Genomic DNA, 51171 nt, shown 5'->3' with positions numbered 1-51171 from the left:
GAGGCCTCACTCCATATGCACACATGAACATCACTGGCCAGTGCGGTGCCTTTGCGCTATTCAATGAGGCTTCAGTATTTCTCAGAGAAATTATTTCTCAATATCATCAGCTACTGACACAATGTTAAGTGAACTGGGAACTGTCCATCTTGACTACACTTATTTCACTCCTTCCCTCACTGCAACAGCCTACTCTCATTTAAATTTTAGACTAGACGAGGCACATCTCAATCAAGCCTAATGAGAATGAAAAAAATAATGTAAGGCAGGACTTGATTTTGTCCATCAACAGTTAATTGGTTCATTGGATTGTTGTACTGCAGTTGTCTGTTATTGCTGCAATCTGATGTGAGTGACAGGTTGCTGAAGGAGAGAGATGTTGTTGAAAGCGGCCGGGGAAGTTACTTTGATTAAACTTTAGAGCACATGAATTTAAAATATAATAAAATAAAATAAAAAATAATCATGATGTCCACAGATTAATCATTTACAATAAACACTGCAGTATACTATAAACTGTCCATTTTGATTTAATGGTGACTTTAAAGCCAAAGCCCACTGAGCTCATGAGTAGCAGTTTAAGTAGAAGAGCTATTTGTAATCGTATGTGTCTTGCCTTGAAAAATGGGCTTGTTTCAGAGGTTGCAGCTGTAAGACATAAATAACTATCTACAAAACATAAGTAACAAAATTTATACTGTACATCAAAAAAAAAAAAAAACAAAACATGTTTTTATTGTGTTTTTTTGTATTAGTTTAGTGTGTTAGTCCTTGACCAGCATAAACCAGCATCAAAAGATTCCTACCAGCATATGCTGTTTTTTTTTTTCACCAGGGATATTAGCCTTAAAGTTATCTATATCCTAGTGTGCTCCAAAACAACGATAAAAATTGCATTTTCTCTCCAGCACCAATACGGATCAGTAGTTTTTATGACATAATTCAGAAGGGTGTCTTTATACAATCAACCACTTTACCAGACGACATAAAACAAGCCCTAAACCTAGCCCCTAGTGGGTTACGACAAATCGCAATGCAGTTGAAAAACGCCCACAGACTGAGAAACACCCTTCATTTTTGGGAAACGCCCCCTAGCGTATTAAGAGAACCAACTTGACTTCAGCGTCTCTGCAGTAAGGGCGTTTTCCGATCTGTGTGATGCGCCACAACGCGTATCCGACTCAAATCTACAAAAGGAAACATACAAAATCTACACAGAATGCTGCATTTTACAGCAGTGTTGATGAGACTAAACATCGCAAAAGTTTAGATAGACAGTCTTTATCAGTCACCGTTATAAACAGCGCAGTAGATAACACCAGTGCCTTCTATACATAAATTACACGCTTTCCAAACGACACATCATCACACATGAATGTGCAAAATTCAGATTTGGTTAGTTTATTTCTATCATCTGCGTTTTAAAACGACAGTTTCTGCAAGTACCTCTCACTCAACTAAAATTCTGTTTCATTATCTAATTATCCATCGCACAACCATGTACAGTTCCAGTAAGTTATTTTAAAAACTTAAATTCATTCTAGTCTATCCATAGCATGGCAAATAAAGTAATTTTGTTTTCATTAATGTTTTGTTCCTTATAATATATTAAGACACTAAATAATTAAAAGATAAAAAATAATCTTTATAAGCAATAATAAAGTCAAACCTGAGTGTTGTTGTCTCTCTGTGTCATCGGTCCAGTGTTCCGAATAGCGGTCTCTGGTGGCTTTTATATAGACACTTATAATCGATATCTGTTGTTATTAGAAATCACATGACCCCTGAGAAAGTGAGTGCGTTTGCTTCGCTTGTGTGTTGTTCGTGTAACTGCATACAAAAAGTATTTTGTGTAGGCCTACAATAAGTGTTAGCATTATTTTTATTCTCATTCTAATGAATGTTGATGAACCTGGATTATTGAATCCAGACTACACCGTTAGTAATTAATAACAGTTAATAATTTGCACAGTTAATAAGTAGACACAAATCACCTCATTGCTTTTCACAGATATCTCAGTCATTTACTTCATGCAAAAAAACAATCCCCATACAAGATGTGCTTTCTACATGTTATTTTATGATGAGGGCAATTTATCATATTTCATTTTCAGGGGCCTGAGTTGTCCAGACAGCATATCAGATGGGGAGACTAAACAGGCACAGGTCAACACGTGCAGTTTGGACAGACAAGCAGAGAATTATGTACTTGGAAATGGCAAACACCTACATGTTAGTGTCTTTTATATCATATTTCAATCACAAATTTGAAGCAACCAAATCTGATCAAAAATGTCCTATAAATGTTTTTTTTTCTTTGATGTTTTTTTTTTTCTTAAGTTGCGTTTCACTTTGCGTTAGCAAGGAAAGGGCATAAAAACAAACTGGAACACAGCCCTAGAGTTAGAGTCCACTCCAGAACAGGAATTGACCCTCGTTGTTGACTCTGTTATTGTCCAAAATCGTTCACATGTTCTCTACTTCTCTGATTCCTAGTGCATGGCAGTGTACTACTGAGTGATCGAATTTAGACACTGGCGCATTACACCGTGCGTCGGAGAGCTATTGCAGACACTACTTTGGCACATAGGCTACATGTAAATTACATTAGAGAATAGTAATTCTACATTATATATTGATATTATATTAATAGGCCTACAATATATAATTATTTGATTATCTTCATTTTTGTTTATAATCATAAAACTTATGATAAATCATAAAAATGTTTTGGGAATCACATAGTGACTTGTTGAATCCTTCACCTCACAGGAAAAGCAAATGCAGCCACAACCTCAGACACACACTGGGGTATCATTTTTAATGTTCACTAAAATTCTTTTTGTCTTTTTTTCTTCCTAGTGCAGTACGGATGTGGTCCACCAGGTGCCACTATTATAGAGCGTAAAATCAAGTCAGAACTACATGTTTCATATGGCATTCGTCGTCATAATGAAGTAAAAACAAACCATTATGACATGTAAAAAAATTAATTGCATAATATAATTAATACATGTAAACCGAGCCATATAAAATGAATGGACAGATGTACTATTAGGACAATCTCTAACATTTAGAACCAGGTAAAACGATAATCTGTCACCTTTGTAAGCATTACATTTCAAGATTAACTGCTGATCGTGGCACCTGATGGCAGAGACTGATATCGCGAGCTAATTGTTAGAAAGCAAACAAATTATTATTTAACGTGATGCTTCTTAATGTGATTTTTTTCTGTAAAAATTAGTATGCGGTACCAACCTCTGCCACCAGGTGCCACTATCAGTAAGCATGACATGAACATTCATGGTGACAGATTGTCCATGTTCAATCTCTCAAAATAAATATATCTCATGTAACATGTGTTTCATATGATATTTGGTGTATGATAAAGAAATAGCAACTGCCAGATATGACAACGAATGCCATCTATATATTTCAATGGATATATACATTTATTTAAAAGATGTCCTGTATTAGTAGAATCTGTAACATACACGGTAAAAGATAAAGTAGCCTAATCTGTCATCATGATTACTGATCATGTCATCCGATAACCGTTGTTGGTATTTCATGCTGTTAGGTGATTGCCTCTTGAGATTTTATGGGTCATTCCGCAAAATCAGTGCATTTTTCGTTTGGAAAAATTAAAAAATAAAATAATTAAATTCAGCATTTTATAAATATTCATGAAATGAAGACACCTAAAAATGACAATAAATTGTATTGTGCCATCTCAGGCTGATTTATTGTTTTACAACTTTTTTTCTAGCTCATGTTGTGGTATTTTTGTCAACACTGTTACAGACACAAGCGTTACTATATACTATAGTTTAACTAGAACTGTGATAGTTTTCACATGTATGGGCAGCATTTTAGACCCTCTTTTCACTAGGATTGTTTTACATTTTTCGATTTTTTAAGTATTTTTATTTTTATCATTCAGATGACAAAGAACATTCTAATTTTGGATGGTAACAACATGTCAAGAAATGTGCACTTACTTGGCATAGTTGTATTGGTCAAGTCAAGTCACCTTTATTTTAACGCTTCATACAATACAGATTGTGTCAAAGCAGCTTTACAATGTTAAACAGCAAAATAGTAAGTTTTTCAGTTAAAGGAAATTAATTGTTGATTTAGTACATTACATTTCTAAAATATCCAATGTTTTAAGGGTATTGTAATTAGATCATGCATCCATCTGTTTGTCTGTGTCCTGTCACAGAACTTAAAATATACTGATGTGGTTCAATAAGTAGGCAAGGAAGAGGATCAGATCTTGACCAAGACCAAGATCTTGATGCTGAAATTTGGTTTCACTTTATTGAATATTGCAAGACTGGGGCGAGGGTCTGCAGTCACCTTGCTGCTCTTGTTTTTAATTGCATTTACATGGATGTAATATTGACAGTGATTTGGGACAAATGAGTTTTATTGAGACTGATTATCTTGTGTAACAAGAACAACAATAAGTATAGCAACAATACCAACAATACTAACTAAAAATGCAACTGATGCTCATATGCCTCTGAATGATATAGGCATTAGCTCAATAATACACCCAGAGTGACATGTCAGGGTGTCATCCCTGTTACCCACATGTCAAAACCTGTTATTCTGGAAAGTGACGATTTTAAACTGTTTAAAATTGTAACAGCGTTGACATAGCATGATGTTAGTGAGCACCCATCTAAATCAGTGGTCTGTGACTGGACGTGTGCTGGAGAATGAGCTCCACCAGCTGCAACTCGAGTTTTTCCCTCTCCTCATTTTTTCAGATAGCGCCCTTTGTTTTTAGAAAAGCTGACATTTTTCGAAGATAAATTCTATTGCGTACCATTTCCAGATTATGAGGTGAATGAGGCGCAGCAATCACCTGAGATACATGCACAGGTCGTTCAAAAGTAAAATATAGAATAAATGCATTTGATTTGTAAACCAAATTAAAACGCTAAGTTTTAATCTCTAATGGTAATGCATGGAAATTACGGAAAAGCTCCTAATAGCACTAATAAGTGGGGGTGTGGTGGGGTTTTGGCGATCGCCCTCCTTGCTCGGGCCCCAGGGCTTCAGCCCCGCCTAGCCCAATGGTTAATGCGGCCTTAACCATAAGTCGCAGACTCAAATGTCTTATACATTTTCAGGTATTTTGGATTTTTTTTTGAAACACCTACTTTTGGAAACTAGTCCTAGGTTTTTCGCCTAATCTAAACCAGTGCAGAAAGGTTCTCTAGATAGCAAACGTTAATAATTATATAAAAATAACAACGAGCTTTCGTCAAAATATGGAAAATATGGCAATGGACGTCAAAATATTAATATGGGGCAGGGCCTTTTTTTACTGAAACACCGCTACAGCCTGCGGTGGACATCCAGCCCCGCCCACATCCAAGTGCGACAGCACAACCCACGCTCCTGTCCAAATACATCACATTAGGCTCGTTTGAGATGAGCAAAATCTGCGCAGAACCGATCACCGGTGATCACCGCAAGATGTATGCCGGTTAGAAATGTGTCCGAGTTACTTCCGCCTTGCTCTGATGTCATGCTGACGTGTGCCAAAAAAACTCTCGCGACGGTGAGGCGGCTGTGTCGGATTGAGCAGTCGGGTGCAGTAGCTCTCCACCGACTGCGCTGACCAAAAGCACGACGGGAAACGACTGGCTGACGACACAGCTTAAAGCTCATTGGTTCAGACAACTGTGATGTTGCCGTTCTTTTCTAAAATGTTTTATTTTTTACTCTAATATCATGTGGTTATGTCTTTAAATTAAGCATGAATATTCAACACTATGCAAGTGCGATCTCTGCGTGAGATATGTGATTGTTGTCATATTTCTATAAAAAATCTAAAATACACGTTTGTATTCAAGTAAAAACGGATGATAAATACGCCTTTCGTATGGAATTAAATAGAAAGCACTTTGAGTGTCTTGTTCATCATATTTATTTTCCTATAAAAACAACAGAGCTGAAATTATATCATATTTATCAGCAACACAGCACGTGAGTGTGATAACGCGACATCCACCTTTGATCTCGTAGGTATCTGTTCTACTTCAACAGGTCAGAACTGTCTGTCTTGACTGCACTTATTTCACTCCTCCCCTCACTCTCAGAATGGGGCCTCCTCTCAGTCAGCCGCCTGCTCTCGCCTACATTTCAGGCGAGGCGAGGCGCATCTCAAACGAGCCTTATCATTCATTCATTTTGAAACAGGAAGAAGCATCGATAAGATCATTTGTTTACTAACCGCTAAAAAGAAGAAGTTGTTTGCCGTGTGTGTAAGTAAAAATATATCTTTGGTCTTTATCATAACTAAAAACATTGACAGCGTTTAAGAATGTGTGCGTCGTGTTCATGCACATAAACAACAGTTCGGCTTAATATGTGTTTTAAACTTTGACTACGCCACTCCAATTTACTCTGGGTAGGAGATCCCAAGGCCGCCAAAAGAGGGGTCCCACATGGCTATTCAATTTAATGAATATGCTCAAGGCAGAATTACTATAAATAATTCACTTTTATTAAATGCAATAAATATAATCAACTCTGATTGTGCTCACAAGCTGGCCAAACACTGCTCATATGAGCTGGAAATACAGGAAATCAGAGGGTAGCACAACTCTTCCAAAATCATATACCAACCAATACAATGAAAATGAAAAATACAATAAACCCAAAAGAAATTACAATCTACTTACACAGCACACTGACTCGTAAAAGAGAAAAATTAGACACTCTTAACACCCCACACTTGTGCATATGGAAGTGAGAATACCCCTCTTCTGTAATCAGTCATAAGTGTCAATTTTTCAAAATTGAGCTTTATACATCACCTGAAAGCTGAATAAATAAGCTTTCCATCGATGTATGGTTTGTTAGGATAGAACGATATTTGGCTGAGATACAACTATTTCAGTATATGGAATCTGAGGGTGCAAAAAATTCAAAATATTGAGAAAATCGCCTTTAAAGTTGTCCAAATTAAGTTCTTTGCAATGCATATTACTAATCAAAAATTAAGTTTTGATATATTTACAGTAGGAACTCAACAAAATATCTTCATGGAACATGATCTTTACTTAATTTCCTAATGATTTTTGGCATAAAAGAAAAATCTATAATTTTGACCCATACAATGTATTTTTGGCCATTGCTACAAATTTACCCCAGCGACTTAAGACTGGTTTAAATAAAAAACAAAATACAAAAAGAAATGAAGGTGGGATCACATAAGTGTGACACACACACACACACACACAAATACATACATATATGTGTGAATAGATAGTGCACTATCTATTCTATCTATCTATCTACGTCTTATGACATAAAGTGAATGCTGAATCAATGTGCAGTTTTTTTTTATACACTTACCCCCACTCAATACAGTCATCTCACCCACTCAGACACACACACTTCATCCCTCTCACACATATATACTTACCTGGCCCCCCACACAAAACACTCACATACATATGACTAATGATTAACACTGATCAGAGTAAATCAGATGAGTAACCGCATCATTTCACTATGTCTTGCTGGATAACCCTGTGTATGTCACAAATTATCTTTGTATTCTTTTATATTAATGGAAAGATCACATAACGTTTGTCGATGTTTTTGTGCATTCTACACATTTTCAGTCCAAGCCTGATGCAGGGCAGTTCTGCTGGGTTGAGGGGTCCCTGCTGCAGTTTTACCAGTAAAGAAAATGACTCATTACAGTTCACTTGGAGGACCACATAAGCCATGCAGTGGTGCATAGAGGTATGGTGAGAGCATTTCTCTAGATATTGATATAGATAAATAAATATATATTAATCATACATATGTTTGTATGTAGAATAATGAGGTAGCCTAAATGATGAGGTAAATACTTTTTAGTGGACACATATACCTTCCAACACATATGTATTCTCTATTTTTATCAGGAGCTCAAAGAGGACATAAAGTGGAAGTTTGCGAAGGTCCATCGTGGTGCTGGAAACAGAGTCACTGTGAATTATTCTGTGGGGAGGTGAAAGGTCCTGCCTTTCTACAGATGGACAGTAAAAATCAACAGAATGCCATCAAAGACTACCGGGGGGAGAATTGGATGAAGCAAGAGATTTTTTTTTATTCATCTTTGAGCATCTGGAGAAGCTGGACACATTCATATAAAATTTTCTTGATGAACAAGGCCTCATGCCATGTTCTGTGAATAGTCTTTCAGAGCAAGGAATCTCTCTGTGTAGCCTATGTATGTAGGTATGTGTACTGCATAACAAACTGTTCGTCTGATCATTCAACTGTTTATTCAACTGCTCAGACTGATATTTGGAACATGTATTTTATTAAACACAATCAATCAAAAGATTTATTTGATCCGAAGTGTAGCTAAAACAGTAACATTTTAAAATATTTTTACTATTTAAAATAACTCTTTTTCTATTTGAAACAGTTTTCCATATTTCTATTTAAATGTAATTAATTTTTTTTTATTTCAAACATGACGTTTAGCATTACTCCAGTCACATGATTCTTCAGGAATCATTCTATATTCTAATTTCCTGCTCAATATTATTATTATTGTAATTATTACTATTATTATAAGTTGAAAACAGCTGAGTAGATTTTTTTTTTGATGAATCGAAAGTTCAGAAGAACAGCATTTATCTGAAATAGAAATCTTTTGTAACATTATAAATGTCTTTATCGTCACTTTTTGTTCAATCTAAAGCATCCTTGCTAAATAAAAGTATTAATTTCTATAATCTATTAATTCTATAATAATGTATATATGCACACACACTGACTCCAAGCTTTTGAATGGTATAGTATATAATGTTACAAAAGCCTTTTTATTTCAGATAAATGCTGATCTTGAATCCAGAAAAAAATACACTCAACTGCTTTAAATGTTAATGATAATCAGAAATGTTTCTTGAGCAGCAAATCAGCATATTACAATAATTTCTGAAGGATCAAGTGACACAGAAGACTATAATGATGCTGAAAATGTAGCTTTGATCACAGAAATATATTACTCTTTAAAGTATATTCAAATAGAAATCTTAAATTTTGTGTTATTTTGGATCAAATAAATACAGGTTTGGTGAGCAGAAGACTCTTCTTTAAAAAAAACAAAACAAAACAAAACAAAAAAACAAGAAAAATCTTACTGTTCAAAAACTTTTGGCTGGTAGTGTACATTTTAAATTGAATTATTTTTGTAAAATAATAAATATAAAATGCCCAAAGAAGTAAACTATGTCTTTTTATTCATCTTTAAGTATGTGGAGGACCTGGACACATTTCTTGTGATAACAAGGCCTGAAGGTCAATGTCATGTTACTTAAACTATCAAAGCAATCAACCTCTATTTAGCTGATGTATGTGTAGCCTACTGCATATGGAGAACTGTTGATTCTGTCATTTAAATGTTAACACTTTATGATAAGTAGAGCACATCTTTAAAAAAAATAACTAACAATTATACAATACCAACTTTTACAATAATTTTACATACTTTTACAATACCAAAATCGAACTGTCCCCTTTAAATTTTTGACATTTAAAGTTAGTCTAAAAGTTCGCCATATTAAATATTTTAGATTTAAGTTGTGGCATTTTAGCCTAGACATCCTTTACACAAATAAGAAAACGTGTATTAGTAAAATGAAGGACAATGGCCTATTATCTTATATAGATCCCCGGAACTACCGTAAGTTGCTTCGACATACTTCCGGGTTTCCCCCCGGTATAGGGATTGGGGAATCACAAGGTGACATATTTTATATGGGCGTGACTTTGTACGTCACGCTCGTAAGCGTGCGGGGTTGTATCGGCGATGGTGGATGTGGGAGGGGGTTGGATGTCCACCGCAGGCTGCAGCGAGCCCTACTTGGAAACACCTGTAACTCTTGAACAGAACATCATAATTTCGCAGAAATTGGAGCACGTATGTAAGAGCTCAATCTGAGGTCACAGTAAAAAAAAAACATGGAGTTTGGCCACTTGGTGCCGGTATAACAGGGAAAAAATTTTAAAACATCTATAACTATGCACCGTTAGTCCGGTTGACTTGGAACGGACCTCCCATAAGCATTAACACCCCAAAAAATATACTTAGGGGGGGTTCCCTGGTTTTTCAATAAAAATATAATACCTCAAACATAAAACTAGTGAAAATGAAATGAAAGGAATTAATTGCTGTATTAAATTTAGACCTGCTCACGTTAAATCATATTTTATTTTTACAGCGTTGCGCATTATAACCAATCACACACGACTTTAAGTTTGAGTTTAAATTGCAGTGGCCAATCAGAGGCGTTCAGAACAGTCATTGCTGAAACCTGGAGTTTTGTTCAGATTGAACTCGCGAATTCCCTCATCATAAGCAACAAAGTGCAGATGTATGAACTATGTAAGTAAGAGACTGATTTATCATACAGTGTATGGACAGCTTCACTGATTATAAGACGTTCTCTTTCAAACAATCGCTCGGTATCTCACTGTGGGAAATGCCCCCAGGCGTGATAGACTATGGAAGCACCAATTACACCACGTCTGTCCGAAGGACGGACCAATCACAGCTCGTACAAGGAGCCCACCCCTCTCCCTATATATACAGCTGTGATCCCCAAAAACGGCATTCTAAGCACACTCTTCCCCTGTGTTATGCGAGAAGGGAAGCCTGGTGAGATACCTCACTCTGTTCTCAGAGAACCGGGGTTACGCAAGTAACCTAACGTTCTCTTTCGAACAATCGCTCGGTATCTCACTATGGGAATGATATAGCCAACTCCCGTAATGCATGCTTTCCGAAGACGCCTGAACAGACTCGAAAAAGGGAGACAAGACTTTAGTCCTCCAAAGAGCCAACCCTAAGAACTGCATGAGTCAATGAAGGCACAGTGACATCAAGACGGTAAAATCTGATAAATGTATGGTGGGAAGTCCAACTTGCCGCTCCCACCGAAATCCCCTTGAAAAGTACCTCGTGTGTAATGGGCCCTAAGGCCCTCTGGGGACTGAAGACCCATAGATGTATAGGCTGGTTCGATCGCCTCCACCATCCAATGGGAGAGGCGTTGCGAGGAGATCGGCTTACCCTTACAATGAGTGGCCCATGAAACAAATGATTGATCGTTTTTCCTGAACGATCCTGTCTTGTTTACATAAAAGTGTAATGCTCATACAGGACACAAAGTGTGCAATTTCCTCTCCTCTGAAGAAGAAAATGGAGGAAGGTAGAAAGCACGTAACTCCAAAGCAGAGCAGTTATAAGCTGAATCACTGACTTTGGGAACGAAAGCTGGGTTTGGCAGCAGCATAATTTTGCTGTCATCCAGACTAAAATTTAGACATGCTTGATGAACCAACAAGGCATGTAACTCCCCCACTCGTTTAGCTGAGGCTAAAGCAAGTAGTAAGACTGTTTTCAACAATAGGAGCTTAATATGAACACTCTCCAGAGGTTCAAACGGGGCCTGAGTTAAAGCATTCAAGACCATAGACAAATCCCATGACGGGACCAGTCGCTTCGACACTGGTCTCAAACGCCTCACCCCTTTCATAAAATGGCCTATAAGAGGATGCCGGCGATTCGTTCCGTTCGACTGTACTGTGTTTGGCAATGTCAACCTTGATGGTACGTTTATAAACTGAAAGCAGCGCAGCCTAGGTGCTGAAGGAAAGTCTTCACGGGGAAGAGAACAAGAATGCCGTTTTTGGGGATCACAGCTGTATATATAGGGAGAGGGATGGGCTCCTTGTATGAGCTGTGATTGGTCCGTCCTTTGGACAGATGTGGTGTAATTGGTGCTTCCATAATCTATCACGCCTGGGGGCGTTTCCCATAGTGAGATACCTCACTCTTTTCTCAGAGAACCGGGGTTACGCAACTTTAAACACTAGCTTGACTGACTGTGCTCATTTAGAGTGTGTTGTTTCACCGCGTGATTCAGTCTAATAAAATGCATTTTCCCAAAATTCAGGATATGGGGACAGAAAATGTATATTTATTTTTGCCATTTTTTTTTTTTTTTTGATATGATATGATATTGATTTTATACAACAGTTCAATGAACTAGAAGTTAATATTAAGAGACTTACGTTTTAGACACCGTATTGCCTATTGTTGCTCTATTTCACCACCAAAAATCATTCCAAACACAGCCACAGCACGTGACGGTGTTCTGTTCCTGAATAAATCAAATGATTCGGTTCAGTCGCAATGACTCACTTATTAACTGTGACTTAATAACACTAACTAGTGGTTGTAATTCCACATTTTCCACAAAGTACCTTTTCATTTTTTTCATGCATTTGTAACTGCAGATTAAATGCATTCATGTCCTGCATGTATTTACAGTGGGTAAATACATCTCAATCCAAATTCAGATGCAGCATTTGTGTTTCCTCTGTATTAAAAAGATGAATTTTGTTGCTAATGATTTTATTTGTGTGATAACAGCCTAAAATGTCTTATTATTCTAAGTGACTTTACTGATTAAATATAAGAATTTGACGCAAAAGATAGTGCACACTTTCAGAGAAAAGAATGGCTTTATAGTGGTTAAAAAATTTCCACAAAAGGTAAAAATCACTTTAAACTTGTTTGAAAATATTAATTTCCTCGGCTAGATATTTAATTCTTCTTTGCTTAGTTTTTGTTTGGTACACCTAATCCACTGATCATCGTAAAAAATAAGCTTTTATCTTAGAATTGGGGTCTGTTTAGGGGGACCCCCCAAGAGCTTTGACACAACTCGAACACTGGTCAAGTGCATGCAAAAGCCTACATCTTCAAAACAAAAACTCAGTGAGCACATATGACAGATGACTGTAAACAAGCATGCAAGACTTTATGTAAATCTGACCATAGGTGGTGCCATAATAATCATAAATGTTAAGAATCATCACATATGGTAAATTACCTGGATATGCCAAAAAGGCAATTTTTTCTTTTTAATGATTGATTTAGGTGGTTACAGATTTGGTAATAATAATACGTAATGTCTTTTTTCATATGTGCTTAAATGCCTTAAAGCGCCTAGACCCTGATAATAACTGCTTCCACCTATATTTGTTTATATTGTTTTTTCTTGCCTCTTAACTTTGGATTTATCTGAAATAACTAATACCATAGATAGACTATGCAAAATACTGATTTGATTAAACGATTCTTCATGATTTCAGACCAGGTGTTCATCCAATGGTGCAGTTGGGCGTCTGGTGGTGTGTGGCCCCTGCAGAATTGCTGGAGACGGAGTGTTTTGCATCCTGAGTGACGATAATGGAAACACATGGAGATACGGAGCTGAACTGAAGAGCATCCCCTACAACCTGCACAAAAACAACCTTGACTTTTAACCATATGAGTGTCAGGTAGGAAGATCATGAACTTTTCACTATTATATTTTAGCAATGATTGTATTGGTGGTTGTGTGACAGAAATATGGATCAGAACAGTTTGTAAAATCGTCAGACTTCTGTCCTATGTTTCCTCAAAGCCAGTGGAGCTGGATGACGGCAGCATCATGATTAATGTGCGCAACACTATCCTTAAAACTATCACTGCCTCTGTCGTATGGTTGTACGCAGTCTGGATGGAGGAGAGTCTCTGCCGGTGGAGCACCTGGTGTTTGATCACACGCTGGAGGATCCTGCGGTTGCAGCTGGAGCTTTAGTGAAGGAAGGAGTGCTTTACTTCACCAACCCAGCCAACGCTAACAGCAAGCATGATGATATGAGAAATCAGTGTTTCTCAGTCCTGGTCTTGGAGTACAACAGATCTGGCTTATTTAACACACTTTTTTTAAATATCATAAGCTCTAGTACCTTAACTAGGAGTGTCAGATAATGGAAACCTTCAATATGTGTGGTGCTGCAGTTTTTCAAAGAAAGGATTAAGAAAAACTGTATAAAGTATTTTTTAAATAGTAATAATACATTTCAAATGCCAAATACCAGCCTGCCCAGTCATTACAGTCACTTTAATGCATATTTGCACATATCTTGATTCTATATTATGTTATTGTTTTACTCTCTGTCTCTTGTACTGTTGTACTGTGTTTTGAGAGAGCAGCATGTACAATAGGTAATTCATGATTATATATAACTTGTTGTTTTCCTCAGGAGTGAACCTCACCCTTCGCTGGTCTCTAAATGGCAGTAAATCATGGGTGAAAGATACTCTGAAGATCTGGGCCGGGCCAAGTGGATACTCTTGTATGACGTCACTTAAAGGCAATGAAACTGCGGATCATAAATACATCTATGTCATCTTTGAGGAAGGCCAAAAAGACTATTATGAGTCCATCTCCTTTGTGAAAATTGGCCAGCAACCAATAAAAGAAGTCACCGATGGGCTGTTTCATTTTAGAAAACAAAAAGAAGCTTGATCAAGTTGCTCAATTTTGATGTTTGGTTAAAGTAATTGTCAATCTCCTTAATCTTTTAAACAATAATATTTGAATTTTGTCTTACCCACACCTGTCTGTTATGTCTGTAAGTATTAACTTTATAAATAAAATACAGTGGCATACAATCTTGTCTGAGGTATTATTTTTTTATCTGTTTATATATATAAAAGTGAGCCTAACACTGCATTTTGTTGCTATGAAAGACACCCTTCATCGACGGAATACATTGAGATTTACAAAATTAATATATTTTAAGTTTTACAACTTTGTAAAATGTAAAACTTAAAATATATAATAATAAAAATGCTCTTGTGTTGGAGAGGCCTTTTCTTTTTTTCCCAAAAAAATAAAGTATTTTTTTCTTCAACAATAAAAATATAAGATAAAAATATGATATGTATACATTTATTTTGGGATTATGGTGTTTTTATATTCTTTTTTATCCTCAAAATGACTCATTTAATTTTTATATAAAATAAGTGTTATTCTTTTTAATCCAAAATGTAAAAAATAAATCCCTTTTAAAGGAGAAGTCCACTTCCAGAACAACAATTTACAGATAACATACTCACCCCCTTGTCATCCAAGATGTTCATGTCTTTCTTTCTTCAGTCGCAAAGAAATTATGTTTTTTGAGGAAACATGTCAGGTTTTTTCGCCATGTAATGGACTGATATGGTGCCCCGAGTTTGAACTTCCAAAATGCAGTTTAAATGCGACTTCAAACGATCCCAAATGCGATCCCAGCTGAGGAAGAAGGGTCACATTGCAAAGACTGTGTCAGTACTTCTGCAGCGATGTAGGATGATTTTGAAATGATTTTTGAAGTTGAGGGAGAAAATACGATCAAGTTTTTTGACATACCCTGTCTTAAACCAGAATACACAGAGTTCAAGAAGAGCAAGACAAAACAAGCATTTGAGATTAAAAAGTATTTAAATTGTATTTTTTTGAAAATAACCAATCATTTCGCTAGATAAGACCCTTCTTCCTTGGCTGGGATTCGGGGCACAATTATGCTGCCCTACGAAGGCAAAAGACATTAACTCGCTTGAGTGTGAAACTGAGAAAAATGTCTTTGAAGTTTGTTATTAGTCTAGCCAAATTAATTATAGGTAGGACACTGGAAATTTGGCACACCAAGGCAAAAGGCAGTAACTTCTTCTGTGTACCACTACTCTCATACCACACTTTGAGAAAAACTCCAGTAGTATGTAATGTGACTATTTTTTTTAACCGTAACAAGCCGACTAAAAGTTAAACGTGAGTGGATACCGTTTTGCAACGATTTTATTTGCTATGCTCAGTAACGTAATGCTGAGCATAGAATGCTAGACATAGCATAATTGCTTTTAACATTGACTTGAATGAAATAGCCTAAGCTAAACGAACGACTTGTGGATTGATGTGAATGTCAGCAAGCAGGAATGGTCAGAATGCTTGTGGATTGAACATCTCCGATGACGTTCATCACCATGGATTGATTTTATTGGGTTACAAGAAAATGTAGGATGTGGATTTATTTGCAAACTGTTAGTAGACTGCTGATTTTATAATTAATCATGCTACGGCATTTGATTCGTCCAACTAACAGTGACAGCCTTTTGAATAATCTGCATTATGAAAAAGAAAAAAAAAAAGAAAGATTATTCACGATTACGTATTGTTGCCAAAGTATCTCTTTACAGTGCTTAGTAATATGAAACTGTTTGGCCGATTGCTATCTAATTTGTTTGTCTAATGCTTCAGTGATAGATCTGATGTATGAAAGTATACAAGTTGCACCGTAATTAAAATGAGGCAGACTTTTATTGACAGTAAAACAAAGGCAGAACATCATATAACTCCAAGCCGGCATCGTAACTTCATATTGACGCACGGCTAAACAAAGGCAGAATGCCGTAACTCAATTTGTGTGTTCCAAACAAAGTGAAAGAGCGGTAACTGGTGTTATACGATGTTCTGCCTTGGTTTCTCAAGGGGTTTTCGAAGTTATGGTTAACACAATCCAACTAAATTGACTCAAGATACTTGTACACATTATAAAGGATGTCTTGAATGTCCCAAAAATATCAATAACTAATTTTTGACCAAAATCGAAGTTACGGTCTTTTGTCTTTGCACAACGTTTTCCTCAAAAAACACAACTTCTTTACGACTGAAGAAAGAAAGACATGAACATTTTGGATGACGAGGTGGTGAATATCTGTAAATTGTTGTTCTGGAAGTTGACTTCTCCTTTAAGTCAATGAAAAGAGATTCAACCATTTGAATGAATGAATGAATGAATGAATGAATGAGACTGAATGGTGACCTCTGCTGCAAAAATTGCAAAAAGATGAAATTGCATTTTCTGACTATGGCCAGCAGATGGTTGCAGGACTCCATGGATTGTATTAAGCAGTGTAAAAAAAAGTTTTTATCCAAAGAGAGAATTAGTTTAATGAAATGTAGTGACTGAAGTAATGTCACCATTCCATCTTTTATACTGACCATAATGACTGAGGTCACTAATATCACAAATAGAAGCTACAGAAATCCAGTAGATTGGTGACAGTGAAGCCCAGCTTTGCATATAGAGAAAACAAGGCACTATTCCTTAAAGCTGCATTGCTGATTTTATTAAACACAGAAAACACAGAAAACACAGTCAAAACACATTTATTTGTGTGAAAAAAAGACCATTTATTTACTGAGAACGTTATTATTTTTCAGCTGACAACAAAATTTGGATTATACAGTGAAACATCAAAACAAGTGCCATTTAGTTAAAAGAAATAGAGCCCAAGCACACTTTTAAATAAAAACAATTCTTTTTTTTTAAGTTTCAAAATATGAACCAAAACATATTGTTCAAAATTACTTCATAAGTCGTTAATGTTCCAAATCTGTTCTTAATGTGAGATTAGAATATCAGTGTTCACAAGTCTAAACAGAGCAAAAGACCCCAAAACACTCAAGATATCAGATTGTCTTGAGTATCATATATTGCTGCATTGCGATCCTGTACTTCAGATACATCATTTTTTACACTTTCTGCAGTGTTTCTTCATTTTTTTAGGGCAAGTTCTTAGTTTTTTCAAAGAGAGTGTTTTCATGATGTTTCTTCTGAGTATCAGTCTTTTTCTTCAGGTCTCACTGCTGAAGAATTTGATTCGGTCATAATGGTTTGTTCATGTTCACGCTTATGTACAGTTGTTTAAACTTCGAAGACATTTGGAAAAAAGTACCATCCTGTCCCCAATTACACTCAACCAGATTTGTTTAGAGTAACTGTATTTTTCCGAAGGGCTTAATTATCATAGAAGAGAGAAGAGAAAAGCTTCGTACAATGCTATACCTTATGATTTCTAAAATGTTTTTGGACTTTTCCAAAAATATAACAAAGGGTGTCTCTAACAAATATATACGCAAGGTCAGCGTAAGCGTAAACTACAAATTACATCATTTTTTGTGATAAATTTCCACATTTTTGGGATCCTTCCACGCTCCTTAAAAGATTTCTCATAGTACATTTCCAGATCTTTTTGGAATTTGCACACAAACCACTTCCAGTACGGCCGATTCGATAAGGTAGGTAATACTGCACCTAGCCAAGACCCCTCATGACCAACTTCTCTTGCTATTCTATATTCTTTATATGGCATCCACTTACCAGATGATTTAAAACATTTATTACTTGCCACTGCAGCCCTGCAAAAATCTGTACAAAGATTGTTTGTTCCATCATAATAGTGCCCATTGAGTCCAGTTATTCTGTGTAAAAAAACACAGTGATCTCCATCATGGTTTTCTGTTTTGGTGCAGGGGGCTTTACAGAACGGACACTGAACCCAACAGTACTGACATAACTGATCAATCAGAATCTCATCTAGCCGGTCCGTGGGGTCCAGTTTTTTGTAAAATGTATCTGTGTTGAACTCTTTGCTTGTGTCAGACATTATAGCAGGCAGTTTTGTTGTTAACACTTCTTTGAGCAGGTTGAAATCATCAACATCATCATGTTTGACTCCATGGAGGTCTTTTTCAGAGAATATTAGTACATCTGAAAGCTGATGTGTGAAAGTCTTCAACCACAAATCAACATCTCCACTGTTTGCTTGAACATGTTTAAAAGATTCATGTACAGCTTCCATGATCTTCTTCTGCAGGAGCACAATATTTTCCTTCATCTTGGGAAAAACACTGACATTAAGGTTAAGAGTCATGTACTGACTCACTTCATCTCTGATAAAATTCTCAAAGTGCTCTCTGGGATAATTAATGTAGTCCAGGTAAGCAGAAAAATTCTCCTTCTCTGCCAGAAACTTCAGGATGTGTTTTTCCAGATTTATTCTGCCTCCATTCAGCGATTGACAGTTTAGACTAATACCATCTATCAAATCTCTTGCAGACTTCCTGTAGACACTCTGCTCAATGCGCTCTTTAAGTTTCTGACATAAGATCTCACCAAAAATGACAGATGAAGCGGCTCCTTGGAGATGTTTCTGGAAAATACTGTAATACTCTTCTTTCTTCTTCTCCAAATAGAGAACGGGATCATTGGCTTCTCTGAACAGTCTGTGCTGCTGAGTAAATGTCTTATTTGCTCTTTTAAAGATACAATAAACCAAATCCATGAAGAATTCATTCTTAAACACATAGTTGACTGGTCCATCCTGATGTTGTTTTACGCTTTTTTTGATGTCATCTATGAGTTTTTGAATGCAGCTGTTGTTGAAGCCCATTTTTGCAATGTTAAATGACATGATCTTTCTTTCTATTTGCTGGGCAACATCTGTGACAAAGATTCTTATTTGGATTTCATCTTCTTTAGAAAGAGCCCGACCAATCTTCTGTTTTGCTGCTTTGTATGCATTTTTAATATGACCTGTAAATCCACTGGATTTCTTTAATTGTACATAATCTAAATAACTCTGTACAGACAAAATATCCCTACATTCACTGCTCTCCGTCCAGGAGTCTACAGGAGCACTTTTATAGATGTCACTGAGGAGTAGTTTCACCTCTTTCAGTATGTCAATGTCTTTGATTGGAGAATCTGTGACTATCTGTTTCACAAACTCATTCCAAAACAAATCAAACTCATTCTTCAGCATTACTTCATCTTTTGCTTGGTCTTTGAGTTTTAAGGCAAGTTCTTTGCTCTTTTCAAAGAGAGTATTTTCATGCTTTGTCCTCTGAGCATCAATTATTTTCTTCACATCTCGCTGCTGAAGAATCCCATTTAGTTTCCTATGTGTTTCTCTTATAATGGTTTCTTGAAGCTCTTGGATTTTTATTTCAAAGGAGTTTTTCCACTGAATCAGTATTTCAGCATCTGTGTCTTTCTCAAAGAAATCTGACATTAATTTTTTCACTCCAACACTTTTCTCTTTTAGTTGTATATTAAGATATTTTTCCTCAACCTCATTAATTGCTTCATTTTCTATTTTGTTTTGTAGTTTGTGCTCAATTTCCAACATGGCACTCCGAAGTGTCCAGGACCATTTGTTGTATTCTGTCTCCAGTTTCCTGTATGCTGTAATCTCCAGAGAATTTTGAAAGCTGAACACAAATTGTTCATTCAGTAAAGCTTCCCAGAGATCTTGAATACGATCTTTTAAATCTATCAGCTTCATTTTCTCTGTTTTAGATGCACGAGACATAATAGTTTCCTTCAGTTCTTGAATATTCTCACAGTAGTTTGGGTTTGTTGGTGCCATGGGTGGGTTGCCCTCCCAGAGCTGAGCAAAGTACTTCACATCATTCCTTACGTCAAACTCAATGACATCACTGAAACGTTCTGCGTCATAGACTTCCTCTTTAGCAGCAAGTTTTGTCATCTCATCCAGTGTCTCCTGCAGTCGTCTCCTTCCCTCCATGTTTTTCTCTACAGCTGTGACGTCTGAAACGTTCTGATGCACAAATACACAGCTGGGATTCAGTCTGACCTTCTTCATCCTCAGGAATGCTTGAACAACTATCTGAAGAATGTCCTGCATCTCAGATAGGTTTTCCCCAAAAATGTTGATCAATGTCAGATTTGCGAGACCAACAACAAATGTGGCCATTTCATTGTCATGATGTCTTGTTGATCTTCCAGCCAGTTCAGAACTACGAAGACCTTCAGTATCAACAACTAGAATATAGTCCAAGTTCAGTTGTTTTTTCATCTCGTCTGACACACTGACCAGCTGCATGAAAGCTCCTCTTGTGCATCTGCCAGAACTGACGGCAAACTGGAGTCCAAACATGGCATTCAGCATTGTGGATTTACCAGAGCTCTGAATCCCTAAAACTGACAGTACAAAGACTCTCTTGTCTCCCAGTTTCTGGATGAGTTCATCTAGAACGGCAGTGATCCACATCACAGGAACATGAGCAGCATCTCCATCCATCAGCTCCAGCGGGAATCCAGAGATCATCATCTCTGCTGCAAGACTTGGCAGAGAAGAGATCTCAAACTGCAGGCCTGTCTTGGTCTTCTCCACAGATGAACATGATTCATAGATCTGACCAACCTCCCTCATGATGTGCTCCAAGCCAAAGGCTGCAGCTTGAAGCTCCTCAGACATTCCCTCAAGCTTTGTTTCTTCAGCCTTGAGTTTTCTAGATTTATCATTGTTCTCTTTCAACTTTAAAACTGTTGACCACTGTTCATTAAACTTGTGATGAAGAGCTGTAAGGTCAGCTGAGATATTTTCATCCAGGAGGATTCCAAGCCATTTTAGGAAAAACATTTTCTCTGCAGCACCTGAGTTCATTTTTTTAATAAAGAGCATCATAAATTCATTGACGTCATATTCTTGCTGCTGTTCACGAATTTTCATCAAGTCTCTGTTTTTTTTAGTCAACTCGGTGTCTAATTCATTAATTTGAAGTCGATGTAGTTCTTTGTTTTTCTGACACCACTGATGCCACAGTTTCCCCTGATAGGGCAGAACCGATTCTTTGATTACAGTCAGTTTTTTATTTTTCAGAAAACTCATCATCTGCTGTGCTGCTTCTTTTCCATTCCTGCAGTCATCATCATTTTTCTCATCTACTTTGATGTCTGAATGTTTGGACACATCTTCAAGAATGAAAGTGAAAGATGATTTTGAAGATGACAATGAGAGACAATCATTTATAGCTTTTCTGAGTTCTTCAGATATATCTGACTGACTTCTGTTTTTTAAACCAATTCTATATTTTCCTTTCTTTGCCTCACTGAGAGCTGTATCCCTCTCAGCAAAAAGACAAATTAGTGGTTTTGAGTCCTTATAGAGTTTTTCAACTTGTATCATGCCTTCGTCATTTCTCTTAAGTTGTGGAAGAAGAACAACATTGACTGAGGCCATTTCAGTGAGAACCTGCAGCTGTTTCTCATTGTCTTCTGCATCACCATGGAGGTTACAGAATGCAATACAGTCATTAAATTTATCCGTGTTTTTCCCAGAGGGGCAGAACCAGGCGATCTCCACCACTCCATCCATCAGGACTCTGGTTTTGCTGCTGCCTGGGCAGTTCCTGTGGAAAAACGTGTTGTGTTTCTCATTGATCAGACTGTTCATCAGCTGAGACTTGGATGAGGATACAGAGCCAAATCTGAAGAAAGACACCATTGGAGTTTGTGCCCTGCAGACTGACTGGATTTGACTAATGAATTCATTGTTGGTATTTTTTGTCTTCCAGCTCTTTCTGATTTGTCTAAATGTCCAGAGAGGAAACATAATCTGTTGTGTGACTGGATCAGGAATAAGTAGAGGCAGAGCGTACTGACACTGAGACAGTTTAGTTACCATCAGCTGCTTCAGGAAACCATCAGCATAATGTAACGCAGCCATCTGGACATCCATTGGATGCACAGGGTCAGTTTTACTTGTTTTGTTTTCTGAAACTGATTCGAAAAAAAAATCATCACAGTTAGCTTCTTGTGAATCATTGTTATCTTGTTGAGTGTGACCTTCCTCATTGTTCTTAACATTAATACATCTTGCTTTATAGTCCATCATCAGCAGTTTGTATATGAACGTCTGAATCAGCTCCTTTTCAGCACAAGACTCATTGGACTGTAATGAATGTGCACTTAACTGAAGAACATCTGCAGCTCTCAATTTACAGTGATGCTTGTCAAGGTGAAGTCTGTGGAAGAGTGCTTTTGATCCTGTAAGGTCTTCTTTTTCTACATGCTCATATGGTCCTTCACTTTCTATTGTAAGTGCTTCAGCAGTTTTCTATAAAATAAAATGCACAATGATATTTAATGTTATGTATATGCAAGATATGTTACAGAATATTTGTTGTAACCTTTTTTGCCTTAAATCTGCCAATTGGGCCATTTCATTTTTTTCTTGTTAAAAATGTTATACTTTAACTCCAATTAAACTCTGATTCCCTTTCTGTCATTCACTCCGATGTTGTGTCGAGTGTACAACACCAAGGGTCGCTCTTGGGAGCCCAAACACCTTTTGAGAAAAAGCCAATGAAATTGGGTGTGCAGAATTTGCATAGCTGGCCACACCCTGGACATCCGGATTTAAATAGGCCAGTGTGGCATCTGCTCACTTCGTGATGTTTGATAACAAAGTTTGCGGGGAGCACGATCAGATTATCAACTAATACGGCACAGGTGCAACTTGTCTAGCTAATCATCCAAACTAGAACAAGTCATATATATCCACACAGCCGACTTACCTCCGTCATTCGACTGTTTTTCGGCATTCGGTTTTGCTCCTTTGGCCATTATATCACAGACTCAACCGTTTACGCACAACGGCGAGACCCGTAACGTTACACGAGATCCCCTGTCACAACTGCTGTTGAGCACCACGCTTCATTGCCACATGCTCACCTCAACGCCGAGGCTTAACATCGCCTCCACCGGAAAGACTTCCAATTTCTTCCCCGGCATCCTCTTATCATTCGAATATGCCTCTATATATATCCTCTATATATAAAGTGGACAATATATGCTGTTTAATTTCGACTAACCATTCTTGCAGAGGACAAACAAAGCAGATCTGTACTAAATATTTTTTCACCCTGCAGATTAGCCAACCTCACTCCTAAATCCACTCCAGCCACCAAGACGGTCAATAGATCGAGCAAAGCCCCGAACTCTCCTCGTTTGACACCACCATAGTCCTATACAAGACCCGCTTCCCGCTTCGGCTCAACTTTTCACCGTGGCTCTTCCGTCCGCAGCGCCACATACAGTCAGGCCTCCAGCTCTCGTAGCAGTCGCTAGCATGACGCAGACCATGTTGCAAATGACTTTTTGTGTGTGTGTGTGTTTGTAGGTGAAATCGCTAAACAAAATTACTCAAATGTTCTGTATTCATTTTCACTAGCATTTAGCTGGGCTTTAAATTACATGTTGTACAGAGACAGATAAGATGGAAAAAGATTGATTTTTGAGAAAAGTAAGTTCAACAGTGCACCTAAATTAACAATCATAGGTGCATACCCTGGTGAAAAAAACAGCATATGCTGGTAGGTATGATTTGATGCTGGGATGCTGGTTAGGTATGTTTTGGTTCTGGTCCTTAGCTGTTTTTTTCTGGTCCTTTGCAGGTTTATGCTGGTCATGATGCTGGTCATGTTGCTGGTCAAGGACCAGCATAAACCAGCTAAAGACCAGCTTAAACCAGCACCAAAACATACCTACCAGCATATGCTGTTTTCACCAGGGCATCACAACTAACTAATGAGTATCATAAAGCAACTATTAATGTTTTTGCTTAAATAGTGCAATTAGCAACCTAATTTGTATGTGATAAGCTTACTTCTAAGCACCTCTCTTACCAGCTGATCTGCTGCTCAGCTGGCCAGCTGTTTCAACACTTTGTTCATTTTGTGAATAAAAAGGCTGCTAGGGTGGTCTGAGAAGTTGTTAAATCCAGCAAAATATTTGCCCAGAGGCCGATTTAAGAGTGATACTGCCTTCGCCGATAATTGCGACCCATGCTCCCCATCCTCACAGTTTTCGACTTCAAAATAACGTTGTTTTCTTCCAGATCCTCGATCGTCAAGACACAGCAGGCCATTAGCAAGCCTGGGCTGCGCCCCAGACTCAGCTGCTCCTCACACTGCATGCTGACACGTCTTTCCAACCTCCTATCCTTCCCACCCCTTCCCTTCTACCTCTGGTAGCAGACGCTAGTGTGAAGCTGCCTTCGCTAGCCACTCAAGATCTGCCACCTTACTCTTACCCTCCTGCTACTCCTTTTCCCTATCAATGGCCAGGAGCTAATCCACACGTGAGGCTGCCTCCGCAAATGGTTATGGCCCTTCCTTATCTTCCTTCTTACCCTTCTCTTCAATCTAAAATATCAGGCTCCCTTTTATACTTACAACTCACGAACGCTCTGAATCCCTTCTTGACCCTCTTTGCGTCAATAACTCTAACCAACATGTGACATGTTTCTGGTTCAAAGACATCTAAAACTGATTCTTGCTCAAACAGGCTTACCCATGGAAAAACTTTCCAGCCACTCATTTCGCATCAGGGCAGCAACTACAGCAGCTCAAAAAGTCTCTCACAGCATGAGCAGATGCCACATTGGCCTATTTATACCCGGATGTCCGAGGCATGGCCAGCTATGCAAATTCTGCACACCCAATTTCATTGGGCTTTTCTCAAATTATGTCAGAGGAGTTTGTGCTCCCAAGAGCGACCCCTAGTGTTGTACATTCGACACAACATCTCTGTTCCCTCCATCAGGGAACGAGGGTTAACATACGTAGCCGAGAAGTTTTTTCATAGTTTTTTTTTAAATATTAATTATGTGTGAACACATACTACAATGGCAGTGTCATCTGATAGTGTATTATCTTTATGGAATGTGATTTTAATAATATTACAAAACAGTAAAAGTCTTTAATACACTAAAAACAAAAGTCTTTAATACCCTAAAATTAATGGTTTTGGCTTGATTACTTGATTACAAAGGATAAAGTCACAGTATTTGCATCTGTTTACATACAATAGATCACTGATCTACAATGGGAAACAGGAGTTGTTTAGCTTGATTTAATTTTTGTCCACTTTAATTTTTGTGTCAGGTATTGAGGACTATCACAGTGTTTCTCAGAAGACGGTCATGACCATATTTGCTAATTTAAAGTTTTTGTTGCCTGATCTGAGACTGACATATGTTCCAAACTGGATTAACTTTCCTTGGCATATGTTAACAATGGCAGTTTTCCAAAAACTGAGGCAGTTTTTCTATTTCTTTTTCTATAATATAGTGTTCATATAATTCCATTAAAACTACTGTAGTAATTTGAGAATGTAACTATCAAGCAGCAAATGTGCACATAAAGCTCAGATCTTACCCTGTGTTTTTCTTCTGTTTCTGTTGTTGTGCTGCGATCCCTTGCAGGCTCACCTTTTAAAACAAACAAAACAGTTAACTTTCAAGAGTGTTTGTACAGCCATTGGAATATATTTCTTATATATATATATATATATATATATATATAACAGTATATTCAATTCATCTTAACAAAAAGCATTGAGTAATTAACCATTTAGCCAATGTCTTTAGTCCAATCTCTCTAAACAGATGTGTCTATAATATAGAGAGTAAATTCTAAAGCAGAATGTTAGATAACAGTGAGCATGATAAATTTTAATAACACAGAATCTACTTACCACTGCCACACTGAGTCTTTTTCAGGTCTTCTCTCTCTCTTGCTGTGTTATACATCTCTCCAGTGTAGTGCTGCTGTTTATTCTCAAACAGACAGTCAATCTTGTACATCAGTTCTACCATCTCATATTCTTTGTTCATGATCTTGCTACAGGTGTGATATCTTCCTCCACATTTCTCCAGCAGTTGCTCCAGTACAGGATTTTTCTTCAGATCGTCTGTTATAGTGTCACACTCTTCTTCTGCTTCATAGGTGAAGAGAATGATCACAAACTGAAGAACTTCTTCACCAAATACTCTCTGAAGCCATTCAAGACCCATCTTATCAGCATCTGTTAACTGACGCAGTCGCACAACAAATATGAAGGCACTGATTTTGTTTTCATGCACAAGTTGACCAATGACATCATTAGCAGGGTCCAGGTTAAGTTCAGTCTCATGTAAGCCAGTTATGTTGATCACCGTGACGTGGCATTCTGATATTTTCCTCTGTAAAGGAATGATCCTGGATATTTGTAAATTTTCAATTTTTAGTTGTTGTTCTCCAAGAAGAATGTTGTCCTGTCCAAACTGGACTGCAACAGAGTTTCCAGCTAACACAATAGCTAGATTGGGAAAAATGTGATTTAGAATAAGCACAAAGTAATTGTTCTTGAAAACACACCAATAAACTTAAATATAAGAACAAGTTTTAAATTATCAGTAAAATAAAAATCACATGTTTTCTTACCCATAATGCTGAGATACGGATTAACAGATTTAGACAAATCAGGTGCTCCACTCAGACTGCAGGCCCATCAGGTTTAGAGTTGGTCCCAGACTTTTCGTTATCAAGAAGAAAAACAAGTGATTAACATCTTTTTGTCCTTTATGTCTGAAAGAGTATGTGTACAGAACATTATTTAATTTCTTTTTAGAGTGTTTTTTTTTTTTTTGTTTTCTGGACAAATGACTTGCTTCTTTTGTTTGTTTTTTATTTTGACTACTAATTAGGCTTGTGCTTAATAGTAAACACAACTCCTGAAACTAAACAGCTGTAAATGTCTTTTCTGCTCTATTATATGCGAGTGCATTTATGTATTTATTTCATGTTGATTTGACAGGGACAATGCACATCAATAATACATGAATGTACAATGTGCCAGAATTAGCCAGAAGGCTGTTTTGCTTCTGCAGTCCCTGGCTGATTGAATAGGTTTGTCTGAGATTAGTAAAATCTGTGCAGAATCGTTCGCTGGTGATCACATCAAAATGAATGCCAGTTAGCAATGAGTCAGAGTGTTGTCTGACTTGTTTTGATGTCATGTTGATGTATAAAAAATAAAAATAAAAATAAAAACCTCACGATTATGAGGTGGCCATGGGTGTGCCGATTGTCTGAAGCCAGTATAGAATCATGCCACTTCACGGTCTGATGTTGTCACTCAGTCAGTGTTTGAATTGTGGGGGGTTGGGTGGTCCCGGACCACCCATAACACCCAAAAAAATATACTTAGGGAGTCCCCAGGTTTTTCAAAAAAAATATAATACCTTAAACATAAAACTAGTGAAAATGAAATGAAAAGATTAGATTGCTGTATTAAATTTAGATGTGCTCACGTTAAATCATATTTTATTTTTATTTTTACGCGTTTTACGCGTTTTACGCGTTTTACAGCGTTTTACAGCGTTGCGTATTATAACCAATCACACACGACTCTGTTGAGTTTAGAATTATATTCAGTGGCCAATCAGATGCGTTCAGAACAGTCATTGCTAAAAATTTTATACAGCAGTCCAATAAACTAGAAGTTAATATTAAGAGACTTTTAGACGCTTATTTTTGCTCTATTTCGCCAACATAAAATCATTCCAAACACAGCCACAGCACTGTTTTGCATCTCTAAACAATATGACGGTGTTTTGTTCCTGAATGAATCAAATGATTCGGTTCAATCGCAATGACTCACTTATTAACTGTGACTTACTGACACTTACTGGCGGTTGTAATTCCATATTTAAAGTACCTTTTCATTTTTTTAAATAATTTTAAATATCAACATTCAACGTTATAGGATTAAAATATTAAAACATTTTTCATGCATTTGTAACTGCAGGTTATTCATGTCCTGCATTAAACAGTGGGTAAATACATCTAAATGCAAATTCAGGTGTAGCATTTGTGTTTCCTCTATATTGAAAAGATGAATTTTGTTGCTAATGATTTTATTTGTGTGATAACAGCCTAAAATGTCTTATTATTCTAAGTGACTTTATTGATTAAATATAAGAATTTGACACAAAAGATAATGCACACTTTCAGAGAAAAGAATGGCTTTATAATGGTTAAAAATGCCCACAAAAGGTAAAAATCACTTTAAACTTGTTTGAAAATATTAATTTCCTTGGCCAGATATTTAATTCTTCTTTGCTTAGTGTTTGTTTGGTACACCTAATCCACTGATCATCGTAAAAAAGCTTTTATCTTAGAATTGGGATCTGTTTAGGGTGACCCCCCAAGAGCTTTGACACAACTCGAACACTGGCGAGAGGGGTCAAAAGTCACAACATTTACAGAATTCAAGAATACTCTTTTTTTACAGAACAAATACGTATTAATACACAACACTCCTCCCCTGAAATCAGAAACTCAGTTATTCTTATTATTTACAAATCCAACTGGACCAGAGGCTTCACCTGCCATTTAGGTCTAACTTTACCTTCCTGAATAACAGTGGCTTCCGAAACCATTGATTCAACCTGTTTCTCTGGTACAACAATGGTTAGAATCATCACCTCTTACACTTTCTGACACAATGCCATGAGCCCTCGTTTTCAGCACACTCATGCCAGTTACATCATTTTGCAACAGTTCCTCATTTGCTTCTGTTTGTTGCAGTTCTGAACCAATGAGCTGGTTAACATGTCTCTTATACAATTTTCCACATATTTTCACCAAATATGTAACAGGACCCAGTACCCTAACCACACTTCCTGGTACCCATTTGACACCTTCTCCTCCCCTGTGGTTTCGAACCAGGACCTGTTGTTTTGGCAGAAACTGTCTTACAGTTTTACTGTGGGATTGTTTCTCTTGCTGAGCTGTTTGTTTCTGCTGCATGCTCACAATAAAGCTCGGTTTCAAGAGTGACATTCTGGTTTTGAATTCCCTCTTTATAAACAACTCTGCTTGTGATGTAATTCAGCCAGTATTTGTGACATTAACACTTCTGGCACGATCACCCGGAAACCCGAGAGAACACACTTAGCTTCCACAGTTATTTCGATACTTCTCAAAAAATATGGCTTTAGTTTTTCGTCAGTAACGTATTTTGGCCAGCCACATAACGTGAAATGTTTCACTTTTTGCAGCACTGCGTCTTGTTTGTTTGTTTTGCTATCTCTTGTGCAGATATTGGCACACTATCCAGAAACGACACTCAGAAATTCAACTTACTCTCCCTACTTTGAAAAGTGAGAGGTAAGCGCGACAATGCGTCCGCATTGCTGTGTTTCTCAGATGGTTTATACACTATTTCATACTGATATTCAGCTAAGATCAGTGACCATCTCTTTAATAGCACTGCAGCCAAGGTCAGAATGCCTGTTTTTGGCCCAAATATTTTGACCAACGGCTTGTGATCAGTGTACAGTGTAAATTTTCGCCCATACAAGTAGTCATTAAATTTGGTTACCCCAAAAATTATACTCAACGCTTCTTTTTCGATCTGCGAATAGTTATATATACGAAATTGACTTTTCTGTACTGGAAAATCTCCAGTGGCAATTGGTGCGAAATTACTGCTCCAATCCCGTAAGGAGATGCGTCGTAAGCTAAAATCATAGGCAATTTTGGATCATAATGAGCTAACACTGGCGCTGACGACAACCACGATTTTGTGTGCTCAAACGCCCTTTGACAAATTTCTGTACACATAAAATCCGCGCTGCGTATTCACAGTGCGGAAAGACTTACTTTCCTCATCCATTTTAAATGGTGTATACGCCTGCGTCAAATCCAGTTTTGTGAAATGTTTTCCCCCAGCTAGAGTAGAAAACAAATCCTGTGTTTTCGGTATGGGGTACTGATCAATATCAAGCCATGGATTGATTGTCACTTTGTAATCACCGCATATATGAATCGAGCCTTCCTGTTTCGGAATACAGACAAGAGGCCCTTTGAAAACAGCCTTGCACTCCTCGCAAATTCTCTCAACCGGATCAGCTATGTGATTCACTCGAGACCAATCCAAATTTAGCACTCAGATCCAATCGTGGCCCATAAGAGCAGGCCCTTTTCCACATGACACTAGCGAAGTTAGTTTTACGTCTTGCTCTCTGCTCTGAACTCTGACATTCATTTTTCCCAACAATTTTAGCATGTGGCAATTTGGCAATTTTAGCATTCTCAAATCAGCTGGATCCTCGGCAGCATCAGCCGGCGAGTCTGCGATTCCAAGAACCGAATCCTCTCGTCTGTCCATGAAATTTACCACTGCTCCGCTCCGCGATGGCGGATAACAAGCAGGCGTTTTCCCTGTAGATCAGTGCTGTTCCCTTCCCTTGACTTTAAATCAGCCCACTTGTTCCTACAAGCCCGTTCCAGATGATCAGCTTTTTCACATCCGCAACACTGGAACTCTTTGAACTTTGAACGATCATTGACAAAAATACTGCTCGTCTCCTTTCTGATTCAATCTTGTTGGCCGCCAGAAACTGCATAAGTCTCTCTTCATAATTTTCAAAAGTTTCCGACGTTTCGTTGTACATTAATCCTGTTTCGGTACTGTAAAGCGCCATGCTGTCTGTGGCCTTCTTCTATTTTCTTTTTAACTAATCACAACGGGGAGCGACCCACTGCAAAAACGATACGTCAATCCCATCCTCATTGCCAAGCTTTGTCATGTATTGTATTGTCATGTAAGTTTGTGACACTGTTTCTTAATGTTTCCTAAAATAGTTGGCTAACGATGCTTTTGGGAAACTCACCCCAGGGGTGCGTTTCTCGTACAACGAGGTAACTCACTGATTAACCTCCATAGTACGATGCATTGTTGTGGAAACTAACTAGTTAGTCATGACTGTTTCCCGAACACGGTCACATCTCCGTCGTTTAAACCACATTAGTTTAACCATTGTTCATGATGTCACAGAGTAATATCTTATGTTATTTAATTGATTAAAGATATCTAAAATGAAGCTATATTGAATATGGCACCTGATGACTAATTTACTATTTTTGTCTGTCATTTCGTTTCATTTGATGTTTGATTCATCGCGGGTTCCCTCTTACGTCATACTCTGGAGTTCCCTTAGGCATTTATGTCCATGCACATTATTCAAAAACGGCGCTTACAGAGGAAGCTTAAAAATACATAGATTAAAATGCATTTATATATAGATATAGATTGTACTGCATGTTAGCTTGCTTATTATGCCCAAGAGCATAATTTATTGAGGCCATATGTCTTAAGGAAGTCATTCATCCCACACTATCAACAAGCATCAATTTTCTTTGTATATTTATTTATATATTTATTTATTACATTTCTTTGTACATTTATTTATTTATTTATTTATCTATTTCAAATTTTGTCAGCTTTGGCATTCCATATAAACCAGGCTCTACATCCGAAGCGATCACACTGAATGCAACTTTCTGACTCTTGCTGCAACGCGCACTTTATAGAGCAGACACTTTGGAGCACCGCAGACCATGCACTTGCACAAATGTGACCACGTTCAATTTTATCTAAATAAAACATATTTTGCAGAAGGCATGAAGTTTGGGTGATTGGCATATATCATGCATGCTAGTGTTGATCAGGCAGGCTTTTGTTTACCTTTATTCATTGTTGTTTATGTGATTTCAAATAAGAATCCCCCAATGGCTTTTTAGTGCAAACCATTAGCCCAAATTATGCAAAGTAATACTTGAGCATTAGTTAAAGCCCAAATTACGCAAAATAACTAATTGAATTAAAATCATTTGCTGACAGCTTGGTCCCCCCAGTTAAAAAATCCCATCTGCGCCCCTACAGATATGGGGGTTGTGCCTGAATTATTTTTTTATTACAGCTAACTTTGTATTTGGTGTGAATTTTATAAAAAGATTGTAAGTAACTAATTACAGCACTTTCATTTTACAGAAAGAGCAAATAACATTTACAATCAGTCTAGCCAGAGTTCAAGCAAAACTCTCAAAATATCCAATTAAAATTACTGAAGCTGTTTACACTGTGAAATTAATATTTTACTTGCATTCGTACGCACATCTGCACTTTATTTCGGATGGGAAACTTCGCCAGAGAATTTCAGTCATCGAGTGAGTGAACAAAACAGGGCATGTGCCCCCTCACTTTCAATTGGCATGACGCCTCTGGTTGTAGGCCTAGTATATTAAGATCTAAATCAGAAATCTAATGTTACACATCAAATTTTTCACAACTGTTTATGTTCACTTAAGACATATTCATCACTGTTTACACAAAATTCCTACTTGCAAAGACATATACATTTTCAAGTAATTCAGTGTTGCATGTTATCTAAGAGAGGTGGCTTTCCGTTTGAGTGCTTGGGCTGTGTCAGTCAGTGGAAGTAACACATTGAGATATGTTTTTGTGGCTTATAGCCTATTTTGCTCAAAAACTAGTTTTGACATCAAGCACATCACGTGTTATTTTCTCATTCATGCATGTTCTTTTCATAAAAACTGTGCCCAAATATCTTGTTTTAAGAGAAGTTTATTATCTGGTAGAAGTAAGATTATCTGGAAACATTTTTTGGCAATTTTTCTCTTTTCTCTTTTCTCTTTCATATTTGGGAGCATTTGAATGACACACCCACTTGTACATTCAAAGCAGACTAGTAAAGAATAATACTAAAGGAACAGTCAACTCATTGTAAAATGCATTTACAATATTTTTTTGCACACCTGGGGACCCCCTTAACCCTGGGCCCCGAGTAACAGTCATTTTAAAACAGTAATTTTCAGTGCTAATATTGCTTTATCTGTAGTGTGTCATTTTAGTTCAGATTTATAATTTGTTTCTTAAAATACACTAAATAATTAAAAAGAAACCAAAATTACCTTGTTAATTAGTTGCCTAATAAATTCACACCTGAGTGTTGTTTTCTTTCTGTGCATCATCATGTCAAGTCGCATCAAGTGTTCCGAATAGCGATTTCTGCTGGCTTTTATATAGCCTAATCAGTTCCTGTATTCTTAGAAATCACATGACCTCTTTGAGAAAGAGTTTGTGGTAAATGTGTGTGTGTGTGTGTGTCTGTAACTGTATACAAGTATTTTCGCATACAGAAACATTTACAGATTCACTTTCTGTAAGTGTTATAATTATTTTTATCCTTAATGAACACTGAAACTAGATTATAGAATCCAAAACAGATTATAATTTGCATGCACACAGTTGCTTTTGTAAGTGCTTTCCACAGATGCTCAGTCATTTACTACTCTCTGCAAAATCCACATGGGCTTACCTGGGCCTAAACCCAGGGCTCGGGCTGAGGGGGGCACATGGTGATGCTGGAAAATATTGTAAAAGCACTTTATAATAAAAGTTGACCGTTCCCTTAAAATGATGCTTTATCCGTTTGCTTTGAATGCACATGCATTCAAACTAGTGTTTGAGCGCAATAGGCTAAGCCACAAAAAACATCTCACTGTGTTACTTCCGCTGACTGACACAGCTCAAGCATGCAAACGGAAAGCCACCTCACTTAGACAGCATGCAACACTGAATTACTTAAAAATGTATATGTCTTTGCAAGTAGGCTATTCGTGTAAACATTAATGAATATGTCTTAAGTGAATGTAAACAGATGTCTGTTCATTTGATTAAATGTGCATTGGTGAAAGGAATGAAAAATATTTACTGCAGTTGTTACAAAGAGCTCTGTATTCAGTCACTCCTAGGTAATAGAAATATATTATTACGGTTTTCTTACTGAGTGTTGGACTATTCAGTGACTATGGACTGTTACTGCTCCCTTGAGGAAATACGGAGTGTGCTACAATGTGATGAAAGTGCGTCATAAGAGTTGTCAGTTGTTGTTACAAATCCATGGAGTGCAGAGCGCACAAGAGTTTTCCTCATTTCCTTAAGAGTGGTGTTATTTAATCGTGTGCGTGGATCTAAAAGTAAGTTTCTATGTCTATTGATCATATTTAGCATGTTGTTTATGGGCTATCATCATAATTGTGCTTCGTTGAGTTATTTAACGAATATAGCCCGTATAGCCGAGCAACCTGCTACGTAATTTCATGATTATTATTGTTTATAAGTTTTTTTTTTGTTGTTTATATGAAGCGGAAGTATATTTGTTATTTATTATGTGTATTGAAAGAGTATTTAGACGATTTGACGGCATTGTTGAATACGCTAAGAAATGCTTAGTCATTCTGGTATGCACGAGCTAATCTGTGCGACGCCATTAGTGCAAACGGGTATTGAAAGTGAAGAATATTACTTCGGATATGTTCTAATGTCTTTCTAACTATTAATATTGTTATTATTTGCTATTGTTTATTGTACTGTTATGCTATTATAATATTAAGTACTGATATATACTATTGTTTTCTAGTTGTTTGTAGAACCACACAAACACCCACATGTTTGCATATGCAAATGCAAATAAATCTTCAGTGAAGCAAGAAGCATCTTGGTTGCGTTTTGACCAGACGTACCACAGTGATTAATTCAACCCAAACCACAGGACCAAGGACAACCAGCTGATGTGCGTCCTAAGCATTGAATACAGCCTCCAGCCTGGTTAAAGGATTATGAGGTTTCTCTCCGCCCGCTATCACCAAAAGTCTCCAGCTGCACATACAGTTCTTCATCCAAGAGATTTACAGAAGCCTCACACTGAAAGGATAGCCGAGATGACCCCTCTCACTTATCAGCCACTGAGCGAATATGCCACCAGCACAGACCAGAGATTCATAAACCGCTCAGTATTCATCTAACCAAGATATCAGAGCACACCTGTATCTCACCCAGTCACAAAGGAGGATGTATTAGAGCTGAAGATCTTTGCCAGGTTCAGGCTTAATTTATATAATTTTACACAGGCTCGGGCCAGGCACAGGCTTGCGCTCCGGCTTGCACGGTAAATTAGCGGTCATGTGATGCGTTTCGATTACGTTTTGGCAAAATTTACAAAACTTGCAAAATCAGCCAGATCAGTACTATGCATCCTGGCCAGTAGCAGCAGCAGTGAAAGGGTGTTCAGCGCATCAGGGAGCACCGGACCGCGCTAAAGCCATATACCGTGGATTCAATGAATTTCCAACACAAAAACATGTAGCCTAATCTTGGTGAGTAAAGGTTTTTCAAATTATAACTAAATATTAATTGAGTCTTTAATTCAGAGTATATAGGCTAATGTTGGCATTATTCTTTTATTAAATTTCAGCTGCTATTCACCGTCGCGTTGATGCCGGATTGTGGAGAGAAGTAATGAAGCAAATCCCACCGAGTCTTTATCTTAATTTCATTATTGCCAAATACCCATCTTAATTTAGAATTTATTTGTTAAGAAAGACTCATTTTTATTGGCTCGTTGGCCTAGTGTATGCCTAGGCCTATTTAGAGTGCTGAGATGTAACGATGTTACAGAGGATTTATTTTATTTCTGTGTTCCAACTTCTAAGTGGCTTATAGCCTAAGTTAGTCATGAATAAATTATGTTAAAACATATAAATGACTCATTCTTGACAAAAGGCAAAAGAGCTGTGTGCTTGCGCACATTTGAATAATGTCGGGCTGTAAACGGGTTCGGGCTTTTAAAAAGCTGTCAATCAAAATGTACTTGTCGGGCTCGGGCCGAATTCTGTCGGGCTCGGGCACTGTCAGGCCTAACTTTCAAGGCCCGATTACAGCTCTGGGATGTATCAGAAATTCTGAGAACAGTTCAGGAGCTCAAACGAGAAAATCAACAGCTTCAGTCTACCGTGCTAGATATGCAGCAGAAAATTAGTGCTAACACAGCATCCTCATCCAAAGATCAGTGCCTTTGCTATATGACAGAGCCCAGTCAAAAGCAGTTCGAGCCCCCTTACCGGATTATGAAGACTGGCCGCTGCCACCTCCACCTGTGACATCCTTCCTCCTGCAGTGGATGTACCTTCCCCCACCTCCAAGACACATATCCAGTTTGGTGGAGGAAGTAACTACCGGACTGTGGAAGTTAGAGACTAAAGATCAACCTCGCTCATGTCCATCAACCCCTGAGTACAGTGAACCTGCAAGCTATTCCATGGTATCATCTCCACAACAGAGAACACGTGACTATCCACAGTCCACGTACCCTCAAACATCACCAGTATGCCATTCTACATAGACACTGGACAGCATCCATACTACCCTCAGCAAGAAAGAATATATAGAGGGCCTAAGCCAACAATCCCTGTCTTCACTAAGGGAGACCAACGGGAATTTGCACGACTTAAGGTCTCACTGGACAACCTTCTACCAGGGGATGTTACTGAGAAATTTAAATATCAAATTCTCTTAGAACACTTGAAGTTTGAGGACATTCTTCTCATTGCAGACTCCTACATCAATTCCAGTAGGCACTACTCTGATACCATGGCCTCTCTCTGAGCAATACGGGAAACCTCACCAGTTAGCCTTGTGGCGAATTGCCAGGATGATCCTAATATCGGTAGCCATGATGCCAGTGGGTTCAAGAGGTTTACACTGAAAGTCAGAACACTGGTAGGCATGCTGGACCAACTGGGGGATAGCGGCAGAGTTGTGCTTCAGTGTAGCTCACACTTAACAAGGCTGTTGTCCAAGTTGCCCCACGACTTATAAGCTGAGTTCAAAAGGTGTGTGTACCCCTTGAATGTTCATATCCCCAGGCTTCTACACTTTGCGGACTGGCTTGAATATGAGCTGAAAATACAGTAGAGTGGTTTCGAGTTTCTTGGTGGAGACAGAAAGGAACGCCCTGACCAGAAGAGAGATAGGTGCAAAGGGTCATCGGATTCTAAGTTCACTTTTACATGCTGTTTGAACATTAATGTGTGTTGGCAGTGCATGTACAAATCTACCCTATAATGATTAAAATCCATGCAGTGGTTTTTAATTAATCTGTAAAAATAATATTCCCTTTTTCAAATCGAGCCATTCTCAAATGCCTGTTGTTGTGGCATCACACCGACAGAGGCCGCTCCCACGATAATTGACTGATACAGTATGAGCATTTTACCTCAGATAAGCTGTAACAGTCCGCCCTCTTTGTTTTGATGCAGGAGCAGGGATGTAAATTAGACAAGAACATCTCCGATTGAGCGGTTGAGGTGTTGTGTTGCTGGATGTAATAATGAACACCGTGGTCATCATTTACTCCCGACATCTGAGCTGCTGAAGATGCAGTAGATTACGTTTGTTTGTGAAGGGAATGCGCCTCCCGATCTACATATATCCGTCTATGTTGCACGAATCATTCATGATCCAGCTTCATTTACAGCAGAAGTGAGTTTAAGGGTTTTTTTTATACATCTTTGCGATCGCCTTTCCTAATAATGTGCTAGTTAGCAAGTTTAGCGGCTAAACACGGCTAAATGCGGCTAAAGTAAACAAACGTCTCAGGTTACGTATGTAACCATGGTTCCCCGAGGGAACGAGACGCTGCGTCGAAACGCTTTGGGAACGCCTCCAGCGTGACCACGCTCTGAAACACGTGTGCAAACAGTCCAATGGAGAAGCGAGACGTCACAGGCGGGGTGACGTAGAGACCAGGAAGCTGAAAAGCACGTGCAGTGCATGCAGCCGGCAGCTTCTGAATAGAGAAGCAAGCGCTGCAGGGATGCCAGAAGTATGGCCCGAGACGCAGCGTCTCGTTCCCTTGGGGAACCATGGTTACATACGTAACCTGAGACGTTCCCCTTCAGGAACTCGAGCTGCGTCGAAACGCTTTGGGAATGAGATGCCCACGCCACCAGACTTCAAATCCCTGCCCAGTGTGAAAGAGCACAGCTAGGGTGAGAGAAAAAGAGCCAAGTGGCACAAGTCCAGGAAAGAACCTTAAAGTCAAAGGGGTGGACATTCCACAGCATTCTGAAGCCAACTTAAGAGAAGAGAGCCTTGACCCCCAAGAAGGGAAGGTCAGAGGACTCAAAGCTATGAAATAGCATCCCGACCACACTTAGCAAGCTACACCTGGCCAGAGGCCTAGGCCTCAGCACACCACGGAGGAAACGTGTAACGAGGGGGTTCCAACACACTGAGGAGCCACCCAGAGGGGCGTGGTAGGCCAAAATAGCTGCCACGTAGACCTTTAGGGTGGAGTGGGCTAACCCTGTGGAGAACCGAACCTGCAGAAACCTCAGCACTGTACCAACTGGGCAGTTAACTGAGTCCTGCTGGCAGTCTCCACACCATGAAGTGAAAGGTTTCCACTTCAGGGCGTACAGTTTCCTCGAGGAGGGAGCTCTGGATTGGAGGATGGTCTCAACAACCTCAGTTGAGAGACCGGGAGCTATGAGGTGTGCCCCAGGGGCCAGGGGCCACACCCACAAATTCCAAAACTCCGGCTCCCGGGAGCAAAGCGATCAGGGGAAAGGCGTACAGACGAAGCCTCGGCCACATCTGTACCATGGCATCCAGCCCCCATGGAGCTGGATAAGTCAGAGAGCACCAGTGGTGACATTGCGCAATCTCTTTAGTCGCGGAGAGGTCCACCTGAGCCTGGCCAAACTCTCCAAATCTGCTTCACTAACTCACGGTGAAGCATCCATTCCCCGGGCCTCAGCCCCTGCCTCGACAGGATGTCTGCTCCCATATTGAGATGCCCAGGAACATGAACTGCTCTCAGCAAGAGGAGTTTGTCCTGGGACCACACAAGGATCTGGTGCGCCAGCTTGTATAGGGGGCTCGGACGCAGACCTCCCTAGTGGTAGATGTAATAGACCACCGCTGTGTTGTCGGTGCGAACCAACACATGGTGGCCTATTAGGTCCGGGAGAAAGTGTTTCAACGCTCGAAACACGGCCAGCATCTCCAGGCAGCTGATGTGCCAAGTGAGATGGCGACTGCTCCACAGACCGCGGGCGGGGTGGCCACTCATGACTGCACCCCAACCGGTGAGAGACACATCCGTCGCTAGCGTTACGCGGCGACAAGGAGCTCCTAACACCGGGCCCTGCGACAGGAACCAAGGCTTCTTCCACATGTCTAAGGCACGTAGGCATTGCCGCGTAACCTTGATCATGCAGAAAGAGCTTCCCCTCGGGGAGAACCCCTTGGTCCTGAGCCACCACTGTCGAGGTCTCATGTACAGCAGGCCAAAAGGTATCACGTTGGACGCAGCTGCCATCAGACCCAGCAGTCGCTGGGACTGCTTTACAGTGAGTGACCGGCCTTCTTTCACTCTCGTGACTGCAGTGAGGATCGACCGAACCGAGCAGGTGACAAACGTGCCTGCGTCGTGGTCGAATCCCACACCACACCTAGATAAGTGGTTCTCTATAATGGAGACAGCACACTCTTCTTGGCGTTCAGTCTCAACCCCAGCTCTTTCAAATGCGGGGGGAGAGTGCAAGGCTGACCAGAAGAACCCGATACTGGTAAGCTTTGCCTGTGAAAGCAAACCTCAGGAACTTCATGTGTTGAGGCAGGATGGAGACATGGAAGTATGTGTCTTTTAGATCTACTGTCACAAACCAGTCCTCGGACCTGATCTGTGACACTACTTGATTGATAGTCAAATTTTGAACATCAATGTCATTACTGAGCGATTCAGTAGTCTAGATCTAAAATGACGCATGCCCCCATCCTTCCTCGGAACAATGAAGTACCAGCTGTAGAACCCGGACTCCGTGACATGAGGAGGGACCGCCTCAGTGGCCTCCTTCCGGTTCCATTACCAGACCCTGCTCGGGGCTCACCACAGTGGAGATCCCGTAAAAAGGTGGCGGCGAAGCACCAAATTGAATGCAATAGCCTCACTCTACAGTGCACAGGACCCAAGCAGATACATTTGGCAGTAGTTTCCACGCTGCCAAATAATCTACTAAGGGAACCAGTCTCTCGAGACTGGCCTCTGGTATGAGCTGCTAGTTCGGTGTCCTGTAACGGATGACCGGCAGGAGACAGCCGAACTAGCTGCTGTAGAGACCCCCACAGGGGTGGCGAGCTCCCCAGCTCCGCTACGTTTCCAGGCGGAAGACTGAGGTGTGGGCTCGCTGGAGACCGCTGCGCCCTGAAGCACCAGCAGGGTTGGCAGGCTAATCTCCCGAGGGCACCGAGGAGAGACGGGCACCGAAGAATGCGGTGGACCACGCCCTTTCCCCAGTAGGGCCTGCCCTCGGAGGTCCTGGACCAAATGAGTCAGGACCATAGTCTCATAGGTCTGGGTGAAAGCGTTTCAGTAACTGAAACACGGCCAGCATCTCAAAACTGGATGGTGACTGCTCCACAGACCACGGGCAGGGGGGCCACTCATGACCACTCCCCAACTGATGAGGGACGCATCCGTCGCTAGCATACGCGGCGACAAGGAGCTCCCAGCACCGGGCCCTGAGACAAGAACCAAGGTCTTCTCCACATGTCCAAGGCACGTAGGCATCGCCGCGTGACCTTGACCATGCAAAGCAGGTTTCCCCTCAGGGAGAACCCCCTTGGTCTTGAGACACCACTGCAGGGGTCTCATGAACAGCAGGCCAAAAGGTATCACGTTGGACACAGCTGCCATCAGACCCAGCAGTTATGAAACTGCTTCACAGTGAGTGCCTACTTTCACTCTCTTGACTGCCGCGAGGATGACTCAATCCGAGCAGGAAATAGACATGCCTGCATCGTGGTCGATCCCACACTATGCCTAGATAAGCGGTTCTCTGTAATGGAGAAAGCACACTTTTCTCTGCGTTCAGTCACAACCCCAGTTCTTTCACATGGGCGAGGACGACATCTCAATGCCGCACCGCCCATGCTCAGAATGAGCTAATACTGACAAAATGTCAATAAGGTTCAGTATGCAGATGCCCCGGCAGCCACAACTACCACTTTTTCTTTATTTTATTTTATTTAGCAGCATCCACACACTTAGCGAAAGTACAGGGTGAGAGTGCAGTAAATAAATTTAATTCATCAGAATTAAATAATAATGGGAGAAGAACTAGACATTCAAAATGCACGTAGCTTTTTTTTTTTTACACATATATGAATGAATACAGCCTGCCCCCTCAAGGACGGATTGTACATGCTCAGCTCCCGAACAAACCACACATACATCGCTTGAATCCCCGTTCTTTTATTTATTTATTTTTTAAAAGCGAGAGCAGGAAGAAACGAGCGATCTAAAATGCAGTCAGCTCATATGCGGACAGCATCAATCTCCTCGGAGAAAGTTGAGCCGCAGCAGCGCGAGCTCTCACTCAGAGGGGGAAGAACCGCAGCGCAGGCTTCCGAGCCCCGAGAGAGAGCGCTAGATCTAAGGAGAAAGGCAGAGAAAGGGCGGACCCGTCTCTAACCCGTTCACAGATCTATGCTGCGATCCCCACGGCCGCAGTCGCCGCTCTGCCTCGGCAAAAGCAGGACCGTGCCGCGGGGAAGCTCACGAAGACTCCCTCCTCGAAGAGAGTCCTCCGAGAGTGAACGTGAGCAGCGAGAGCGCGGGCCGTCAACTCCCTCGAGAGCTGACGCAGCCCGCTTCGCCGCGAGCTCTCATTCAAAGGGGGAAGTACCGCAGCGCGGGCTTCCGAACCCAGAAAGAGAGCGCTAGATCTAGGGAGAAAGGCAGAGAAAGGGCGGACCCGTCTCTAACCCGTCCGTAGATCTAAGTGCGATCCCCACGGCCGCAGTCGCCGCTCTGCCTCGGCAAAACGGGACCCGAGCCGCAGGGAAGTTCACGAGGGCTCCCTCCTCGAAGAGAGCCCAACGGGAACGAAGCGTGCGCAGCGAGTGTGCGGGCAGTCAGCCCCCTCGGGAGCTGACGCAGCCCGCTTCGCCGCAAGCTCTCATTCAAAGGGGGAAGTACCGCAGCGCGGGCTTCCAAACCCAGAAAGAGAGCGCTAGATCTAGGAAGAAGGGCAGAGATAGGGCGGACCCATCTCTAACCCGTTCGTAGATCTAATTGTGATTCCCACGGCCCCGGTCGCCGCCCTGCCTCGGCAAAAGCGGGACCTGAGCCGCGGGGAATTCACGAGGGCTCCCTCCTCAAAGAGAGTCCTCCGGGAGCGAAGCGTGCGCAGCGAGGGTGCGGGCAGTCAGCCCCCTCGGGAACTGACACAGCCTGCTTCGCCGCGAGCTCTCATTCAAAGGGGGAAGTACCGCAGCGCGGGCTTCCGACCCAGAGAGAGAGCGCTAGATCTAGGGAAAAAGGCAGAGATAGGGAGGACCCGTCTCTAACCCGTCCGTAGATCTACATGCGATCCCCACGATCACGGCCGCCGCCCTGCCTCGGCAGAAGCGGAAGCTGAGCCGCGGGGAACGCAAACGCTGGCAGTCAGCTCCCTCGAGAACTGACTCCCATGCTTCGCTCCCAAACAGACAACAAATAGGCTGTGTGTATCGCCACCCGAAATAGCACAGGCAGAGAGGAACACACAGTCGAAATGCCGCTGCTTATATTCGTAAGAATGCTTTGTAGGACATTGTGACACTCTCAAATAAAAGCTGTGTGAACTAGCACAAAAAAACAGAGTGACACACACACACACAGAGCGCTTGCTGAAAGACAGAAGCTGCCGGCTACATGCACTGCACGTGCTTTTAAGCTTCCTGGTCTCTACGTCACCCCGCCTCTGACGTCTCGCTTCTCCATTGGACTGTTTGCACACGTGTTTCAGAGCGTGGTCACGCTGGAGGCGTTCCCAAAGCGTTTCGACGCAGGTCAAGTTCCTGAAGGGGAACTCATCTCTCCACAGAAAGAAGAGAGGGGCAGGGCGAGCAGAGCTCATTTGCATTTAAAACAGCCTCGACCAGAATGAGATGATTTTTGCAGAGCTCATTTTGGCAATGTAAGAAGGGTGTTGTTTTACACAACCACTGAGAATTTTTAACCAAAGTATATTATAGACTTTTCATTAAGATCCTAAAGAATCATATCAACTTGTGAAAAATGGGCATCTGATGACCCCTTTAAGTCTACCAAGACAGCGGCTATCTTTCACAGTGCAGACCCTGCTCCCAGTACCACATCTTCAGGAGAGTCCAATGCAATTGTGGCTAAACCTCAGGACAAACCAAAGATGTTCTGCCCCTACTGTACAAATACCCAGCATTATCTGAATCAGTGCCAGAATTTCAGCCAGCTCACCAAAGAACAGAAAACTAACTGGGTGAAAACCGATAAGAGATGCTGCCATTGTGGTGCAGTCAAGTACTGTTAAAGATCACGAAAGTAATTCTTCAGAATGGAGAACATGCCCTTGAGACATCTGCCTTTTGGACGATGGCTCAGAACGCACCATCCTTTTGCAAGCAGCTGCACGGGAACTGAAACTACATGGCAAACCAGAACACCTTGCTCTGAGAACTGTTAGGCAGGACATGAAAATCATTCATGGTACTACAGTCTCCTTCACCATCTTCCAGCCTGTCAGCCTCATGTCAAATCTTCAAGATACACAGGGCATTTACTGCAGACCATTTGGGGCTCGCCAAACACACTTGCGCTGCTGCCACCTTACAGCATAAATACAGACACCTCAGAGGATTACCAGTCCCTTCCTTTGACAGTGTTCAGCCCCTCCTTCTAATCAGCTCTGACTACCCCTACTTAGTTACCCCGATTGAGCCCGTATGCCTGGGACCTCCTGGTGGACCAGCAGCGGTGAAGACACAACTAGGCTGGACAGTCCAAGGGCCTGCTAAGCTTGTGCAACATCAACTTTTGACCCAGCAGTATCTCAACATATTGATCCGTTCACCCTCCAATGAGCTGTTCAGACACATCAAAAAACTCTGGCAACTTGTTGTACTGCCGTACAGGAGTGAGAAACTTGCCACCAGATTCAGATCAAGATCAAGAGGCCATCGACCTGTTAGAGGCAAAGACAACTCAAATCGATGTCAATGGGACACAACACTATGCCACACCTCTCTTAAGAGTTAAGGACATGCCCAAATTTCACACTACAAAGCAAGCAGTGATTCCAAATTTGCGTAGCACTAAGACTCGTCTGGCTAGAAATCCTAAAAAGTCAGAGGCTTACCGAGCTGAGGTTCAGATATTAAAACAGGCAGGTTATTTGGTTGAAGTGCCAGAGCAGAAACTGACGGAAAAAGATCAAGAATCATGGTTCATTCCCCACCATATGGTGAGCCATAATAGGAAAACCAGAGTTGTTTTCAATTGTTCTTTCTCATACAGGGGACCTCCTTACTCGGTGTTGTGATTCTGGGAGCATGCTGTCGCTTTTAGTAGCAATATAAAGGGCATGTTCCACCAAGTAAGATTACTGCCTGAGGGTAAGCCCCTCCTCTGATTCTTATGGTGTGATCTGAAGAGAGAGGAACCCCTTAGCGTCTATGAGTGGCAAGTGCTCCCATTCGGGATGACCTGCAGTCCGTGTTGTGCGACGTATACACTACAGAAACAGAAACACGTGGTTGATCACAGCCAGCCAGGAGACAATGTCTGCCACTCCCGTGAAAGGTGCTGGTGAACACACTGATTAATCTGTTGGCAGAAGGAGGATTTGTACTACGACAGTGGGCATGCAACTTCCCTAATGTCATTGATCATCTGCCAAAGGAAGCCAGATCAGAAAGCAGTGACCTTTGGCTTAACCAATCCGAATCAGATCCTCAAAAACTCGTATTAGGGCTACGATGGATGTGTCAGTCTGATACCAAAAACCGCCTCAACAACTGTCCAACTCCCGCAATGAGAAACATATAGAAGGTAGTAGCGAGCCAGTATGACCCGCTTGGGTTCCTTGTTCCCTATATCACTTGGGCCAAGATCCTTATACTGAGTCTCTGGGCTAAGCAGCGAGAGTGGGATGACCCACTACTGCCAACTGACATTCTTTAAACATGGTATAATTGACAAAGAGAACTGCAACACCTTTCCCAAATCATGCTGCCACGCTACTATGTGAGTTCTCAGTTGGATTCCCTTAACTGTAGTAGGCAAGTACATCTTCAATGATGCCTCCGAAAGGGCATATGGGTCCGTAGCATACCTGTGCACGCAGAGTCAAAAGGGAGACGTTGAGGTAGCTTTCCTCACCACCAGGTCAAGAGTAGCCCCTAAGCACCAGCTGTCTGTGCCTAGACTGGAACTGTGTGCAGCTCTCACCGGTGCACAGTTAGCTTCATTACTAGCTAAAGAGCTTACTCTGAACATTGAATGCTTTTTACTCTGGACTGATTCCATTACAGTCCTGACATGGCTTCAGTCGGAATCCTGCCAATACAAAGTATTCGTAGGCACCAGAATTGCCGAAATACACGAACTTGCAAGTGCACACACCTGGCGGTATGTGGAATCCACCAATAACCCCCCTGACTACATTACTCGTGGGAAGACTCTGAAGGAACTAGCCACAGACAAAACATGGAGACAAGGACCAGATTATCTCTGGCAGTCCCCCTGCTACTGGCCCATTACCCCCGACATAAGTGCATCTGAGAATCCTGCTGAATTGAAGAAGTCTACTTTCTGTTGTCACGGAACAGTCGGTGATGTTCAGGGCTTGCCTGACTCACAACAGTAGCTTTAAAGCCTTAGTCGAGGCAACAGCACTTCTACGACACGGGGCGGAAGGTAAAGAAGGGGATCCTTCAGCTGAGGATCATCAATCAACAGAAAGAGACATTCTAAGGAAAGTTCAAATTCACAGCTTTCCCGAGGACTTCAACTGTCTAGTTGCAGGTAAACCAGCACATGAATATGACAGCACCATGGGGCTTATCCGAGTTGGTGGGAGATTACGCCGCAGTCAACTGTATGCAGATGTTATCCACCCAATTGTTCTAGATCCATCCCACAAAATAACCCAACTTCTCATTTAGGACATAGACAAAGAGCTTCATCACCCTGGTTCGGAACGGGTCTTTGCAGAGATACGACGTAAATATTGGATTTTACGCATAAGAGAAGCAGTTAAACATTTACATTTACATTTATTCATTTAGCAGACGCTTTTATCCAAAACGACTTACAGGTGGGGAATGCATCAAGCGATTTGTCCTAAAGAGGCAAAACGACCTACGAAGTGCGCAAATTACCATATAACAGGCATTGTTCAAATAAGTACAAGCTAGAAAGGGAAAAGAGTAGAAAAAGATTTTTTTTTTTTAAGTCAAGTAGTGTCGAAAGAGATGGATTTTCAGCAGTCGCTTGAAAGTAGTTAGGGCAACAACACTCTTGTCCTGACTGTCAAAGGTGGCGTGCTAAACCTGCAGTGCCTCAGATGGCAGATCTCCCTCCGGCCAGACTGCAGATATTCAAACCACCATTCTTCTCTACAGGAATGGACTGTTTCGGCCCCTTTACTGTTAAAATAGGTAGACAAAGTGAGAAACGCTGGGGCATTTTGTTTAAATGCTTGACAACACGTGCTGTCCACATCAACCTCTTAAGTAGCCTTGATACTGACTCGTTTCTGATGGCTCTAAGATGCTTCACATCCTGCCAAGGAAAACCTTCAGAGTTACTGTCAGATCAAGGCACAAACTTTAAAGGGAGAGAAAGGGAGCTCCAAGACTTTTAAATCATTGTGTCCTACCATGCAGACAGAGCTTGCCAAACAGCAAATACAATTCAGATTCAATCCTCCCAATAGTCCCCATTTTGGAGGAGTATAGGAACGTGAGATTAGATCTATCAAGTCTGCCCTGTATGCCACTTTACAAGGGCAAAGCATAACAGGGGAAGTCTTGAACACCATTCTTCTTGAAATAGAAGGAATTCTGAATTCAAAACCTCTGGGTTACGTGTCCACAGACATTGCTGACCCCAACCCGGTGACACCAAACCTTCTTCTCATGGGGCGGCTAGACCCTTCACTCCCGCAGACTGTTTATCATGAAACAGAGCTCTAGGTGGAAGCACTCTCAAGTACTTGCTGATCAGTTCTGGACATGCTTCACAAAGTACTACCTGCCCAACCTACAAACCCGTGGTAAATGGCAGAGGGAACCAGACATGATCATCATAATTGTGGACCCACAATTTTAGTTACCCAGAGCTCTCTGGCCAGTAGGAAGGATCACCAATGTTTTCCCTGGGGCCGATGGACGACTCAGAACTGCTGATGTTAGAATTAAGGACAGAACTTATATCAGACCTGTAGCATGCCTCATTAAGCTACCAGCAATCCCAGACATAGACACAGATTCGAGCCCTTCTGAATGAGCAAATTTGACTGTGCAAATTTGGGGGTGGCTGTTACAAAGGGCTCTGTTTTCAGTCACTCTTAGGTAATAGAAATATATTGTTACGGTTTTCTTACTGAGTGTTGGATTATTCAATGACTATGGACTGTTACTGCCCCCTTGAGGAAATACGGAGTGTGCTAGAATGTGATGAAAGTGCGTCATAAGAGTTGCCAGTTGTTGTTACAAATGCATAGAGTGCAGAGCGCACGAGAGTTTTCTTCATTTTCTTAAGGGTGGTGTTATGTAATCGTGTGCGTGCATCTAAAAGTAAGTTTCTATGTTTACTGATCATATTTAGCGTGTTGTTTATGGGTTATCATCATAATTATGCTTTGTTGAGTTTAACTAATACGGCCCGAATGGCCGAGCAACCTGCGTGTACATACTATGTAATTTCATGATTATTATTGTTTATACGGTTCTTTCTTGTTGTTTATATAAAGCAGAAGTATATTTGTTATTATGTGTACTGAAAGAGTATTAAGACGATTTCCCAAAAAAGGTCCCCACAACGTCCCCTGAATGGCATCTGCGAACGTCACGCATCATCGTGTAGGGTTCTTTAGATGTCATGAGGACGTCGTGAGTTCGTTCATGGGACGTACCGGGGACATTCATGGGACGTTCGTGAAACATTGTGGGGACCTATAACGAACGTTTGCTACAGGTCATTTTAACTTATGTCATTAGTCAGATCAGACAAAATTGAACTACGCAAGGAATAAACACACAAGCAATAGTAAGTTAACAATACTTTTTTATTTGTTAAAATATGTTTCTTTTTTTGGTTTGTGTGTGCGTGTCTGTCTGTCGTCTGCCCTGTGTTCCAGATGTTGGGTGTTATCCAGGTCTGATTCCACCCTTATGTTGAAAACTGAAAAAAATATAAATGAACTAAAATCAGCAATGGTTTTAAACCTTGACTTCATTTTCACGTAATGACATAATATTCTATCAAACTGAATCAACTGACTACTCATTATCTGCGCGAATGCGACCTGCGTATAATTTTCCTGATTGATAGCCTACCTCTTATGATTTTTAGGCCATTGTTCCTTCTCTATGTGCGTTTATCAAAAATGCACTTCACACAAAAGTGCCAGCATATCGCTGTTTGTTCATGTAGTGTTGAAATTTCAATCACTGTAAACTTATGCCTTATTATCTAACAATAATAATAATGTCATTATATAATAGCATTATATAAACTTGATTAAAAAAACTGACTGACTCGAAAGCACACACAGATCGCTTAACACACAGCGAATTATTGAAGTGTATCTTGTTTTTGATGTTGAAATGCTGAAACAGACTCATGATTTGATGACATCTTTAATTACAGAAGTTACTTTTTCTTTTGCAGAAATGAAAGTTATTCATTTTACAATTAATTCAGATATATAGTTTATACTATAGTATAATAATAATTATGTCAATCTTTCCATTTTTCATTCCATTATCACAGTTTAAAAAACTGATTTTGTTTTAAGGAATAATACCCATTAAAATCCAATATGGGTTTATTTATTTTTTTATGTCTTTAATTTAATGAACTCTGTCTGAGTTGCAAGGTGTCATGTCTGATGATAAAGTCCAAGCATGGGCGACTGGATTTTTCAAGTGTTGTTATGGAAATGGCAGATGAGGAATAAAACAGGGACGTTCGCAAGGTGGTTCTGAAGAATGTCCTCCGAATGTCCGCCAGCGAACGTCAAAAATAGAACCAAACGCGGACGTAAGTGAACGTCCTCAGAACGTCTGTCAGTGAACGTTACAAAGCGGACGTACTGCGGGGACGTCCCCTGTTTGCTGGGTTGACGGCATTGTTGAATACGCTAAGAAATGCTTAGTCATTCCGGTATGTACGAGCTATTCTGTGCGACGTCATTAGTGCAAACGGCCGTGGGTTCGAATCCCGGTTTCAACCAAAGTTGAATAATTTATGGATAAGGTGTTGAAACTCAAGAATATTACTTCCGATATGTTCTAATGTCTTTCTAACTATTAATATTGTTATTTTTTGCTATTGTTTATTGTATTGTTATGCTATTGCAGGGCTGCCCAACCCTGTTCCTGGAGATTGACTTTCCTGCAGAGTTTAGTTCCAACCCTCATCAAACACACCTGTCTGTAATTATCAAGTGCTCCTCGAGATCCTACTTAGCTGGTTCAGGTGTGTTTGGTCAGGGTTAAAGCTGAACTGCAGGAAAGTCGATCTCCAGGACCAGGGTTGAGCACCCCTGTACTATTGTTTTCTAGTTGTTTGTAGAACCACACAAACACCCACATGTTTGCATATGCAAATACAAATAAATCTTAAGTGAAGCAAGAAGCATCTTGGTTGCGTTTTGACCAGACGTACCACAGTGATTAATTCAACCCCAACCACATTAGTAGCTACAGTACAGCAGTTGTTACACAGAAATGAAATGTCAGTGTTCATCTCTGTTTTTAATGCTACTAAACACAATAATACTAAGTAGGATGCTGTCTATTTTGAAATCAAATTAAATGGCCTTTTGCATGTTCTTCGATGTCCATGAGGCTATTTTCTGCAGTACTGTAGAGTAGACCCACAGTTACTGTAAAATAGAAACTTGAGTTGTGTGGGCAAATTATATAGTTCAGCCAGCTGAATGAATTTAACATTACAAGTAAGATGAAATATTAGTGAAAAAGAAACCTGGCTGCCTTTAAAAGATTATCACACCCTTGGACTTTTTGTATTGGTTTTTCTCTCTTGTGCCCATATATGGTTTTCCTGATCCTGCCCTCATTGTGTCATCATTAGTTAACCTTGTATCACCTGTGTCTTCATTAAGTTCATCGTAATCACCTGTTTTTATAAGTTGCATTCAGGTCAGTGTTTGTCGTCCGGTCTCGTCAATGTGTGTGAGTGTTACATTCCTGTTGTGGATATACCTGTGTGGATTTACGTGTGGAATATATTAAAGACTATCTTTGACCTTCATCTTTGTGCTGCGTTCATTCCTTACATGTTACAAGACAGAAGACCGGACTATATAAAGTGAAAAGGAGTGTTCGTTTTTTTTTTTTTTCTTTTCATTTTGTTCAGTCTTTTGTTGTTGTTGAATGACCCGGCCGTCCTCATTCATCTGCTAGAGCAGGGAGAAGACTTTGAGGACCACACCACAGACTTTGTATTTCTGGCCAACTTAACACATTACCCGGACAGCTGCCTCTGCTCGTTCTATCACACTGGACTTAACACCGCCACACGAGCGCAGTTGTCCGGGGAAGGTCCTCGAGAGAGCCTCGCTGCTTGTGTTGAGTGGGTGCTGGTGTCTTGCCAAATTCGTCAACTGTGGACATCGCCGATGACATTACCACCCCTACTCTAAACCCAGAGCCCAGCCAATCATCACCCTGATTCATGGAGCATGAACCTGAGCCCACCGCGGACGGAGAGCCTAAGCCCAACGCGACTGATTAACCATCTCCAAATGGAGCGTCAGAGCTGAGGATCGCGCCGGAGCCTGAGCCCATCACGTCTAACCAGGTGCGAGAGCCAGCAACATCGCTCACAATGGAGGAAATCTCAGTGGAGCATGCGGATGCAGAGGAAGGCCCTCTAACCCTCTGACCCATTGGTTCCGCCCTGGCTCCTGGCTCCTGGCTCCCGGCTCCCCTGTCTCTACCGTCGCCCGTCGGCCACCAGCTCCATCGGGCTCCCTCGTCCCCCTGGATCCGCCTTGGTTGGTCGTCGTCTCGCCATCGCCTCAGGACTCCAGTCCTCCGGCTGGGCCTAGTCGCTCCATCCCACCGGCTCCATTG

At 40.5% G+C, this 51171-nt stretch overlaps 1 protein-coding gene, 1 long non-coding RNA gene and 1 pseudogene across 3 annotated transcripts; 2 read left to right on the top strand and 1 right to left on the bottom strand.

Annotated features, from left to right (window-relative positions):
• The first annotated feature begins 9841 nt into the window (after nt 1-9841).
• On the top strand, nt 9842-14399 carry LOC127182100 (sialidase-1-like; annotated as a pseudogene).
• Nucleotides 14400-17062: 2663 nt separating this feature from the next.
• Nucleotides 17063-33180, bottom strand: LOC127181860 (interferon-induced very large GTPase 1-like). 2 transcript variants are annotated; one of them, XM_051136836.1, is made up of 5 exons: nt 33108-33179; nt 26769-26912; nt 26041-26643; nt 25722-25774; nt 17063-22618 (listed from the first exon to the last, which is right to left on the bottom strand). In XM_051136836.1, the coding sequence occupies exons 2-5, from the start codon at nt 26770-26772 to the stop codon at nt 17837-17839; spliced, it is 5442 nt and encodes a 1813-aa protein (XP_050992793.1). In that variant the 5' UTR covers nt 26773-26912; nt 33108-33179; the 3' UTR covers nt 17063-17836. The 2 variants fall into 2 exon arrangements, with proteins under 2 accessions (XP_050992793.1, XP_050992792.1); XM_051136835.1 differs by having other exon boundaries at nt 17064-22618; nt 26769-26858; nt 33108-33180.
• Nucleotides 33181-33996: 816 nt separating this feature from the next.
• On the top strand, nt 33997-35649 carry LOC127181881 (uncharacterized). The gene is made up of 3 exons (XR_007829824.1): nt 33997-34175; nt 34619-35354; nt 35453-35649. It is a non-coding gene; the product is annotated as an uncharacterized LOC127181881 (long non-coding RNA).
• Nucleotides 35650-51171: the final 15522 nt, after the last annotated feature.

The sequence above is a fragment of the Labeo rohita genome, chromosome 19 (genome assembly GCF_022985175.1).
Source record: "Labeo rohita strain BAU-BD-2019 chromosome 19, IGBB_LRoh.1.0, whole genome shotgun sequence".
NCBI lineage: Eukaryota > Metazoa > Chordata > Actinopteri > Cypriniformes > Cyprinidae > Labeo > Labeo rohita.
The sequence above is the reverse complement of the archived record's forward strand: the minus strand, read 5'-3'. Positions and strand labels throughout refer to the sequence as shown.

Excerpts from the sequence above, each read along its gene's own strand:
- LOC127181860 (XM_051136835.1), bottom strand. Across the intron at positions 25,775-26,040 it reads AAAGACTCAGTGTGGCAGTG|GTGAGCCTGCAAGGGATCGC; the intron begins GTAAGTAGATTC and ends TTGTTTTAAAAG. Across the intron at positions 22,619-25,721 it reads AAACAGAAGAAAAACACAGG|AAAACTGCTGAAGCACTTAC; the intron begins GTAAGATCTGAG and ends TTTATTTTATAG.